Genomic DNA, 72,089 nt, shown 5'->3' on the forward strand with positions numbered 1-72,089 from the left:
AATACTTGCTGAATGTGTGGTATGCTGAGCATTGTGTTTGGGTCACAGTAGACTATGGTCAATGAGACACAAGTGGTCCTTGTCCTCATGGATATCGCAGTTTAATGAAGAAGAAAGATGATGAATGAGTGAAAAAGTAGACAAACAAAGCCCCACACAATACATCTTGACTTATGAGATGCTTCTTGACCTACAATGGAGGTACATTCTGACAAACCCACCATAAATGTAAAAATCTTAAGTTGGGGACTGTCTGTATATTTTGGTAAGTGTCACAAAGAAAACAACACGCAGATATGGAGAATAATGTCAGCAAAGAGAAAAGGTGCTCTCTTCCTCTCTCTTTATGTCTGTGTGTGTATGTTGAGGGTAGATGGTTAGGTACTTGGACCTAGTGTTTCAGAGAGAAGGCAAAGCATCAAGGGAGAATTTAAGCTAGGATAGGACCCAAGATAAACACAGAAGGAAAGCATGAAATGAATGTAATGAGGGGAGGATGGTTTGAAAATATTTTCTCCCATTCTGTATGTTGTCTATTTACTCTATTGATTCCCTTGCTGTGCAGAAACTATTTAAGTCCCATTTATTTATTTTTATTGTTGTTATATTTGCCATTTGGGTTAATGGTTTTATTTCTGGGTTCTCTATTCTATTCCATTGGTCTATGTGTCTACCTTTCTATAAGTACTATGCTGTTTTGCTTACTATAGACTTTTAGTATAATTTGAAGTCAGGTAATGTGATGTGTCCAGATTTGTTCTTTTTGCATGAGATTGCTTCAGTTATCAGGCTCTTTTTGGTTCCATATGAAGTTTAAAATTAATTTATCTAGATCTGTGAAAAATGATGTTGGTATTTTGATGGAATTACATTAAATCTGTAAATCACTTTCAGCATTGTAGACATTTTAACAATGTTGATTCTTTCAATCCATATGCATGGAGTGTTTTTCCATTTGTTTGTGTCATCTATGATTTATTTCACCAATGTTTTGTAGTTCTCCTTGTAGAGACCTTTCACCTTCTTGGTTAAGTATATTCCTAGGAATTTTATTTTCTTTATAGCTAATGCAAATGGCATCAAGTTCTTGATTTGATTCTCAGTTTGACTGTTATTAGTATATAGAAATGCTACTGATTTGTGCAAACTGAGAATTTGCCGAATTTATTTAACAATTTTAGGAGTATTTTGGTGGAGTCTTTGGGGTTTTCTAGATACAAGATCATATTAAAGGCAAACAGAGATAGTTTGACCTCCTCTTTCCCGATTTGCCCATTATTTTTTTCTCTTGCCTGATTGCTCTGGCTAAGACTTCTAGTACTATGTTGAATAGAAGTGCTGACAGTGCCTGTACATCTGACAAAGAACTAATATCCAGAATCTACAAAGAACTCAAACAAATCAATAAGAAAAAACCAAATAACACTATTAAAAACTGGGCAAAAGACATGAACAAAATCTCTCCAAAAGAAGATAGACAAATGGCCAAGACACACATGAAAAAATGCTCAGCATCAGTAATCATCAAGGAAATGCAAAGTAAAACCACAATGAAATACCACCTTATCCCTATCAGAATGACCATTACTAAAAAAATAAAAAAAAAAAAAAACCCAAAACAAAACAGTAGATGTTGGCCATTTTGGTGAAAAAAGAATGCTTATACACTGTTGGTAGGAATGTAAATTAGTACAACCTCTATGGAAAACAGTATGGAGATTCTTCAAAGAGATAAAAGTAGACCTACCATTCCATCCAGCAATCCCACTACTGGGTATCTACCCAAAGGAAAATAAGTCACTATATCAAAAGGACACCTGCACCTGAATATTTATCACAGCACAATTCATAATTGCAAAGATATGTATCAACCTAAGTGCCCATCAATTGATGAATGGATAAAGAAAATGTGGTGTACATATACATATACATACTGAGGAGTACTACTCAGCCATTAAAAAGGAATGAACTAATGCCTTTTGCAGCAATTTGGATGGAACTGGAGAAGTATACCAGCATATATGAAGTATACTAAGCGAAGTTATACCAGGAATGGAAAAACAAACACCACATGTTCTCATTAATCAGTGGTAGCTAAATCATGGGCATACATGGTCATACAGTGGTGTAAAGGACATTGGAATCTAAGAAGGGGGAGGGAGGAGGGGAGAAGGATAAAAACATATCCATAGAGTGCAATGCACACTACTCTGATGACAGGCACACTAAAAGCCCTGACTTCAGCATTATTCAATTCATCCATGTAACAAAACCACTTGTACCCCTTAAATATTTTGAAATTTAAAAAAGAGGGAAGGATGGACCATGGGCCATGAAAAGTTGAATTAAGGCTATATGAACCATGGTAAGGATTTCACTTTTTATGTTATGTTCAACAGGAATACACTGAGGAATTTAAGCAATGTAGACATAATGTGTTGTACATTAAAAAAAAAATTATCTCGAGTGCTATTTGCAGAATAGATTAGGGGTAGAAGTGGAAATTGGAGACCAATATGGAGGCTATTTTGGTGGCATAGCCTAGGGGTTGAAATGGAACTAGAGGGAAGTAGAATGTCTATTGTTCTATCTTCACCTTTTCTGGATTAATTATATTTTGTCAGTGTTCCTTTCAAATCTGAGCACAATGAGCTCACTTCTATTTAGGATGTAGAGGCTACTGAGAATGTCATTTTCTCCTTAACAATGAAAAAAAAGCTAGATGAGTTGCAAAATCATCAATGTCTTTTTTAGTCTATCACAGAGTTAAGGTTGCAAGATGAGATGATCTGATTCTATAAGATTTTTGGAGAATAGGGCACAAAAACTCTTTAGCCTTTGGTGGAACAAGGAGGAAGAGGTGACAGTCATAATCATGAAGTTCAGAGCAAACAACTGAAACTTTAACGAATTGTTAAAGGCTGAGTATGTGGTAACATGACAGTTTGAATCCATGGGAGGCCCGGACATGAGTGTCTGTACCTCCTCATCACTCTTTTCCATGGGTCTTTACTGGATAGACATGAGAAAAATCAGGAGTAGGGCAGAAGACCTCAGAGAGGCCCCTCTGGTGGCACAGGTGCTAACACTACCTAGTGGCAGTCTGCTAGTGGTGAGCCAGCATGAAATCCATCAGCATTCTGGAAGCTTCTCTTTGTGAAGCAAAATTGCTGTCAGGGAGAAGCAGGAAATGCTTCTGCCTCCCCTAGTAACACTAAAAGAGTAGGTGCTGCTGAGGAAGAAACAAAACTAAAAGTTATCTGTCATTGAAGAGGGAGGAGACTCATTTCATGCCCAGGGTCTTGCACAGATAGAAATCATAGTTCTACTGCTTCTGGGAGAGGGACAAAAAGCTACTCATGCTTAAGATATCCATGAAGTAAAAGCATTTTCGCATAAAGGAAGAGGGTAAGGAATACTCAGAAAAGTTTATTTCTGAAGCTTAAGTGCACCAGACATGCTTATGACTAAAGTTAAAGCGGTAGAGTTGAAAAAATCCTCTGCCCCCACTGCAATCCTTGAACTGAGGAGCAGAGGATGGGCAAGAACATGAAGAGACACCTCCTCTATTGTGCAGGCGGACAGGGACTGTAGCATGTTTAGGGTAGAGCAGTAACAATGAGACAGCTTTCCAGCACTCTTCACCTTAGTCTAACCCCATGGTAGCAGCAGTCCCTGGGTGGAGGAATTTGACATCTGCGGTGCACTGAATGTTACTATGGCAATGACAAAACCCAAACCTGGGAGCACTACTTACTAGTTCAATTTAAATCCTTCTTTCCTCCACCTCCAGTGCACACATACATGCTAACAGCCTGACAGAAGAATAGGCATGCACATTTCTGGGTATAAATAGTATTTACATCAATCTCTAGTGTTCTTGTGTATAGCATTCAATCAAAACTTGTGAGGCATATTAAAAAGCAAGAAAAACAAGCAAGCCATTGTCAAAAATAAAGCAGTCAACAGAACCAGACCCAGAGATGGCCCAGATATTAGAATATTCAGGCAGACACTTTAAAATAATTATGATTAATATTTTAAAGTATCTAGTGGAAAATGTATGCATGAAGAGATGGGAAACTTTGGCAGACAGATGCAAACTATAATTAAGTGTCAAGTAGAAACACCAGAAATGAAAAATGTGCTGTCAGAGATGAAGAATTCCTTCAATAGTCTTATCAGCAGACTGAATGCAGAAAAGAAAAAAAACTCAGTAAACTTTAGAATATATCAATAGAAATTATCCAAAGCAAAACAAAAGTGAAAAAAAAGTAGGAAAAGAGCATCTAAAAGCTGTTAGAAGATACATAATGATCTCATATAAAGGAAATTTGAGTTATGGAAAGAGAGAAGAAAGAAATCAGGGCAAAAGAAATATTAGAAGAGGTAATAGCCAATCATTCACAAAAATTAACAAAAAACAATGAGTCCCAGATCAAGAGGCTTAGAGAAAAACATACCTGTGCATATCCTCAACAGAGAAGAACTTATTGTGGGCTGAACTGAATCCTCCAAAATTTATATGTTGAAGCCATAACCTCCAATACTTTAGAATGCAACTGTATTTGGAGATAGGGTCTTTACAGGGGTAATTAAATTAAAATGACATCATTAGAGTTGGGCACTAATCCCATAGGATTGGTGCCCTTATAAGAAAAGAAAATCTGGGCTCAGAGATAACAGAGGAAAAATGGATGTGAAGACACAGAAGGAAGATGGCCAACTGCAAGCTAAGGAGAGAGACTTGGAACAGATCCTTAACTCAAGGCCTTCAGAAGGAACCAACTCTACTCACACCTTGATCTCATACTTCTACTCACATCTTAACCTCATACTTCTACTCACACCTTGATCTCATACTTCTATCCTCCAGAACTGTGAAAAAATAGATTTCTATTATTTAAGCATCCTAGTCTGTGACACTCTGTTGTGGCAACCCTAGAAAGCAAATGTAATTCTGAAAACCAAAAATAACAAGAAAATTCTGAAGGCAGCCAGTGGAAACAAGATGTGTTTCATAAAAGAAACAATGAGAGCAGATTTCTCATCAGAATCTTTACATGACAGAAAACAGTGGTGCAATAACTTTAAAGTACTTAAACAAACATCAAAAAGACCTATCTTCCCAGAATTCTACATCCAGCAAAAGTATCTTTCAAAATTAGAGGCAAAATAAACACACTTTTAAACAAACAAAGGCTGAAAGAATTCATTATCAGCAGGTATATACTATCAGATATGTTAAAGGAAATTATTCAATTAAAGGAAATGTGACAGACAAAAATTTAGATCTACACAAAGAAATAAAGAGCACACAGAATGGTAAAAGTGTATGTAAATATGAAATATTTTTCTTTCTTTTTAATAGCTTTAAAATATAATTGGTTGTCTAAAAACTATAGTACTTAAACATATGCAAAACTAAAAATGTATGAACACAAAGGATGAAAGGGCCAAAGTGGAAAGATACTGTTGTAGGGTCCTTGTGTAAAGTAGCCCAATATTATGTGAAGGTTGTCTAGGATAAGTTAGAGAAGACACAAATTACCAGTATCAGGAAGAAATGAGAGGACATCACTATAATTACTACAGATATTAAAATGATAATAAACAAATATTATTACAAAATGTATAACTATAAATTTGACAACTTATATGTAATGGACAAATTTGTTGACAAGCACAAACTATTAAAACTTACTTGGGAAGAAATGGATAAAATGAATAGCCCTCTATCTATTTAGAAATGTGTATTTGTAGTCAGAAGCTTTTCTCAAACAAATTTTAGGCCCAAATAACTTCATTCCATCAAACATTTAAGGAAGAAATAATACTAATTCTACACGAAGTATATGGAAAATTTCAAAGAATCTATTAATACAAAATGGCTATCAGAACTGAGAATGGAATTTACAAAGTAACAGGATACAAGGATAATATATATTTAAAAAATCAATTGTACCTCTATATACTAGCAACTAACAATTACAAATTGAAATTTTAAAGCTATCATTTATAATTACATTAAAATATGAAGTACTTAGGGATACATTTAGCACAATTCTTGCAAAGCCTTTACACTGGAAGTTATAAAATTTGCTGAAAGAAATTAAATAAGACTTAAATACATGGAGAATTAGTGGATCAGTGGTCAATATTATTTGCTGCCAATTTCCTCCAAATTGGTCTAAATATCTATCACAATCTAAATCAAAATTCCAGCAAGTTTTTTTTATAGATATTGACAGTCCTTTTAAAATTTATGTGGAAATGTAAAAGGCATAGAATAATCAAAATAATTTGAAAAAGGAAAACAAAGTTGGAGAACTCATCAAAACAATGTGCTATTCGTAGAAGAGTAGACATGGATCAAAGGAACAGAATAGACAGAAGAACACACAGAACCACACAAGGTACGTTTGTGATTTACTTTCAGTAAAAATCCTTCATTTCTTTTTAATGCTTGATTCATTATTGCCTTGCATTATAGTTGTTTGTGTATAAATTTTATATCCTTAAATGGATTGTGAGATCATAGAGGATATATAATATTATTTTATATTTCTTATATTTACCCACATTGTATTGTTTTACCATTAAAAATTCTGTTTCATAAAGTTCAACTTCCTTTCCAGTATTCTCAGTACTTCCTCAGCCTACTTTAACCATCTTGTTGACAGAAAAGCATCTGAATTACAATAGGGGATCAGTAATATTTGTAAAATTAATAAACAAATAAAAATTGAATCTAACTTTTTGATAAAGTTTATTCCCACTTTCTTATGTAAAAATCAAGTGAACTAGCTAACTTCATAAAAACACTCTATATAAACTACACAGCATTCATTGACTTATGTAATAAGAATTTACTGAGGCTGCTGAAATGTTAGTTGGCAGATAAAGACAATTGTAGAAGTTGAAAAATGATTGCTATATTTCAATGTTTATTCCCACTCAACATATTGCCTTCTAAGCTTTCTTTTTTTATTTTATTTTTTCATTCATAGCATGATCTTAAAGACATGTTTAAGTTAATGGAAATATTGCAGGGTTCCTACACTGTATTGGCACATGTTGGTAGCCCTCTGTGCCCTAGGTACATGCACACAGGGTTCAAATTTAAAGCTACAGAATGAAACTTGGTTTGGATCCTCTTCATTTGTTTAGCTTTTCTGTTATTTTTCTCTACTTGTATGTATTCCTGTGAATAAATCCTTGTTAAGTTAACCTTGTAAAAAAAAAAAAACAAAATACAAAATTTACTGAGTAACTACTGTAATCTAGACAATCTTTTAAATAGTTGAAGCACAAAGCATTGTAACACTTCTTATCATTGTCTTATATGGTGGAACTGTCTGAGCCCTGCAATTTACATTTGAAATTTTATTTCCTTAGTATTTAACCATAGTGCCTATTTGGTTTAATGCATATATGCTCTTGATTATTACATTACTCATCATGTGGATTCCTCTTGAGTGAAGTATGGTAGATGCCCCTGAAACAAACAAACAACACACATGTATATGTATGCATAAATGTTATGTATGTATACGTTTGTATGTATACAAAAAGTTCATTTGTTTATTTCTGCCTAAACTGTTTAGAGACTAAAGTTTCTATAGACTTGTGATGAAAATGTAAATAAAATTTGCTAAAACTACATTGATGATACAAACATAATACTGCTCTTTTAATGTAATTGTGTTCTTAAAAGTTAATAAAGAATTCAAAAAAGATTTATATTGTTATATTTTTCAAATTATTCTCAAGGTACTTTTATTCCCTAATTATCAGGCATGAGTCACATTTGTAAAAGTGACTTGAGGAATTTAAACTAAAATAGAGAAAGCATTTGCAAATATTTACCCATTTGCATTTTCCTGTCAATCTTATCCCAAAATACATTTTAAAATAACCACAATTATACTAACATTTTTCAGCAGGAAAAAAGAAAGAGCTTGCAATTTAATATGTTTGAAAACCGGTTTAAAAATAGGTGATGGTGGCTCCATATTATCCACATGCAAAAGAAAAAATATATTGTTTCATAAATTGGGAAAATACACTATTCAACAATTTCTATAAAATTGAATCTACAATTTAAAATTTATTTATTGCGGACTCTCCTTTCCTATATTCAATTCAATAAATATTACTGAACATCTATCTTGCGCCAGAAATTGTTCCGGGGGCTAAGATACAGTAACGAACAAAATAAAGATTCCAATCTATGTGAAGTTTATATTGTAGCAAGAAAGAGAAGAAATTAGTGATAATTAAAATAAAGTACAGACACACATTAAAAGGTAATACTTGCTATGGAAAGAAAAATGAGAGCAGGGGAGTGGTGAGCTTGCTGGTTGCAACTTTAAATAGGATGATCACGGAATATTGTATCGAGAAGGTGCAGGAAGTGGCCATGCATACGTTTGATGGAAGAGCAGGCCAAGCAAAGCAAAGAGCCTGTGCAAATGTCCTTAGACAGTGTGGTGCCTGAGTGTCTGGAGGCTTTGCAGGGGAGGCCAATGTGGCTGGAGCAGAGTGAGCAAAGAGGAAAGCAGTAAAGTATGAGATGCGGGGAGCAGGGAGGGAGGAGAAAAGAGGAGAGGAGGCATTACTCATTCAGGGCCTTTTAGGCAGTTGTAAAGGCTATACCATTTTTTGTGAGTGAAATGAGTCAATAATTCTTTCTTCTCATATGCAAGAAAAATAACAAGTAAGGACTTCCCAGGAAAGAGCCTCTCCCCCTCTGAATGCCCAGCAAGGCCATCTACCCTGACTTTTCCAGGAAGCCTCTCTACTCACCCCAGTCCTCCTTTGTACTTATGGTATTTCCTTTCTGTGTCACTTGACTCACCAGGCACTCAGAGAGCTCCCATTACACCTTTACTTTACACATTTATTTAGCATTGTCTTTAATCTCTACATACATTGTATTAATATATCTCTTGAAGGTAGTGAGTTTGTTACCGTCCACAATATAGTTGCCTTGCACCAAGAACTCAATGACAGGCTCTTGACTTCATATTGATGTCAATTTCCACACTGTAAGAGATATCTTACCTAGAACAAACAACAACAACAAAAATGTAACATCATCTTGAAATATGTGCCTAACTAAAAGCAATATTGCACATTTAATTTTTTCTCTGGTATAAGCAAACATTTTCATGTTGTTCCTAATTATTGAACTTTTTGTGAAATGAAAATACTTTGTTAACCAGGTTCCCTTTAATTACATTGCTTAATGGGCTGCTAAGTCTCACATTCCATATTGATCCTAGTTCTTCCTTCAAATATAATACTTGCTTTTTAAATAGCTATGCTTTTACTGAAGATATAATGCAATATCCTGATACTTTGTCTACTATATCTTTCACATGAAGTTTTATATGTTTGACTACTCCATTTTCTTCAATCATACATCTTTCCACAGAGTCTGATATTTTTGTTTTAATGAGAAATTGGTGAAAATCAAGTTATCAACATGATTTGTTGTTCTATGGGTGCATCGTATTAGGAAATTCAATTATATGTCAGTTCTATGTCTTCATCATAGTTTTTCTTACACAACATCCTATATTTGGAGAGTCATTCATGGCCCATTGGGAAAGGTTAGAGCTATAATTAGACCTTTTCTCTAGACACTTGAGCAATGGAATGCATGAAGGTTAGTAACAGCTTCCCATTAATTGCTCCCTTGTGATTTTACAGTAAAGCCTTTAACTTATGTACTGGGGCTGCTACTCATAGCATCCTTGCACTGACATTTGAAGCAGTGATTATAATGTCATTGCTTTCCAATACTTCATTGTTATTCAGAGAACACATCCGATGTCTTTCCCCTCATACTGCAGGGATCACAAATTCAGACACACACACAAAAATCATCTCTGTTTCTTTATCATCAGAATAGGCCTTTTGAAAGTAGATTTTTTCTGAAGACAGTGAGCACACTGGACTCTGTTCAGCACAGTGTCACTGTCTTGTCTTTCAAACTAATGGGAACAAAGCAGAATCATTCTTTATGTGCAAAGTAGTGCACCCCAAGGGCAAAACATCTATCAGTATGAAAAATAGTCAAGTAACAACCAAGAAATTGTGTTTTGTGGAAGCTCGTGGGTCTGATTGTGTGTTTGAGCCAGCACACTGCCATGTTAGTTTTCTCAAATCTTTGAACTTAATAGTTTCTTATTCAAATGTCTTTCTTATCATTTATGTCGCCTGAATTCAACTACGCAGTTTGAGTTACTTGCCTGTAACTCAACTAAGACTGAGATTTACTGGGCTAGAGAGCACAATTATCCTCCTGTCTCAAAAATAAATTACAACTCCCAAGCCCTGCTCTTTCTTCATCCTACTCATTCATTTTTTAAAAAATTCTTTACCGTGTATATTATAAAGATACCATGTTTTAATGAAGGATGTAATCTAGGCCTGCCTTTATTCCTTTCCTTCCTATCTCTTAATGTATATGTATGTGTATGAAGACAAATATATGCTATATGATATATATGTGCATGTGTGTATATATATGACTTGATTCATTTCATTTTACAGATTCATATTACAGTTCTGGAGAGTGAGGTGCCCTGATATCATTTCAGTTCTTATTGTCAAGGCCATTTCAGACATTTTATCTTAAAAAAAAAGGAAAAAAAGACTTTTTATATGTACTGCACCCTGCAACTTAATGTAGATATTTGATATATTGCATTCTTGTGAAAAAAATTACTTTTCTGCTACTAGAAGTGGCTGAAGAGTAGTTGCAAAATTGAAATGATCATGACATAACTCTGTAGTTTGGGGTCAAGGGAAGTTAGAAGGATTATTAAACCGCTGAAAAACCAGACTAGAGGGGAAAGTTCCCCAGAAGTGAGATTATTAAAGGCATAGAAGTTGGAATGGACACTATATTTAAGTTTATAAAAAGTTAGAATTCAGATTTAAAAAAAAATTCACTCTTCAATGGCTATAGGACAGAAGGAAATAGGCATAGAGTTCCTAGACTGATGTAAAATTTTTCCTAGGGGGGTCACGATTTAAAGCATCAAAAGTTTAAGTTTAATTAATGATATTTTGGAGATAATTACTTTGTCGAAATTATTTTAAAAACTGATCTCACAGCTGTAAGACAAACTAAATATATTCCTTTAGTCATAAATGTATCTTTTATGTCAGTGTTAGGATTCATGAAAGAAATTGATTTTAGAATTCCTGGGGACAAAGAGATAGGGGTTGTGTACGACCACTACTGGCGTGAGAATATGGACATGTGTGTTGCAGACACCTATAAAATAGAGGCTGAAAAGACCTGTCAGAAGCATGCAAATAGCTGGGTGAAGGGGCTAAACCTGTCATCAAGAAGATGCAGATCAAAGAGGATTGATTATTGGGGATGGGCCATCAAGAGACTGAGGTGGGGGGGATGTAAAAGTTTTAAAAGGTGTGAAATGAACAAGTCTGGCAATTATGGGGTATTTCATTAATTTCTGGTCAATGCTTGTTCAAGTAATGCAATAGGAGGATGGAGCCTTATGCACAAATGCACTTTTGAAAGGAACAACACAAGGTGGATTGAGATTGAAACACAGACTCTTAGAGGGAATGTTCTGAAGTGAGGGCTCAGGGGTGTGACAGAGCAAGTCCTGAAATTAGGATAGTGCCTGCAAGATGGGCCCCTCGGATCTTCAGAGCTTGAGAGAACAGCTCTCGTTTCTTACATGAAAGGATAGATTCAGAAGATGAAATGATATATAAGAAGCATTTGAGGCTGGATGTGAAATGTTAACATTGTTTCATCCAATGTGTATTTATTGCTTTCCTACTCTAAGTGCAAATTGCTGTTGTAGGTGCTTGGAATTCATCAGTGAATAAATAAGACAAAGAATCCTGCCCATCTGGAGCTTATATTCAGTGTGGGGAGCATAAAATAATGAGCAAGCATAATGAATAGATCCACTGCATAGTATATAGAAGGTAGTGAATGACGTTGAAAACAGAAAAGTAAAGCAGGTGGAAGGGATGGGCAGTTCCACGTGGATTGTTGGGTCTCTGTTTTAAATGGAGTCCTGAGCAGGCGTCACAGACAAGGTGTGATCTGAGCAAGGACTTACAAGAGGTGAGGGAGATTAGGATACAGACATTTATGGGCAGAGCATTCCAGGCAGAAGGAACAGCGAGTACAAAGGCTTTAAGGTAGGAGTCTCTTTAAAGAATTGCAAGTTAAGCATAGCTATTGCCAAATGACCTAAAGAAAGAGAGAAGTAGGCGACAACACTAGAGATAAAGGTACTTTCTCAAAAGTTCTAACCCAAATTGATCTCTCTACTATTGAACTGTCAGAGACACATCAGAGAATAAAAGTTTTTAAAATAAAAAATTCACTGTTAAAGCAGAAAATAATTTTTTAAAATCATAATTACCTAGCTAATGTTATGTTACAGCTTATTCCACAAAGGTATAAGAATACAACATTTTTTAGATTCTAACAAGCAATTGAATTAAGAGATGCACCTCTAAACTTTTGTTGCCTTTCACTGGTTTACACACATAGAGACTTTGACTTCCTCATATTTAAATTCTGGATTTGATGCTTTATACTCTATAAAACATATTTTTAATAATTATTCTCCCTAGATAGCCTTTTCCTTAGCTATCTACCTCAACCCATTTTACTGTATTTTCCATTTATAAAATAGCATGGCTTATTTCCTCTCTCAGATGTGTTGAAAATGCAGTTTTCTTTATTTCCTATAACTCAATTCATTTTGTTGTTGAATCACTTTTTTATTATTATTATTGCTGGCAGGGGAAAAAATATATGTATTTTTAAATACCATAATACTATACCTCCAATATTTTATGTAAGTATTTGAAATCAGGCTTCTTTCCTTTCTTCTTTCTCCCAAGGGGCAGACGAAACTTGAGACTTACATACTGTCTCTGTTTTTTCCACATAGCCTATGATGTTGTCTAAGCTGCTGGTTTAACCTGTAGCCAGTTATCTCTTCTAAGTAGTTGAAATACTTTGGATATTTGTCCTTACCAAATCTCTTGTTGAAATTTGACCCCCAATGTTAGAGGTGGGGCCTAGTGGAGGTGTTTGGGTCATGGGAGGGGACCCTTCATGAATGGTTTGGTGCTGTCCTTGCAGTAATGAGTGAACTCTCCCTCTATTAGTTCTCCTGAGGATTGATTGTTAAAAAGAGCCTGGCACTTCCCTTCCCTGTCTCTCTTGCTTTCTTCCTCTTGCCATTGCTGCTCCCCTTCACCCTCTGCCATGAGTGGAAGTTTCTTGAGGCCCTTAACCAGAAGCAGATGCTGGTGCCATGGCTTCTTGTACAGCCTGCAGAACTGTGAGCCAAATAAACCTCTCTTGTTTATAAATTACCCAGCCTTGAATATTCCTTTATACCAATGCAAAATGGATTAAGACAGGAGTTCATCCATCATCATGGGCTAACCAGGCCTCCATCTTCACTCCCATTGAAGGTGCTTCCCATTAAGGAACAGTTGGGAAAAAGCCACCTCTGCTTTTGGGTTTTGGGTTTTATTTTCTATCCCATCAAGTCCAGGAAGGAGGAGCAGGGAGAGGCCTCACACTCACATCACAAATCACAATCTTGTTATTTCCTTTTCTCTCCCCGTCACCTTCTTACCACCAGTTTTGCTCCCCACTCATCCCAGAAAGGGTTTTTTAACTCCTCATGGGATAGATGAAGCAACAAGTATTTACTTAATCTTCCTTAATCTATATTATTAGAAAAACACTGTTTTCTTTGATTGCCAATCTCTAGTTCTTGATATTTAAAGGGAAGATTTTAGAATTTATCTCAGTTAAATTTTGGTTCTTGCAAATAAAAGCTTTGGCTATCACAATCATTGTGGCTAAAATTATTTTTAATGTTCACTTTGCAATTCAACCTTGAAATTGCAATCACCCAGCCACTGGATCTTCAACTTTAAAGAGGGGAGGACTATGATGCAGCAGAACAATCCCCCATAACACACATATTTGGCTGAATGGTATGTTTATTGTCAGTGCCTAATAATTATTTGTTGCACTCAAATGTATTTCTAATAAATGTAAGGCCTTATATTCAACCTAAAAAGTTGAATATTCCTGCACAAATGGGAGGTTAGACTGTCACTTTGTCTTTCCAAATCATTCTGAGATGAGATGTTTGCAATGATGTAACTCTCTGTTACGTGGTAAATGCTTAACAAAGATAAAATAAATGGTCTTATTTTCCTTTGCTTAGGATACCCAATGGTCCATACACCAGAGTTCCAAAATAAATTATTTCTTTCAAGTCAATGAGGTAGGAAAAGAACTGTAAGCTGGGATGGGGGCAGAAGAACTGACTTAGAATTCTGTTTTCCTCCTTAGAAGCTATAGAATTCTAGGATATTTTTATGGAAAACCTCAGTTTTATCACTTTACTTTTTTTTAAAATTGTTTTTAAGACTAGTCAAGGGCAGTAGTGAGGAGGGGGGAAAGTAGTAGAACAAGGAGTTCAATCTGTAACTGACTGTGAACAATCAAGTGAGATAACTCACTAATTTCGGACCAGCATATCACTTTATTATTATTTTTCTTTATTTCACAAACATTTATTGAGTTCTAGGCAGTTTGCTAGACACAAAATGACCTAGAGTGAAGAAAACCAGGTGCTTATAAACCTTTTGTTCCAACCAATTGTACTTTCCAAAACACATTGACAATAACGATCACATGGAATTTTATCCTAGGCAATGAATCTTTACAGTGGTAACACTGCTACCATTCACTATTCTTACAATCCAATTTCTGTGACAATTAGTAGTGATGCAATTTTTTATTTTTTTTTATTTCAGCTTATTATGGGGAGACAAAAGTTTAGGTTATGTATATTGCCCACAGCATAACACTTTAAAATTGGAATATAAAATGAATATGATAGCTATTTGTGGGATTACCTAAGATAATATAGTTTAAAGTTCTTTTTGAATATGTTATAATAACTTATGCAACTATAAGTTGCTATTATTAATAATAAAAATAATTATTAGGAAAGCTTGAACTTAAAAAAATCAAGTTAGGATTTTTATCATTTCAGATGTGAGCTTGTTATGATAGCTTTGTGAATTGTGTGCTTTGAAAGGACTTTAGCTCTATCAACTGAGGATCTACTATGTCCTTAGCACTCTGCTGTACTTGTCAACTCAAAGGTATGCTACAAAAAATTGTGCTTTTCTCTTATAGACAAATAATTTTAGACTGTAATAACTGAAAGAATAAGAGTGAATAATACAGCATATCCTATTCTAGAAAAAAGCTAATTTATTTGTACTTGAGTTATAGGAATTGTATATCAATGAACAATTGAAGTAATATCGATGTCTTTAAAAATTCTTTTGTGAAAATCTTACAACTTTAGTAACATATGTTGCTATCTCACTGAGTCTATCAAGTATTTACATAGCTTTTCTAAAATAAGTTGGAACAAATGTTATAAAAATAATTATAGCATATATTTCTTGGTTCAGGTTAATTGAATAACAGAATGCCATCATAACTTGGTGAATTAACAAAGAGAAGGATATGATGGTTAAACTCTGACCTTTGCCTTTAAAAGAAAAGTTTTACATAATATTATGTATCATTTTACATCTTTTTCCCTATTTCATATTACAGAATTTTCAAAGTGACCTTTAATTGTAAAGTTACATACAGCTTTGGAAAAAATACTGTTTTAATAAAATAATTTAAAATGCAGCACATGTGACTAGTTTTAAAATAATTATACCCTACTGAAGGTGTAAAATAAAAAGCAAAACTTTTACCTCCATTCCACCTCTCCCTGGGATCATTTTTTCAGGGATAGCCAAATTTTTGTTATATATTTAGCTCTTCTGTTGAATACAAAGATAATTCTGAACAGCTTTTACCTCTATTTCTTGATTAATCGACTCTAGACATTTAGTCTACCTCCTACCTCCTTTACCAACCTATCTTACAGGTTTTGTGTTAGTCATGGTTCTCCAGAGAAACAGAATAGAATAGAAAGATAGATGGATAGACAATAGGGAATTGGCTCACGTACTTATGGAGACTGAGAAGTCATAAGATCTGCAATTGGCAAGCTGGACCCAGGAGAGCCAATAACATAGTTCCATTCCAAACGCCAGTAGACTGGAGACCAAAAATGAGCCAATGTTTCAGATCAAGTTTGAAGTCAGAAAAAGACACATGTCCCAGCTCAGGGCAGTCCGACAGGAGGAGTTCCCTGTTACTCAGCCTTTTTGTTCTATTCAGGCTATCAGCTGATTGGATGAGGGCCACCCATGTTAGGGAGGACAATCAGTTGACTCTGCCCACTGATTCATATATTACTTTCATCCAAATACACCCTCACAGAAACGCCCAGATTGACCAAATATCTGGGCACCCAGTGGCCCAGTCAAGTTGATACATTAAATTTCCCATCCCATCCATTGTTTCTTGAATACTTTTGGTGGTTATACTTATAACTTTAAATAATATACTTTAACCTCTATTTCTTTACCTACCTACATTAAATGCACATTAGTGACTCCTACTGTGCTGAGTACACTACTGAACTTACTGTTCTGTCCAACACTTTCTCTCCCTCTCACCCACATCTCTGTCAGCCACACCTCTGTCAGCCACACCATTGCTTCTCTTTTGCCTCATCAGTATTTGTTACTTTTACATTTTGTTCTGTAACAGTAAGTCAGTCTCCCAGGACATGGCAGTAGCTCTATCCTCTGGATGCATATTAATTACCTGATGGTATTAAAAAAACTTGATGCCAAGCCTCATTCCAGATAAATTAAATCAGAATCTCTGGTATTGAGGTTGTGAATTACTATTTTTATAAGATATCTAAATAATTCTAATGTGCTACCAGCATTGAGCATTGTGTTATATATTGATTGATCCTAAATAATGACTGTTATAAGACATGGAATGATACATAATTAAAACCAATAACATTTACAATATTATGGTTAAACAAATATTATTAACTAGAATACCAAATGGGGCGTGTGTGTGTGTGTGTGTGTGTGTGTATGAGATTATCCTAGAACAGGAAACATACTCTTATTTTACTAATCCTGTGTGGCACAAATGATACTATATCAAGTGTCAAGTTTATATTCAAATGGGTTCTTTTCTCTTATACTTCATCAATTAAGTAAAGTCCAGCCATAGTATATTTTGGGATATATTTATCTCATGGTTTATTGTTTCTCTGCACTTCCATAATTTCTTATCTTTTCTTTTTCTATTGATAGAAGAAACATGTATCTTCATTATAGTTTGAAAATCTTCCAAGTGTTTACTCATACAAATTGTAGAATGTAATCTACCTACTTCTTAGATTCATTATTTGTGTAATTTTTTTAAGAAAAGATAAATACAATGTAAATCCCCACTTTTTTTTTTTTTTGCTTTTGTAATTGATTGTTAATTTTGGTAGTTTTCTTTATTCAAATCATTTTCCCTTAAAACTTTTTAGAAAATTAATCTTACTAAAATTTCTCCATTTACTCTGTTTCACCCCCACCTGGTATAACACCAGGTATATTCAGTTTTAACATTAGCCACCTGGAATTGGTGTAGACTCCTCAGGTCAAGGGCAAAGTCTTCCATAAGATTTCCCTCACTTCAGCCTCCAGCCACAACTCTCAGGGTACGCCCAGGTCACCCACACACCCGGCTACAAATTTGGGGATTCCTATGAACACTTCAGGTTTGATAATTCACTAGAATGACTGACAAAACTCAGGAAAGTGCTATAGTTATGATTAAAGTTTTGTGTAAAGGATATACATAGAACAAGGTCTGAGAAGGAAAGCAGAGATTCTGTGCCCTCTTCTCATGGAAGCAGGGCAAGTCTTGCTCCTGGAACATTTGATATGTTCACCAACTAGGAAGGCCCCCTAAGCGTCCCAGCCAGAGATTTTACTGGGGCTTCATTATATAGTTATTATTGATGAAATCATTGGCTACCTGACTGAACTCAATCTCCAGCCTCCCTCCCCTGCTTAAAGGTCAGGTTGCTAAAATGTCCCCACCCTTTAGTCATGTCCTTGGTCTCTGAGGGACCAAGCCCCTATCCTCCATCCTGAAGCTATCTAGAGGTCCACTGTGAGTGACCTCATTAGCATGACAAAGACACTCCTATCACTCAGAAAATTTAAAGGGTTTTTAAAGCTCTATGCCAGGAAACCAGGACAAAGACTAGGCAAATTATTTATGATATACCACACCATTCAACACAGCGGGTAGCTATAGTAGAGAGAGGGAGAGCAGCACATGCCTGAACATGGCATGCTGCCCGATTGTGTGCTGTCAGGACTACGGTGGCATGGTCCCCAGGGAAGTGTGCATTCCACTGTTCTAATTTGTTAGTAATAAAACATATAAAATGAGAGGTTCATTGCCCAGTATCTTTACCTTCTTATCAGTCTTTTAAAATTTTTCTAGTGGTTCTCATAGCTAGGCCAAGAGTACTATTATAAATTTGTTAAAGTTTATATTTTACTGATGCTTCAAACATTCCCACAAATAGGCTGTGAACACCCACCCAGGCAACCAGGTGCACTGGGAGGGTGCATTGTGAGAAAGCTGATGCCTGCCACAGTTTCCCTTCCTGACTGTGACCTAATGACATTCAAATGCAGCAGTAAAATCCCCTCATACCTTTTGCCTGTGTATTCCACCCTGACCCCTAATAAGGGCCCCTGCTCAGGAGTCTTCTCTCTCTCTGTCTCTCTCTCTCTCTGTCTTTCTTTCTCTCTCTCTCTCTCTGTCTTCATCCCTCTGTCTCTCTCAGCTCCTCACCTGCTTAGTTGAGCTCAATCCCTGGGAGCTCCTTCCATATGGCCTCCTGCATGGCGTGCTGTGCCTTCTGCGTCTAGGACATGTGAGTATAAGAAATCCTTTAATTCCATACTCCTCTCTGAGTGCAATTCCCCTGGCCATGTTGGAATGATCCTTACTCCCCCATTTATAACACAGCAAGCCCACTTCAGTCAGAGGCTCCCCTCCTTCTATACCATGACTAAGTTGTTAAAATTAACTGGATAATCCTGAATTCAGTAAAGTAAATTTTCTGGTATTTTAACACACATAGTTTGTAACAAAAGAAATGAAGTTCACATGTATCAACCAGCTAATTATAATTATTATTCTTATAATAACCAATATCTACTGAGGGCTTACTATGACTCTTTATGTGCCATGCTTCACTTGCAATATTTCATTTACTTATCACAACAAACACATGAGATAGACACCAATATTATTTATATTTCAAAGAAACTGAGGCCTAGAGATGTTAAGCAACTTGCTTACCTTCACACAATAAATGATAGTACTAGAATTTGGACCTAGGCCTGTGTAACTTTAAAGCATGCTCTTAACTTCAGGGACGTGTTGGTCACTTGTCTCTGTGATATTTGGGCTAGCTGACAAAGTGAGGGTTACAGGTAATCAAGAAAGCTGAAGACACGTGGAGGAATACATAATTAAATTTTTTTTCAGAATATTTCAAAGTATGACACTGTTCTACCATTGTCTTGAAACAACCTTAACACATGGTTATTGTTAGTTATTTGGTCTCTTATTTTAAAGAAAGAATCCATATATCTGTTATTTTTCTGCCTGTGCTATAGACTTTCCTTGATGACAATTCAGTGATAACTTGGGAACATTTAGCAGTCTTTATGTTTAATGTCTAGAACCCACATATCCTACATTAAAAAAAAAAATAAGAATTGTGACAATAAAGTAAGTATGTAGCTAGTCTGAATAATTATTTAGTGTTATAGGCAATTTGTACATATCTAACTGGAGAGCTGTTATCACAAAATATCTTATTGAACTTGAAAATGTTATAGACAGGGTTTTGGAGGTTATCACACTCAGCTTCTTCATCTTGCCTGGGGTCATGTAATTTGTGCCTATGCAGAACAAAGAGTAGAATGGAGGAAAAATGGTTCCATATGTTTGCTGGTTCACAATGGTGGGCATTTGATTTATTCAATCTTTGTACTTTTATCAGAGTTCTGCCAACCATCTGTGTGTTAGTATCAGCTCGGGTCGCATTTTCTATATATTTTATAATCTGCCCAGCTTCTGAGAAATTATTGCCATTTCCTTCTTCCTACAATCAAAATGTCAGTGCCTCCCACCAAATAGGTTTTGCTCCTTGACTATGAACATGCAGGCCCATAAAAAAAGCTCATGTGAATCAAGTTTATAGGGACAGAGCAGTGGCCTTATTTTATATAAAAATACAAGAGCCATTTTTTCATAGATAAAAACAACCCTTTTCAAAGGGAAGAGCATAGTGTTTTATTCTTTAAACAGATTACTTACTACAGCTTCAGGTAGACACAGAGGGATCGTTTTGAGTAAAGTAGGAAAATCTTTCCTATCATAAAGAGCACAAGATTATAAACAATTATATGCTAATCCTTCATAGCATTGGTAAGTATAATCACCCAGCATAAATGCCATTTTATTAATTCCCTCTAGACACATCTCTGTTTCCATTGTGTTTAATGTTATCTCACTTTGCTGTGAATGAAGCTGAAGCCAGTTGAGAGAAACCAAGCCAACCTGTCTTCCCTGTGGTTCTTCTGACTTCATGGATGCTCACCTTTGATAGAGCCCTCACAGAGGAGCATGGCTTAGAGATACCTTGACCACCTTGAAAAAGAGGATTTTCAGAAACTGGCAGTCACTATTCAAATACTTTTAGAGCACTCAGAACCCAATTAGAGTAATTGAAGTTAGGCAAGTTAATGAAAAGATTGGATTCAATCTGCTTGCTTTTCCAGTCATTAAATTTTAGTTTGCCTGCTCTCACTCCAGTTCTAAGACTTGGTATTTTTTTTTTTTTTAGGGGATGAACAGCTTCTTCTTTACCTGTCACTGTCTACAATGTTTTCAAAATGCCAAAAATGAAATTATTCCTGCACTTGCTAAGAGGATATACATGAATATACCTGGCCAATATGAAGATGTGATAATCTTATCAAAGTTCTTATCCACTGACATTGTGTCCTTATAAAATAGTTAAAATGCTTTGTATATTTTCAAATTGGAAAATAACCTGCAGAAAAAGTTTTAAAAAAGTAATAGCCAAACATGTCACTTGAAAACAATATTTTAAGTTCTAAACTGAATGTTATTCTCATTTTTTATCTTGTCTGTTATTTGCTAGGTGTCTTATGGTATTAATGTTGATTTTTATGCATAACGTGAACTTAGTGCTCTGATATGTCCATTTGTAATAATGTAAGTTAAAGAGTGGCATAAGCAGGAGCTGACGGATACACACAAATTTGTACAGCGCAATCCTGGTGCTTCTAAAAGTGAGAATTGTGATCATGAAAATTAAGGAAGAACTTAGAAATGAAAGGACCAAATTCCCAGGAACTTGACTGTCATGTAACAGATGCCTCTTATAGGGTGAAGGTTAATCTCATGACCCTTCTCTTTATCCTGACTAGGTAGCTACCTCACTCCCTATTCCTAGAGCTGGCTGAGTATGGAGAGAATAGCGTAATCCAGTCTCAGACCCGAACTTTCCGATAACATAACCACACACATACACAAACATAGCCAAAGACAATGTGGGCTTTTTGAAACTGAGAGAACAATTTACAAATTAATGAATTAGTCTAATGTTTAAACTTCCAGCTAACAAGGAAATTGTTTATTTACCTAACTAGCTGTAGTTTGATTATAGGCCTTTATTGCCCATTAAAAAATGAAACTGTGTTTGCATATCCAGACTAGGTTTGTATTTTATGTTCTCTTTCACATCAAGGAGGCACTTTCCAAAGCGAGCAACTCTCATTAACAGATAAAGTAGAATTTTTATAAATTAACATTTAACATTATGAATTTAAGTATATTAAATAGAAAAAATTATGCTTATTGATTGTTCTTTTTAATGTATTATCTGGTGTGCAGAATGATAGAATGAAAATAATAGAGAATCTGGAGTGAGCAGATCCGAATTCTCATCCTAATACTGTCCCTTTACAGGCTGTGTGATTGTGGGCCATTGATCAACCTCTCTGAACTACACATACCCGGCTGTGAACTAATAATTCCTGAATTACCTGCTGTACAGGATTTCAGTGAACATCAGCAAGGACTATAAAGTCCTTGAGAAAAAGGATAACAACTAACACAGTCAATAATAATAAAGAATAAACACTTAATAAAAATAACAAGCACTCAATAAAGATATATTGAATAGTATAAATGAAAAACAAGTGAATCAATAAATGAAGGGGGAAAATGATAGATCAAATTTTGTAGAACTTTAATTCACATTTTGTGTTTAACTTGTAACATGTACACATATCCTTGATGCTCTAGTTGCTTGAAAAAACTGTAATTAGGTAGAAAGTTGGTCAACTAGTATATATTTTGATTATAATATATATACAAAACCACTGAGGAGACTTACTAAAAGTATAGAATTTCCACTCTATGTCCACAAAATCTAATTTAGTGAGTCCAGGATGGGTGTTAGGAATCTGTATTTAGCAAGTGTATCAGTTGATTTTTATACAATATTATCAGTCTAAAATCCAGCATTAGGAGCTACTCAGATTTCTCTTGACTTCCTTAAAAATATTTATTAAATTTTATCACACTCATATATGATACTTATTATAGATCAGGCACTGTTCTAGTGTGTTAAATATAACAACTCATGACTCTGCATCACAACCTCATGGTGAAGGAGGTGCTATTATCATAAGCCACATTTTACACAGGAAGAAGCTGCCACATAGGGAAATACATACCATGCTGAGGTTACACAGCTAAAGGCAGTAGAGCAAGCAGTTGCACCCAGTCAATCCGACTCTAGAGTCCCTACTCCAAACCATTATACTGTGCTACTCTCTTGTATTGCCATCTTGTAATCTTGAGCAGTTTCTAAACGTCCTATAACTAATTTGAATTAAATTAGAATAAATAATTTTTAATTGTGCAACTTTTGTTGAGCTCCTCCAGGTCCTCAGCATTACTCTAATTGCAGGGTATACAAAGATAAAATACGACCGTATCCTTCACTGCAAGGACATTACAAGTTAACAAAGGCCCAGCCATGGGAGCTATTGCCACCACTGACCTAGGATCATGGTGTCCTATTTTGTTTCTCCCAGGAAGCAAAGACCGAGATGAGGCCTTGTGTGCAGGGAGTTAATTTTGAGCAGCAACCCCAGAGACCAGTGGGAAACTGGGAAGGGTGTTACAGGGAAGGAGTGACAGACGAAGCAAGGATATGCTACTGAGCTGGTCACCTGAGTCTCTGTCCCACTGGGATTCTCTGAGGAGCCATGTGGAAAACACCCGTGAGGGTGAGCAGAGGAGAGAATTCAATGCATTGGCTCCGTTTCTATTGGTTAAGGGCTGTCCCAAGGGGTGTTGATATCCTCACACTTCCAAGGTTGTGTATGCATCAGAAGGATTAATGGTTCCACGGGTGCACAGGTAGTTGCACCTGAGAAGTTCTGAAGTCTTAGGAAAAAAACCCATATATGCAACAGCTGTGTGAAACTGGTTGCCACAGCAACAACTATAGTAAAAAAGTGGGCCCTAGATCCTTGCAACTCAACATGTGGTCCAGAGCCCAGCAGTGTCTGTATCACTTGGGAGCTTGTTAGAAATGCTGACTATCAGCCTCACCTCAGAACTAGCAAACCGGAATCTACATTTAAACCAGATCTCTAGGAGTTCTATATGCTTATAAAAGTTTGAGAAGCCCTGGCCTGGTGGATATAAGGTGGGGCTCCAGAGATGTCTGATATTCATGGCCCAAAAGGCCACTTATGACCTCACCCCTCCATCCTTCTCCAGATTATTTTCTTGCCCCTTCTCATTGCACTAACTGTGCTCCAACCACACTGGCCTTTCTCTGGTCACATAACCTGCCCAGTCTCTCTCTGCTCTTCACACGCCTGGCTCTTTTATACCCTTTGAGTCTCAGCTTAAATATCACCTGCTTATGGAGGTCTTCCCTATAGAAGCTACGAAAATCAGGATCGCACTATCTGGGTGATGGGCACACTTATAATTTTGACTCACACTGTACAAAAGCAATTCATGTAGACAAAACATTTTTACCCCTGTAATATTCTGAAATTAAAAAAAAGAAAATTAGGACCTTCACTGTTATTCTCTATTTTTGCAATTGGTTTTAATTTTTTCATTTATAGCAAAATGTATAATGCTGTACACTTTGGTTCTTTTTTTTTTTTAACCTGTTTATTATCTACCTCTCATACTAGGTTATAAACTTTCCATAAAGATAGGAACTGCATGTGAGGGCTCACCAGTGCATCCCCAGAGTCTACCCCAGCGTTACACACATGGCAGAACACTGCATGTGTTTGAATGAATGGCTCAACACTGGCAAAGAAGAGATGCTTTAAAGTAGACAAACATGTTAAAATTTTGGTTCCAATGCTAACTTAATGAACTGGGGAATCTACACTGATCTCTTATCATCACAGGTTTTCCTATCTGTACAATGAAACAATCTAATGCACATGTCACAGAGTGATTGTGAAGATGAGTGCCCTTTAGGTATCTGTGCTCCCTGGAGCCATCTTTGGCTTGGAGAAACTTAGGATGTTTTAGAGACTGTAGGATGTCTGCCATCAACATAAGACTAAGGAATATGTCTCAGGCAAAGTTTAAGTGACTAATTTTCACAAAGAACTTTATGGGCTTGAGTGTCTTTTCCTCAATAACCTCTTTTCCAAAATCCATTTTCCTATCAGTCTTTTGCTACTGTAACACCCTACACCCCATCATAAAAGCAGAAATGTTATGACAGAAAGCAGAAGTGGGGCTATAAATAGAAAATTTGCATCCAATTTATAGATCTTATCTGGTGATCTTGCCTTTGTTTGGGCTCTTGGTATATTCTGGTGTGTCATCAAGTACATATCCATTTGTACTAGGAGACTTTTCAATTGGAGCTCTTGGTATCTTGGCATTAAGAAAATTTCCTAAAACCATGTTTGTTCCAATATTTAACATCAATACATTAGACTCCTATATTGTAAAGTTCAGATATTCTTGCTATTATTATTTAACACAACTCAAATCACAGAAGAAGAGATTTAGGTTTCATTAGACACCTTTGTTCAGGCTCTGCACTACCTAGGGCCTGAAATGTGCATGTGTATATAAATATACATATATAACATATAATATATGGAGAGAGAGAGAGATTAAGACAGATTTTGTCACTCTAATTTCAGAATTCTAGTGTATAAAGTGCCCTCTATGTAGCCCACTTATGTTCAGATTGAGTATTATTCTTTCAATGACTGGTTCATGAGAAGTGCTGAAATAAATTAAAGCATTATTATTACATACAGAAGTAAAAATAGTATTGGGGATAAGTAGAAAGTATGACAAGCACACAAAGAAGGGAGTAGTGATCAATTCTGTCCCAGGTGTATGAGAATATCAGAAAAGCTGAATGAAAGAGGAGGTGTGGAAGTTGACCTTAAAATATATCTCAAAGTATGCCAGTCGGAGAAGAAACTAAAGACATTTCAGGCTAAGAAAACAGCAAGGAGCATGGGGCAAGATGGCTCATTCAGGGATGACTTCAAATCATGTGTACAGTGAATCAACGTTACAATAATAATAAGACAAAGAATGACTGGAAAATCCTTGCCTCTGTCTTGGCAGGGCTTGCAGACAAGTGGTGGCTGCAAGGGCATTTGCTTTGTGTATCAGTTTGGAAGTTTTCTTGCAATCGATGTGTGTGTAGGGGGAGAGGTGGGGTGCAGGAAGGACGGACACTCACATGGAGGTTGGAAGTAAAGACATAAGATGAATGAGGGGCTCTCTTGGTGGCCCAGGCAAGAGGATTTAAGGGTTTAGAGAAGCAGATTTTTTCTGAGACATTATCAGTCAATCCCCACTATTAGCTGTTTTAAAAAAAATTTTTTTTACATTGACCTATATATCTTTCTACTTGTTCTTTGTGGAATTGAAATGGGGGGAAAATGTGCATAAACACACACACACACACACACACAGCCACCAGATACAATCTGTGCCCCCAACATTTTCACACATTCCTACAGGAAATTAATAATTTTATATCAACTGTCACAGTGACAATAACATTTAAATATGAATTAAAATGTTTACAAATTAATCTGAGACTAGCACCGATCCAGGAGTTCATGATGATAAAAACTGATTAAATTCTGAATAAATTCTTTAATAAACAAATATAAAAGCTCTAGGAACACACCTTTCATGCTTCACATTCCCCTCATTACTTGAGAGTTGTGCTCACACACAGCTATCCAAACCAGGATTCTTTGCCAGAGGAGAGCTTAGTGTTTACATCTGAAGTGTTCTCTGAAACAGCAATTTATTTTGTCTTTAGTTGAATTTTGATTTTTATTTACTATTTTTACTATAGACTTTTTACATTAATATTTTATCACAAGTTCACTAGAGAAAGGGGAAGAGGAGAGATGTTTTCCAAGTTGCCCACATAGGAATATGAACAAATAACTTTTGAGGACAGAAAATTCAAATCCCTGACTACATTTGCTGACAATGGCTAATTCCTTGACTATGTTGGTTGGTTTATTGGGTACCTGGACTAGTTAATTCATAGCAATCTGTGAAGTAGCCATTGTCACTCCTATTTTGCAGACAAAAAGACTAACTTTGACAGATGTCACACTTGCTTAAAATAATACAAATGATGTCAGAGTGGAAACATGAAATGTGGGCTCCAAGTCTAGTGCTCTTCTTCTGTATTGCTTTGACCTTTCAAATCAAGGTCATTAATCACCACCACTTTCTCTGTAAACTCAACAAAACATGCCAGAAATCTTAGTGGTTTGGGAAAAAAATCAGATAAATAATCAAAGGAAAGCTAAAACATTTTGAAATAGTTTTCTGTAAGAACTTGGACCTTACATTAAAAATTAATGATAAAGCAATAAATAAAACTATTCATTTCTATGAACTTAACTGTAGCTATGAATTTATATAGAACAATTACTATAGATTTAACCTGTTAACATTATTTAGAGAACATTTCGTCTGTTTATCTTCATACCGCCTGCTGGAAAAAGGTAGGTAGTATTAGTTTGAATCTCTTGATGAGAAAACAGATATTAGTATAGCACGTATTACATGAGGGAGCAGTGTTGTGACTTGAGTCACAGCCCTGAGAATGTGCTCCCTGATGAACTGTGCCTCGTCTCTAAATTTTTTCAGTCTTCACTTCTGTTCATCTGGAATCTTTCATGAATAATATGTTTAATTAGATGACATAAAATACAAATAAATAAAATTCTTCTCACTTGTCAGGCATGTTATTTTTGTTATTTATAATTTTTCATTTAAGTAATTTATCAGTGAATATGAAACTAATTGTAACATATATTTCTCATGCTATGGCTGTTCCATTGACAGCTTTTCTCATTCAAACACTGACCCAGTATGGAATTACGGTCATTTATTAAAAATAATATAGTTTCTGTGTTTTCATTACTTAACTGAACATATGTAGTGCGTCTGCATGTTTGTGTGTGTATGTGTGCATCTATTTTTTCCTGGTGCACATTCTACTGCTCAATTAATCACTTTTAATCAAATTGTTTGGTTCTCTACATGCTGCCTGCTAATGGCTGCCTGAATATAATGTTTCTCATAGTAAGGAAAGGAGGTAGACACAGATCTTTCCTGTTTCAATATATGTCCATCTTCACAACTGTTTGTATTTTATTTCCAGGAGAGGGTATAACTTTTTCCCTTTTTATTTGTTTCTTGTCACTGACTCATTGTTGATATAAACATAGTTTCTCCATTCTAATTTATTAGCATTATATTACTAATGAGTAAGGGCCATGTAATGCTTTCTAGATGGCTAACTCTTTAGTCTTTATATTTATGAAATGTTGTTGACCCAGGTCCTGAGTCATCAGGGTATAGAGTAGGATTTGCAAAGATGTTAAATTATGTTTTTTTTTTATTTCAAGAAATACCTGGAGAATTTTTACCTTTATGATTAATATACATTGTTTTCCTAAGTTTCAGGAAAGTTGAAGTCAGCCTTTCAGAGCCTGCGGATCATATTTATTGTTTTAGAAATCACTTAGTGCTCAACTGTGCAATAGAGCAGAATTAATTCAGCTAGAAACAGAAAGAAACTGAGCAGTGTTGCAGATAATCTTACGATTTCCATAGGCATAGAGTGTTAAACATGACCCTGAAGAGATTTACATCGAGTCTCATTATGGTTCAGGAAGATGTTTACATTCATATAGAAGAGACCTTCAGGAATGCAGTAATAGCACCCTACAGATAGATTCACTATCCATAACTTTTCAGTTGATATGTTGGTTAGTTTTCTATTCATAACCAGAAAGTTCTGTGTAGATGTACAGCAATTTGGATTCACTATTTTCCTGCGATAGGATTAGGAAACTACAGTTATCAGTTAATAGTTTGTAAACCAATATGATTAGGCACCTAGTAAAAAAGATAAGTCATTAGAAAATATATTTGATTATTCAGATAGAGATGATGCTAAATTTGAACTAATGATTGATACTATTTGTGATCATAAATTATTTAAAATGCAAAATTATTTTAAATAGAAAGGTAGTTTAAATTTTTCTGAAAAAATATCTGAATGATAGTATCATGAAATAACATTTAAATGATTCATTGTTTCATGATAAAAATGGATAGTCCTTTTTTTAAAAGAAATTCATAATGCATTAAATCAAGAGTTAAACTCCTTTAGAGTATTTCATACTACGTGTAGGTGAAGACAGAGTACAGGTAGACCTCTTGGGCTTTATATGCAGACAGACTGGCTTAGTTTATAATATAGTTTTATTTGCATTAATAATACCGAACAAAAATACAAAGGCAAAAATGATCAAATCTCTGTATGTGGGAAGGGCATTTGTGAAGAGGCATTTGTCCCTGCAGACAGAAAAGTTTATACTGTCAAACTGTTATGCACTTCTGATGTTTTATTACATGTATATATTAATACTAGTATATTACAAAAATTAATAGTTCCTGGAAGTCCTTTTTTCAAAGCAAAGTCAGTAGATAAATATCCATATATTTCTGACTGAATTATTTTGTTTGATTTAGCAGTGGCTTTCATAAAGAAGATGCTCAATAAATATTTGTTGAACAAGTGAACAAGATGCCAGAAAAAAAAAATCACTAGAAATTAATTAATTCAAATACATTGACCATTTTGGGTAAAGAATTACCCGTATTTACATTGCCCATAGTTGTCACGATGCCAAGATATCAACTTGGAAAAAATTAAACACATAATTTTTCCAAAATTAGATATCTATAATTATAAAATATTTTACAATCTCTGTATGTTTGATGACATTTATCACTTTTACTCTGAATTTCAACTGAGCAGTCCTCAAATCAGCTGAGTTATGCTTCATTTAGGATAGAGTTATTCATCTTATCCTAATACAAAATATTTTCTCCAGGAATTTACGTAAATACAGATTTTATTCAAACTAATTATATGTGCAACATGAGACATGGTAATATTATAACGTTTGGCTATTTACTATTATTATTTTAAGTATTTGAACTCACGATTCAATAATCTTTCCCACTATTAACGTTTTCTGTTTTACAAGCTCACCCAACCAAAATTACCCATATGACTGGCTTACGCATCTGCTTAGATATGAATGGCAGCTCTATTCTACTTAGCAGTTCTTTCCTTCTTGTTCCATTTCACTTCCTCCTTTTCTAGCCACCATGGCAGGATTTCTGTTGATGTAAGATACAGCAGCTTCATGGGGGTTTTATTCTCTCTTCCCACTTTTCACTCACCCATCTCCCATCTCTTGCACAGGCAGTATTGGTTTTCCTAGATGCCAGCTGTCTACCATTAGGGATACCCTCACTCAGGTCTCTTACTGTGACCACCTTCTCTAATCTCCTCCTTAATGGAATGGCAGAACGCTGTCTTTCTTCCTCAGTAGCTGGCAGAACTAGCTGAGATGTCACACCATGACAATGACATGCAACTCTGCCTATGTGGAAGGCTGGCATAATGAAAATAGTGAGCAGTTATTAAATACTTAGGATAGCCCCAAGTGTGTAGCAATCTCCTAATATTAATGAGGATGATATGAAAGAGCAGTCAAGCTAACCAGGTTCAAATCCTAGCTCTGACTTTTTTCCTAAGTGGTCTGACTACAGGCAAATTACTTAACCTTTCTGAGGTTCAATTTCTTAGCTATAAAATAGCGCTAATGTTTCCTACTTTTAAAAATTGTTGTTAGGATTAAAAGAGATATCTCAGTGTCTAACACATAGTTAAATGCAGGGAAGTTGACTTTCTGAATAAATTGTATTATTCATCCAGACTAAACTATACCCAAATGAATATAATTAATTACTGTGTTTGAAATGGAAAAAAATGAGTCATAGCATGACCCATATAAAGGTCCTAGTGCAAACAGATGTAATTGAAGTCATTGGATAGCTCCTTTCTTGTCATGTCAAGACTTTTCCAAAAAGAGTAATATTTTCATTTGAAGAAAGATTGTACATTTAAACCACACAATCAGAATGCCATTGCCTGCTTATAAATTATCTAGTAATAACTTATCTTTCTTTTTCCACATTAAAAGAAGTATTTGAACCAATTTTTTTTCTTTACAACCTGATTGTTTTCCCTAACTGCCTTCCAAACTGTGGTAGACACAGTAGATGGATTCACCAGCTTCACTCCCATGCCTTGCAGCATAATTTTATGCAGGCCAAAGGCTAAAGCAAGACTCCTTTACAGCTTGGCTTCTGAACATACTTGTGCTTTCTCTAAACAGAGGACCTACGTAAACTATGAAAGGGGGTATCAGTGTTAGGAGGCAGTGGGTACACTTCTGTTGCCTCTGCAATTCCTACTGACAAGTGCCTTTGTGGAGGTTTTTGGTAGCAGCCATAGCAGAGGTTCCAGTAGCCATCCTCTAAATCCATGGGGTCAAGGGGTGGGGACCTGGACATCATTCTGCTGGCTCAGAGTACACAGAATGGGGTGTTGTTTTGGCAGCAGATGTGGTGGTTCCTCATGGAACCCCCTGTGTTCCGATCAAGCCAGAGATATCAGCTCTGCTGTGGACTCTTCATGGGTGTTCTAGGAGAGGTCCTTGAAGCTCAGTCTAGCCCTCCAGCCCTTCCAACTATTTTGTAACTGAACTCTGACTACTATTTCAGTGAAAATCAAAATCATTCAATGATAGTATTCTTTTTTCCCCTAAAGAGTTTATAAGTGTTTGAACTATATTAGAAGTTGTGTGGTCAATTTTTTTTCATACAGATTTAGCTGGCTTTATTTTGGTTGACAAATTATTTTCAGAATAATGTTTCCCTTTTGACATATTTTTCTTTCAATAATAAATTTTAAGACATATTCTACAGATAGCAAATGACTTTGAAGAAACAATGTTTCTTCTCAAAAAAAATCTTACTTAATTTTCACAAAAAGAGTTGTTTTCCTATGCCTTCTATTATAATCATATATATGCATATATATACTGTGTATACTGTATATATATACTACATACATATTCATTTTGTTTACAGTTTTGCTATCAGCATGTAAAAGGAAAATTAAAATTTGCTAAAACAGACAAAGTAAATATTATAAAATGTCAAGTTTGAAGGGGGTAGCCAGGAGGCAGTTTATGATAAGAGCCAGAAAAATTGAGGTTGAAATTCAGCTCTTCTTTGTACTAGCTGTTTTAATTAAATTAAAACTCTCTGAATCTAATACTGGTGTCAAAAGAATTGTAAGAATAAATGAGATGGCATATATGAAGTGCATGGTGTAGAATGGGTACTTAATGATTGAGTAATGGAATGTTATAAAAGTACAGTTGGTCTCAGTTTCTACTGAGGCTCAATATGCCGAGAAAAACAACAACATAGCGACAAGTATCCCTCCACCCTAAGATGAGGGACATAGTCCCGCAGCTGCAAGGCACTGTGAAATGATTTCTCCCAGCCTGAGCCCATCATTATTTTTCTTCCAGGATGCAGAAGGAGGAGGCAAAGATTCATGGGAAGATTAGAAATACTGGAAATTGTGGCAGAGACCACCAATCATAAAACAAAATCCATTCTTTCTTTCCGTAGAGAGAGAACTGTAGCTGAACACATGGCTGGGATACATTTCTCATGCTCTCATTCAGGTAGGCATGGTCAATAGAAGGTAAGCAGAAGAGATCTGTGCCATTTCTGGTCTGGGGTTTTCAAGAGAGTGGCTGTGTCTCTTTACATCCTCTTTTCCTCTGTCTGGATACATCTGATGATGAGACCCTAGGGTTTGGTGTAGCTGAAGGTGGAAAGAGTCCCTGCATGATCCACTGGAGGGCAGCCATCCATATATTTAACTCTCCCGGCCCAGGACTGTTAAGGGAGAGATAGATAAACTTCTTTTTTGAGCTACTGAAGTTTGGTGTTCTATTTATATCGTTTTGTAGCCTACTCCAACTAATACGGAGAGCCTAAAGTCCCTTGCAAAAAGTTGTTGGAGTGCTATGACATTTCTCCTTTCCAGCTACTCGTGGAGGAGGTTAGGAGAATGTATGTCATCTCAAGTCAAAAGAGGGGTGTTTGTAGTGAATCTGCAGTAAATCACTTGGAAAGTTTGTTTTATGTTCTCTGGAATTTGGGGACTTAGGGGAATTGGTGACTCTAAAACCTGGGGCAGATTATAAACTGACAGGAGACAGAGAGAGAGAGAGAGAGGATGAGGCAAATGTGTCAAGTATTCCAGAAACAGATACGCACTCCACCAAAGGGAGCCAGCCTGCAGCTGTGTCAGTGGGGCCTCACACTACAAAGGGGTGAAGGGGTGAAGGTGTGAACCGCTGGGAGCCCACAGACCCCCGCAACAGCAGTCAGCCGGAGGCCACGTTGCCTGCCTCACAGCAGCCGTGGTTGGGTCTGCATTAGGAGGATCTCAGAGGCATCCATCAAAAGCCTGGAGAGAAAAAACAGCTGTTCATCTGCCAGGGTCCTGGAGTCATGTGTCAGCTATACCAGTTAGGTGATGTTTGGCATTTTCTTTCCCCAACACCTCTCCTCTCTTAACCAGATGCTTTTGAAGGGACAACAGTGGTCGGGAGGAGGGAGCTGAAGAGAAAGAGGATGCTGACCACACTCTCCTCACTCTTTGCAGGAAGCACAGCTGTGGCGAGCCCCAGCTGGGCAAAGAGCATTTAAATTGTATAATAGGTTAAACTGTAATGTTAGATTTGATGAGACTTTAAAATTTTTGCAATGAGACTGTTCTTTCTGAAAGGGACCAAAAAAGCTTTGAGAATCACTGGAAATTTCATCCAGGGGTGAGAAAGGTCAACTTCAAAATCCATGATTGGAAGAACGTGGGGGTGGGAGAATGGTTGGTCTCCACTAACACACAGCTACCTCCAATAAGTTCAATAAACCAATTAAGTAGCTCTTGTTATTAATTAGGAGAAAAAATAATTTTGAATCACCACTTCCTGTGCCTACTTCTGGCCCTAAGGGAGTGGCATCAAATCTTTCTGGGATAGATTACCTTTTGTTTAGCAAAATTTCTTGCTTATAATACAAAGGCAAGGCTCCTACACTTTCATCGAGAGCAGTGCCATCTTACAGAATTATAAGGCAAGCCACAAATGCGAGCTGCTTCTGCCATTTAAAATTTTTAGCGGCCACATTTGCTAGATAAAATTATCTTCATATATTTTATTTGACATTGAATACATAAAATATTATCATGTCAACATGTCATCAACATAAGGCATTTTTGATGGACTTCTTTTACAGATTTATACTGTCTTCAAAATCCAGTATGTCTTTTGCATTTACAGCAATCTCAGTTTGAACCAGCCACGTGCTAAGTGATCCGTAGCCACATGTGGCTAATGGCTGTGGCAGTGGACAGCACAGACCTGGAGCTAATGTGCCTAAGACATGAGCTGAAATACTGGGCTGCAGAGGAAGTGGAAAGGACAGGAGGAGAAGGAGAAAGAATGGGAAATACAGGAAAATGTTGGCCAAGGAGAAATTCTGAGGAGACAGGAGTAACAAATGGTATCTAAAAATAGGGGAGTTTAGAATAATGCCTGGCCTATCAAACATACCCCTATCAAACATAAATGCCTGCTCATATTACCTGAAACTTCCTCTTTCCTTGTCATTGATCCACAACTCAGTATCCTTTAGGCCTGGTCTGTTAACTAATTACAGAGCCACCTCTACTTTACATGCATTTACCATGTTACCATCTTACAGCCCATCCATCTTTCCCTACCTCTGTTCAAAGGCCGGAATCCAGTCAAAGCAGGCCCAGCATATTTCTGAGAACTTATCATCCACTTACTCTGGCAAAGAAAATAAATGTATTTGGTCCAATGTGGCTTTTGGTTAACAAACCCATGCTGTTTCCCCATGATCATTACTAATTTTTTGTGTAAATGTATATGTACATCTTTCTGTAACCAAATTTGTTGGGGTCATTTAAAATATTTTATACTAGTATCATAGGATAAAATATCCTTAAAATCTTTAAACTCATAGCTGCTGTAATTTGATTCCTGTGTGTGATCGTGTCTTAAACACGATAAGTGTATATCTGACAGTGTAGATGAAACATTTACCAACCGCGGATACAGTGACCTGTCATCCCCTTTGCCATAGCTATATTCAGAGGTTCTATTCCTGAAAACATAATAAAGACTTACAGGTCTTACGTTAAGTGAATGTATACTGTATTAGTTTCCTGTGACTGCGGTAACAAATCATTGCAAACTTGGTAGCTTAAAACAACAAAAATTGGCCGGGCGCGGTGGCTCACGCCTGTAATCCTAGCTCTCTGGGAGGCCGAGGTGGGTGGATCATTTGAGCTCAGGAGTTCGAGACCAACCTGAGCAAGAGCGAGACCCCGTCTCTACTAAAAATAGAAAGAAATTATATGGACAGCTAAAAATATATATAGAAAAAATTAGCCGGGCATGGTGGTGCATGCTTGTAGTCCCAGCTACTCGGGAGGCTGAGACAGGAGGATCGCTTGAGCTCAGGAGTTTGAGGTTGCTGTGAGCTAGGCTGACGCCACGGCACTCACTCTAGCCTGGGCAACAGAGTGAGACTCTGTCTCAAAAAAAAAAAAAAAAAAAAACAACAAAAATTTATTCTCTCATGGTCCTGGAGGCCGGAAGTCCAAAATTAGTATTACTGAGTTGAAATCAAGTCAGTGACAGGGCTGTGCTCCCTGCAGAGGCTCTAGGAGAGAATCCACTCATTGCCTCTTTGCTTTGGGTGGCTGCCAGCACTCCCTGACTTGTGGCCCCACTACTCCGGTCTCCCTCTGTGGTCACATCGCCTCCTCCTCCTCCTCCATCTATTTGAAATCTCCCTCTGACTCTCTCTGGGTCCACCAAAATAATCCAAGAAAATCTCCCTGTATTAGTTTCCTGAGGCTACCACAACAAAGTCCCACAATCTGGGTGGCTTAAACAACAGAAATTTCTTGTCTCACAGTTATGGAACTAGACGTCAAGATCCAGGTGTCAGCAGTGTTGGATTCTTCTGAAGGCTGTGAGGGAGAGGCTGCTCATGCCTCTCTGCTGCTGGGGGTCGACTGGCAATCTTTGGAGTTCCTTGGTTTGCAGATGCATCACCCCAATTTCTCCCTTTGTGTTCACATGACAGTGTCCTTGTGTGCATGTCTTTCTCCAGATTTCTTTCTTTTATAAGGACACCTTTTTTATAAAGTCCTGTGGGATTAGGGGCCCACACTGCTCCAGAATAACCTCATCTTAACTAATCATGTCTTCCAGGACCCTGTTTCCAAGTAAGTTCATATTCTGAGGCACTGGGACTTCAACATATGAATTTTGATGGGACACAATTCAACCCATAAGACTCCATCTCAACAATCTTAATCACATCTGCAAAGGCTCTAGACTCCAGAGTTAGGACTTGATATTTTTAGGTGTTCATTATTCATCCTACTACAAATAACATGGCAATTTTTCAAGCAAACTTATAGAAAGATGAGAGAGAAGAGGTGAAGGTACAAAGTTTGAGTTTTAACAAATTATTTATCAGTCACTAACCATCTCCTAGGCATTGAATTCACTGAACTCTCAAACTGCTGTCCTTTACTCCCTGCTTTCATGAAGCGCACTATTCAAGCCCCACACTATGCATGGAGTCAGAACCACTGCAGTGGGGTCATTTTTGGAGCAAGGGAGCCTCAATAAGACCTGATGCTGGTCTTGCACTCTACTCAATGAATAATTCTGTGAGCTCAGCTATGGACTGTGTTCTAGAAAATTTGAGAAGGGCTTGTTTTATTATATCTACCATTTTTTCCTCAGAGGGAGTTGAAGGGGGAGGAGGAAAAAGCTCCCTTATGTCTCCTTTTCTGATTTCAGGTGCCCTAGGAGTGTCCCTGCCTTGTGGCCGGTACCCCCATCTCACAGACCACAGACGTGCAAAGAAGACATGCTTCATTTATCTCTCATTCTAGATTCATCATTGTCATCAGGATGAGGCCTTTGTTTACTCTCTTGTGAGGACAACTTATTCTCTGCTGATCAACACCTGTAAAGACACTTATTTACTAAGTGTACCTGATAGATTGTGAACTGTCACCACTCTGCAGGCATGTGCTGCCTACAACTAAGGTGTGTTACCCCTCCTGGGTTAGGCATTTTCCTGTAGCTCTGTGCCCAGTAGTGTTGCAAGGCATGGTAATAACGTTCAAGACTAGAAAGACTATAGTCAAAGATGAGAGCAAGATTTCAGGGGATACAAAGGCAAAAAAAATTTTAAATGGGCTCAGGTTGAAGTGAGAAATTTGGATTAGATGACTTCAATTGTGCCAATTTCAAAATTCTGCAATTATATAAAAGTTTTTACAGTAACACATATATAATAGATGTGTGTGTGTGTGTGTGTGTGTGTGTGTGTTCATATGTGGAGCAGGGAAAGAGAGGGAGAGGGAGAGAGGATATCAGCATGACATGTCATACTGGCTTATTAGTTGTGCAATAAAAGGTTACTTCAGCAGGCTCAGGGTGCTCAAACCTCGCACAATGCTAAAGAAATGACATTGACTGGCTTCTGGGAGATAAACTCTAAGCCCTTGGAATATTCTGCCTGATAAGAGTCTTTATATACCTTGGACCTTGGGCTATGCCAGATAGTTTATGATAACAATGTGATTTTTGATAAAGACATGTTTTTGGTTACCTGGGCCCTGGGCACACTGTATCAGTTTAACCCCTAGAGGGACTGGAGACTGAGTGGCCAGTGCCAGTCATTTAGATGTTCCATGCCTATATAACTCACTCCAGTAAAAACCTCTGGACCCCAAGGCTCAGGTGAGCTTCCCTGTTTGATAATAATTTGCACACATTGTCACACATCATTTCTGGGAGTCCTGTTCCTGTGACTCCAGTGAGAGAGGACAATTGGAAGCTCACAGCTGATTTCTCCTGGACTCTTGCCTATGATCCTCTTTCCTTTACTGATTGTAACCTGTATCCTTTCTCTCTAATAAACTGTCACTATGAGTATAATAGCTTTTCTAAGTTCTGTGAGTCCTTCTGGTGAACTACTGAACCTGATGGTAGTCTTGAGAATCCCCAACAGAGTACAAACTATTTGTAGTGGTTTTCTATATAAATGCAAGTCAAATTAAAATAAATCATTGTGATAATAACAAATATTTATTGTGTGCATTTTAAGTAAGACCTTTTGCCAAATACTTTATAGGGAACACTCTATTTGTCTTTCACACCAGCACTCTAAGAAAAGAAGAAACTCAGAGAAGTTAATTAACTTGTATAGACTCACATAGCAAATGGTGCAGCTGGGAGGCAAACCCAGGCTGCCTCCAACACCTACGCTCTCAATCACTGTGCTTAACACCTCACATGGGCCAAAAGACACCCTAACTAACTTTAATAAAACACACATTCACCCAGATGTTCTAAGAATGCTTTCCATTGTAAAATAACAACTTCAATGTAAGCTCAGGGGTTTAGAAAGTGGTTGTCAGCCATTCAGGTTTATATAATAGGAGATGAATGAAGGTGCCCTTTCGATAAGTTCCAAATGAGAACTGCGTACTTCCCTGTCTTTTCCCTCTGCCCACAAGACTCTCTAAGATTCTCAAGCAGGGCTCTGTGAGTATTTTGCTGTCCTGTTTCTATAGTCATAGTCACAGCTGGGTTTGCTTTTCTGGTATGTATCTTTCCGCATTATGTTATTTGTTTTCATAGGTCTGCATGTATTTACTGGAAACTAATTTGGATGGATATATATAGCTTACAGAAAGCTGAAGCTGTTCATGGATTTCACATTGGTATAAAAAATCATAAAGCTTGGCATCTAATTTCTTGTAACCATTTCATTGTCTCAGTTTTGTAGCAGATTCCATGGGTAGAGTTTAAGTAACTTCATTTCTTCCACTACATAATTCAGTAACTTTAATAAACTCGTCTACTGTCTGAGCACCATATTAGAAATCCCATGCACAATTTCTTCAGAGAAGCACTTTATTACCAGTTTTACTGTAATGCAATATTAATATAAAATGATGACACTTGGACTGTAGAGACACTATTATGCATTTACAATAATATTTATACAAATAATTAAACTTTCATTTTATTAGATAGGGCATGTTTATGCAAGGGGATCTTTTGCACAAATTAAATGGGAAAAAAATTTCTAAGATTATTGGCCAGTGTGTTACCTGAATTTTCTCTGAATGGACTGCAGAAATATCTAGTTTCAAATATTGCATCTGTCATCTGTACTTCATATCAAGAAATTAATCAAACTGATGGTGGAGAGAGTTTTTTGAATGTTCATTATTTCAGCTATTAATTTTTAAAAGCAGCAAATGTTGCTAGTCAATAGCATCCATAAAAATTGATTTATTGTGCAATTTCCTTCATACTCCTGGAAGCCAAGAGCAGATTCTGTGTATCCAATGCTTTCTATTTCTAAGCCACCCTCTTCACATTCATTTTTTTAAGATAAATTATTTAGATGAAAGAAATGTAGTCCTGTTTGAATTTCAGTGATTTGAATTCGTGGAGACTGACCACATCAAGGAAATGTGAAATTTAGCGTGAAAAAGAACTACCTACACACTGAAGCAATTACATTGTGAGAATCACAGAAATGTAATTTATATTTAAAAAGTGCAAAAGATTCTTGATCAATCATGTTACTTCTGTGATATAGGAAAACTTACATTATATTCTGACAGAGAGTTCTAAGAGAGCCAGGACTCACTGATACCATTTAGACCACTGATTTCTCAGTTTAGACATATACAGTATCCTTTATACAGAGAAATCACATATTCTCCTGAAACTACTTACCACTATTTATTTGCACTTTAGTTTCAGAACTGAATTTGCAGTTGGTCAGTCTGTGTTCAAATCTTGATTCTGGCTCTGCTAATTTGTACTATTATCTTGAAAAACACTTAATCCTCTCAGTTTCAGTTATCTTCTCTGTAATATGTAGATTATAAAGTTTATTCAACAGGATTTTTAATGAATTAACCAAGAATGAATAAGACAATATTTGTAAAAGCATTTATCACAGGGATATTCATTAAATGTGATTATTCTTTTATCCAGAAATGCCCAGGTCTCTGATAATATAATTTGATTATGAGAAGCAAGTATCTCTTAACATACCATTCCACTAACTGATATTATTTTCTCTTTAACCAGTAATGATTAGTACAGTTAGTACCTCTGAATCCAAAGGAAAACTCAAGACTTTTCAAATAGTACTTTGAAGTACAAAGTGATAATATAAAACCTCAATACCAATCAAATATAGAGTCTGTATTGCTCCTCCAATATGTTGCCTTCCCTTTACAGCAAAGAATTCTGTTCCCCACACCTGGAATACCCTCTTCCCCATGTCTGCAGATTAAAATAACAACAGTTATACCCAATGCCACTTATGATTTTCAAAACTGAAATGAAAAGTGTAAACTATATGTATAAGGTCATTAAATATGAAACGTCTGATTTCAAATCAAAAGTTTAGTTTATTATATCTCAAACAAGAAGCAGTACAATTAATCAAGGTATGTGCCTGAACTATCTGCACAGTTTTGCCATCTTAATGATAGCTTGTTTATGTCAGCAGCAAAGAAGCCTGGAGAGCTAGTGGCTATGAAATCGTGAAAGGCATTTTCCATAGCTTGTTGAGAATTGAATGTTTTTCCTTGCAAGAAGTGTTCCAAAGCCTGGAAGAAGTGGTAGTCAGTTGGTGCAAGGTCTGGTGAATATGGTGGATGACAGAGAGTTTCCAAGTCCAGCCTCTGAAGTTTGAGCAACGTTGTTTGGGCGACCTGTAGTTGAGCATTGTCTTGCAAGAGGATTGGCCAGTTTCTGTTGACCAATTTTGGCTGCTTAATCGGAAGCATCCTAATCATTTCATCCAAGTGGTTGCAGTAGACACCAGCTGTAATCAACTGAGCAGATTTCATGAAGCTATAGTGTTAATACCAGTGCTGGACCACCAAACAGACACCATTAGCTTTTTTTGATGACTATTCCATTTTTGTTTGTTTGTTTGTTTGTTTGTTTGTTTTTTGAGACAGAGTCTTGCTCTGTTGCCCAGGCTAGAATACCATGGCATCAGCCTAGCTCACAGCAACCTCAAACTCCTGGGCTCAAGCAATCCGCCTGCCTTGGCCTCCCAGAGTGCTAAGATTACAGGTTTGAGCCACCATGCCTGACTATTCTGTTTTGAACTGTGTTTTGACACTTCATCTTTTCCAAACATTGTGCCGAACCTCTTGCAATTGTCAAAAAAAATCCATTTTTCGTCACACATAACAATACAGTGTAAAAGGGTTCACCTTTATGTTGTGACAGCAAAGAAAGGCAAGCTTCGAGACAATTTCTCTTCTGATGCTTGTTAAATTCATGCGGAACCCATCTATCCAGCTTCTTTACCTTGCTGATTTGTTTCAAATGGTCCAATATTGTTGGAATAGTAACGACAAACCTTGCTGCTAATTCACGCATAGGTTGAGATGGATTCGTTTCCACTACAGATTTCAGCTCATCATTATCCACCTTCATCTCAGGTCTCCCACAAGGCTCATTTTCAAGATTAAAATCATCAAAGTGGAACTTCTCAAACCATCAACATACTGTGCGTTCATTAGCCACATCCTTCCCAAACACTTCATTGATATTTTGAGCTGTCTGTGTTACATTCGTTCCATGAGGAAACTCAGATTCGAAAATAACATGAATTTTTGCCTCATCCATGGTTTCACAAAAATTGCTGTAAAAAAAATCTTGAAAGATAATCATAAGCCAAACCATGCATTTCAAAGGATGAGGATGTACATTCACAGTAAAAATAAAACAAGAAGTGTTAAAGTGAAATGTCAGAGATATCAACTGTCAAACTTAGTACTTAAGGAAATCGGACATTTCATACTTATTAATCTAATAGGTACTGAGGGCTGGGTACTGAGCATTACCTAGGTTAGCTCCTGCCATACTGGCACTTGCTTCAATGTCCAGCTGGCTCCACTCTGCTAAGAGAGACAAAAAATTAAACTGGGTTTAAACAAGGCTGAAACACCACACCCCCACAGACACCTCCTGCTGCTTACAACTCCATCCTAACCATATAGGAGCAATCAGATTACTACCCAGGCAAGGAAAAATCATAATATATGTGATATGTGATTTCTTTCTCCTTTTTAATTTATTTTAGATATCAAAAATAATAATTATATCCACTTCCATAGAGATGAGCAAGCAGAGAAAAATAAGCATATTAAAAGACTTAGCAGTCTGAAAGAAGAGAACCATTTTGAGCATTCAGAACATATGGTCTACAGTGAATCACAATTATTACAGGAAATTGGAGACAATTTTTTAGAACTTGTAGAGATTCTACACGGGACTAAAAAAATTTGCACTGACAATACTAGTTCTTGATATACTGATACAGTTTTAAGGATTTAAAACAGTAACTGCTAAACTGAAAAAAATAATAATTCAATTGTTAGCAAGGATAGCATTTTCAATATTGATAAAACAAGATGAGTATATTAAAAGACCAGAACTCAAATGAAGAAAACAAATTGATGGAACATAATGAGAGAAATATGAGTCATGTGGGATAGCTATATCGTTCAATATATATGTAATTTGAATTTTAGGAGGAGACAATAGAATTTACAGAAGAAAAGCGTCAATAAAAGAAATAATAAAATTTCCTGAGATGAGACAAGACTTGTGTATTAGTTTTCAATTGCTACTAAAACAAATTACCACAAACTTAGAGGCTTAACACTACATGAATTTATTATCTTATAGCTCAATAGGTTAGAAGGCCAACACGAGTCTCACTGGGCTAAATCAAGGTGGTGGCAGGGCTGCATTTCTTTCTAGAGGCTCTGAGGGACAATATGTTTCATTGACTTTTTCAGTTTCTGGAGGCTACTCACATTCCTTGGCTCGCAGCCCCTTCCTCCATCTTCAAAGCCAGCTTTACATCTCTATGCCCTTGCTTCTCTTGTCACATCTTTTCCCCAGTTTTAAGAGCCATTTTGATTAGATTGGACCAATGTGGATAATCCATCCCCCATATCAGAGTCCTTAATCACACCTGCAAAGTCCCTTTTGCCATAAGAAGCAACATATTCAGAGGTACGAGAAATGGGGATGTGGACATCTTTGGGGAGCCAGTATTTTGCCTACAACAAGCTAAATCTCTATGTGGAAAGAGTTCAGCCAGTGCAGAGTAGAATTAATGGAAAACCATGTATATGTACACATATCCCAAGTTTCAAGTATAATGAAAAAATTTAACAAGCATCTAAATTTTAAAAGCCAGTTACCATAAATGGAAAAAAAAAATAACATTACCATAAAACCTGTAAAACACTATAATCCCCAAAACTATCTTAGATCAGTTATGGCAAATAACATAATAAGATGCTGTTAAAAAACTCACACCTCAGTGGCTGACCACAGTGAAAGTATTGTATGTAAAGTAAATGTGTATGTATGTATATATGTTTCTGTATGTTAAAGTACTTCTTGCTTGTATAAAACCCATAGGAAACTCTTTGGGGTTTCATCTTCCTCCAGATATTGAGTCCTCTCCTTTCAAAGTCAGTAGAAGGGGAAAGAGAGATGGAAGAGAAGCTCATGAAGTTTTGGGGAAGCCAGTTTGGATGTGACATCCATCATTTTTACCTACTTTCCATACTCACATAGTTAACTGTCCAGAAAGTTTGGAAAGGTTTGCTCAGGAGGGACTGATATGAGTCTTGATAAAAATACAGCACTTGCAGCTACACGTGGTACAAATGGCTTTGTAGTATACAAGGCTGATTCCCCATAATTTTATTTACTGACCAATTGTCATTCACTTGAGTGCACACAGGTATGCATACATACACATTTTTAGATATATAAAGAATTATTTATCATACTACCCATAAATTCTTCCTGAAAAATTACCTAAAAAAAATCAAATAGATCAATATCAGAATGTACACCCTATACTCAGAAATCACATATATAAGATGTTTTTGAAACCCAAGAACTAGTTCATACAAATGACTTACTCCTGTTAATCTGAATTTGGAAGGGAAGGAATAAAGAGAAATTTTTACCTTTTATTCTCAACCGGGTACTACAAGCCAAGATTTGGAAGAGCTGACCTTGAGAATAAAATCCTTACTTTTGTTGTTGTTGTTGTTGGCTTTTTGTCAGTTGTCTCAGGATCTTGTCTGCAGGCTCCAGAGTGAGTCAGATGACTCAGCTATGCCACCTTGGGTGTCAGAACTCTAGGGGAAAAAAAGGTGTGATGTCTTTCCTCCCCACCATAAGGGTCATGGCTGACACTTCTATTACAAAAGACAGGTTAACAAGAGAAAAGCATATCCAATTTATCTAATCCAATTTATCTAAAGTTTTACATGACATGGTAGGGAGCCCTGTGAAGTGAAGAGACAAGGACCCAGGGAAAACTCCATTTTTATGCTTAGGTTCAATGAAGTATGGACAGCCATGCAGAAGTGTGTTTGGACAAAAAGAGTATAATCTAATAGTAATAGATTGAGAGGGAAATCCCAGCAAGTTCTGTTTGTTCAGATTCTTCTCAGACTCTCTGTGTATTATTCCTTCCTCCCAGGTTTAGGGCAGGACTCCTCCTAGAATGAGGAGTATCAAGCAAGGCACAGAGAATTTCTTTATGGCCATCTCTTACACAGAAAAATAGGGGAAGGTTAGAGTAATATTTCTAAGTTTTATAGCTAGCTTTGGGGAGGGGGTTTTCTGGTTTCTATTACCTGTCTTGAAGAAGAGGAATTCTTGTTTCTGTGGCTTGCCTTGGGGGAGAGGGCAGGTGGGAGACAGGACTGCAGAGGAAGGTCAGAAAGACTTTGCTTCTGAGGCTGCTTCCTGGCCTTTCGGTCTCCTTCAGTTCAAAGAGCTCAGCATGCCAAAGTGCCATACTTTGGGGTATCATTTTCTGAGCCCCAACAGAGTCAACAACTCTCTTTTCTATTTCTAGAAATGGTCTGAGGCCATTTTACACATCCACCTTTTACTTTCTTATAAATGCCCTGTTCTCCATTATAGTTTCAATTCCCTTATTTTTCTATTTTTAGTCATAAGTATTTTCTAGTCTCAGACTTTTCTGTAATCTGAAGTTTGTCACATGCTAATTACCCTGTTTGTGGCATCTGCTGATTTCCACCTTATAATTTGTTTCTCATGAAATTTGTAGCTTTTCTTTTGTGAGCTCATGATCATTAGATCTTTATTTTGATGTTATTGATTTGCTTTTCCTGTGGGAGTTATTGGGCCCTGAGGTATGAAAGGATGCCTTCTGGACATTGCTGTGCTTGCGCCTGCCCCATGAGCTTACAGTGGCCCTGGACGAGTTTAAAATATTAATTGCTTTAGTAGTAGCTAAAGCACAAAGGCATCATAAATTTAGACCTCACACCCAAGGCTCTAGATACAAGAGAGCCTCCTCACCTCAACCTTACTTCTAAACAAAAGAGGTACCTTTTGTATGCTCCTGGCTTACAGAGTTGGATAAGTGTTGGCTCCCTATCTCTCTTCCCATTGGCCTGAGGCTATATCTCTTAATATCATGGGGCATTAGGACCCAGTCTCCAGCTGCTAAGATCTCTATCTGTGATTAAAGTATCTGTGAGATAACCTATACCCAGTCTTACCACACTGGCTTTGATTTATCTTATTCTTGGAACTAGAGATTCTTTTTCTCTTTCTCTCTCTCTCTCTCTCTCTCTCTCTCTCTCCCTTTCTTTTATTTTCTTTCTTTCCTTTCTTCCTTCCTTCCTTTCTTTCTCTCTCTCTCTCTATATATATTTTTTTCATTTTTGTAGCAGAAGGTAGGGTAGTTAAACCATCTATGTCAATTCAACCTGCCATAGTCAGGAATGTTTCTTAAATCCCTTTAGTAGAATGATGTAATTTAACAGTGAGATAAAATACAAAGGCCAACATCACTTAAAGCTATATAGTCCCCCATTCATTCATAATAATTATTGACTGTCTACAAGGTAAAATAAATTGTGCTAGAGATAGGGTGGTAAGTCTCAGTCCTTAAGAAACTTACATCCTAATAAAATAAAACTATCTAAATAAAATGAAGCAAAATTGAAGCCAGTAGGATGTTAAACAATGTTAACATCTTTTAAACAATTAGATTTATTTCTGAAATTCAAATACATTAGGAAATATCCTAATTAAATCAGAATAATCACCTTACAATCATGATAATATAATATGACCATCTAATAATTATTTCAAATGGCAAAACTCCAAAGATTCTGCCATGAGACTACTGGAATTGATAAACAAATTCAGCAAAGTCTCAGGTTGCAAAATCAATGTGTAGAAATTAGTAGCATTCCTATCAACAACAGTCAAATCAAATCAGTAGCATTCCTGTCAACAACAGTCAAATTGAGAACCAGTTCAAAGACTCCATACCCTTCACAATGGCAACAAAGAATATAAAAAACCTAGGAATGTATTTAACTGAGAAGGTGAATGACCTCTACAGGGAGAAGTATGAACCACTGAAGAAGGAAATAGCAGAGGATATAAACAGGTGGAAAACCATACCATGCTCATGGGTCAACAGAATCAACATTGTTAAAATATCTATACTACCTAAAGTGATCTACAGATTCAATGAAATATCAATTAAAATACCAACATCATTTTTTGCAGATCTAGAAAAAATAATTCTACACTTCAAAGGGAATCAAGAAGACCATATATAGCAAAAGCAATCTTAAGCTAAAAGAACAAATTGGGAGGCATCAATTTACCAGGCTTAAAGCTATACTACAAGGCTATAGTAACTAAAACAGCACTGTACTAGCACATGAACAGAGATATAGACCAATGGAACATAACTGAGAACCCAGATATAAAACCATCCTCATATAGCCATCTAATCTTTGACAAAGCAGACAAAAACATACACTGGGGAAAAGAATCCTTATTCAATACATGGTGCTGAGAAAATTGAATAGCCACATATAGAAGACTGAAACAGGATCTGTACCTTTCACCTCTCACAAAAAATCAGTAACAGACTTGTGGATAACACACTTAAACCTATGGCATGAAACTGTAATAATTCTAGAAGAAAATGTTGCAAAAACTCTTACAGACATTGGCCTAGGCAAGGAATTTATGAAGATGACCCAAAAGGCAATCACAGCAACAGTAAAAATAAATAAATGGGATCTGATCAAATTAAATAGCTTCTGCACAGCCAAGGAAATTATCACTCAACAAACAGACAACCTACAGAAAGAGAGAAAATATTTGGATGCTATACACAGAGACAAAGAGGTGACAACTACAATCTATAGAGAATTCAGGGAAATCAACAAGAAAAATATCAAACAACCCCGTTAAAAAGTGGGCAAAACACATGAACAGAAACTTTTCAAAAGAAGATAGACTAATGGCCAATAAACATATGAAAAAAAATGCTCAACATCTCTAATCATCAGAGAAATGCAAATCAAAACTACAGTGAGATATCACTTAACTCCAGTGAGAATGACTTTTATCAAAGAATCCCAAAACCATAAACGTTGGTGTGGATGTGGAAAGATAGGAACTCTCATACACTGCTGGTGGGGCTGCAAACTAGTACAACTTCTGTGAAAAGTAATATGAAGATACCTCAAAGAGCTACAAGTAGAACTACCATTAGATCCAGCAATTCCATTGCTGGGCATCTACCCAAAGGAAAAAAAGATATTCTATAAAAAAGACATCTGCACTACAATGTTTATAGCTGCACAATGGAAACAGCCCAAGTGCCCATCAATACATGATGTACACTATGGAGTTTTACTCAGCCACAAAAAACAATGGTGATCTAGCACCTCTTGTATTATCCTGGATAGAGCTGGAGCCCATTCTACTAATTGAAGTATACCAAGAATGGAAAAACAAGCACCACATGTACTCACCATCAAATTGGTATTAACTGATCAACACTTATGTGCACATACAGTAGTAACATTCATCCGGTGTCAGGCAGGTGCGAGGGGGGAGTAGGGGATGGGTATATTCACACCTAATGAATGTGGTGCACACCATCTGGGGGATGGACACATGTGATGCTCTGACTTGTGTGGAGCAAAGACAATATATGTAACTTAAACATTTATACCCCCGTAATATGCTGAAATAAAAAAAAATCTTTTGATATTCATTTCTGACAAAAACTCAGAGTATACTAAGGCTAGATATTTAACACAAAAAGATTTCAATAGGAAAGCAACAGTCCCTGATATTTTGAAAACTAAAAATACAAGAAGTACACACATCAAAAGAATAAATACAACAAAGATGCCCACCATCTATTATTCAACATTATTTGGGAAGTGATAGTCATACAAGTAAAGAAGAAAAATAATGTATCAGTTTTAAAATGTTTCATATATAAAAATATCTGATATAATGTATCAGATATAAAAAATCATTATTTGTAAATGACATAATGGCCTATTAAAAAATCCAAAAGATTTAGTTGAAAAATTTTAAAAAAACATAGAATATTAGTAAGATGGATGTAAAATTATAAATCTTTCTTAAAATTAAAGAAAAATGGACAAAATCATCCTAATTGAAATAACATTTTAAAAATTTCAAAAAGCATACTGTTAATAATAGATAACTCTACTAAGGAAGAAAATAAAAGATGAGTTAGTGAAGTGACATCCATCTTTCTTGACAAGAAGTCTCAATATTTAAAGATATCAATTCTCTCTATTAACTTATGAATTGTGTGGGAAATCTTTCTCTTGAAGAATTTTGTAGGAAACTTGACAAAAACTTTTATTAAGTTAATTTATAATAGTAAATTTATGAGAATGGTCAACATAATTTTGACAAACTAGAATACTGATAGGCATGGGGAACCTGTCTGCCTTTGAAAAATATAAAAATGTGTATACATTTACAGTCCTTATTGTATATTTAAAAGAGAGAGAGAACAAACAATAAATCCTGAAATGCAAGTTAAGTAGGAATGTATTAATAGCATAAGATAATGATAGCATTTCAAATCAGTGAAGGGAAACATGGTTATTTAATAAATAATTGTAATATTGTGAAATATATGTTTGATCTTTGTCCCTTATTTCTGGCATACAACTCTTAAAATCCTTGGTATCTGCAAAGTGATGTGTCTTTTTGTGTGCTCATGAGTTGACTGATGGCTGGCAGGCCCTAGGTAGCTTTGGGATGAGGGCTGGTCACTGGAAAGACCAAGACATGATTAGAGGGTTGGGACTTTCAGCCCCACCTCCAACCTCCAGAGAGGCAAGAAGAGGGCTGAAGATTATGTTGATCACCAATGGCCAATGATTTAATCAGTTGTGCCTACATAATGAAGCCACCACAAAATGTTAAAGGTACTGAATTTAGGGAGCCTCCTGACTGCTGAACACATGGAGGTCCATGAAGGGTGGTGTGCCAGGAGAAGACATGGAAACTCCATGCCCTTGCCGTGTTTCTTACCCTATGCATCTCTTCATCTGTATCTTTTGTAAAATTCTTCATCATAAATAGCAAAATGTAAGTAAAGTGTTTTCCTGAACTCTGTGAGCTAGTCTAGCAAATTAGTTGAACCTGAAGAGGGTATCATGGGACCTTGATTTATAGCTCTAAGCCAGAAGCAAAGTTAAAAAAAGAAAAAAACAAACAAAACAAAACCTGGGCCTTTCCATTGGCATTGCAAGTGAGGGGCAGTCTTGTGGGACTAGGGGGATTGAACCTTCAACCTGTGGAATCTGATGAGATAGATCTCCAAGTAGACAGTGTCAAAGTTGAATTGGAGCACACTCAGCTGAAGTCCACTGCAGAACTGAATGATTGGTGGCTGGTAGAAAGAAATCCTCACACATTTTTGTGGCCAGAAGTCACAGAAGCATTCTGTGTTTTGTGATGAGTAGAGAGTAGGAGAAACTGAGTTTATGTTTTCCACTGTCTCTATAGTAAGTAGTATTTGACAACTAAATAACTAAATAAGTTACCACTGTATTTCTTTGCCAGACTGTTTCCCAGAAGAATTTAAGACAAATATTTTTTTAAAAGACTATGAAATTTTAGGGGCAATATGTATAACTTTTATATACACTTGGACAGTGAGGTAAAATTTATCAAATCTCTTTTCTCTCTCTCTTTCTCTCTCTCTCATATATCTACCTGGAATAGAAAAAAATGGCGAGATTGCATTAGATGAACATAAAACTTTTTTTAAAACTACAATATCTTAAAAACTTTCAATCACAAAATGGAGTCAATATTTGTCATTGTGTTGTGGAAAATTTGGGTATATATATATATATCTTTATATATGCTCATTAATAAAAACTTACATAATAAGTTAGGCAAAATATAAAAACTATTTATTAGTCAGAATAGGCTAGGTTACACTGTGGCAACAAATATCACACAATCTGGTTGGTTCACAAAGACAAAAGCTTATTTCTCACTTCTGTTTCAAGTATATTGTGAGGTAAGTATAATCCTTCTCCATGTAATCTTTTCTGAGAGATCCAGGGTAATCTGTACCCTCTTTCTGGAATCTTCCTGGTATTGTAGCAGAAGTAAAAGAGAGATCTAAACCATGATCTCCTTATTAAAGCTTTTTTTTGGAAGTGACACATGACTTCCACTCAGATTTCATTGGTCAAAGCAAACCATATGGCCATCCCTGAATTTTAGAGGGTAGGGGTTTATAATCTACCTATGGGAAAGGTACCACATTGATAGATACAAAATATGAGTGAACAGGTCTTCATATCTCTGAGAAATGCTAGATTGTTCTTACATTAGATTTAAATAAGTTTCCTCTTGAACTAGAAACATTTAGACTAAAGACAAGTTATTTTCCCTGTACCCCACATACATATACTGATGGAGCTGGAATAGCATCACTCCAGAAGAGCAATTCCCACTGAGCAATGAAAAGAAAGGGAGGGACACACGGGAATCTTTGGTCTGCAGCAAAGCCGAAATCCCACAGGACAGATGTTGCAATTTTCTCTACTTTGCAGATGAATGGTCCTATGTGAGCCATCATTCTCCTTCCTGGGAGTAGCACCCTAGCCCATTGTTCTCTGTCACCCTTGACTCTTCTTTCTAGAAGGTTCTCTTCCTTTTCTTTTATCCTCAACTATTTCTAAAAAGGACAACAGAGATTACAGGAAACACGTTTTCCTTAAACTTTCTCAATCTGAAGTCTATCCTGGTGATATTTTAAGTCTTAAATAGTTACAGTCTCTTTGAGTCAAGATTGGTGGTAATTTTGATAGTTCAATGCAAATATGTAGTTAGCTTCTTATTTATTAGCTCCATGTGGCAGGACTCACATTCACATTGTTTCCTGAACTTAACTCCCTCCACTTAATTATGGGTACTTTGAGTTTGTCAGGCTGGGGTTTGGAAGACCACACTTCCAGTCCCTTTCACCTGAATGTACTGGGTGCTAACAATCGATTCAATTTCAACTATTTGATTGGGGCCTTGTCATGGGACTAAGGTTTAATCCTCCTTTATCACATAAGTTTTTCCAGTTTTATTTTTTCCTTGTTGGAGATAAGAACTAATTGCATCTTCCAACACTATAATCTCAGTATTTCTAGATTCTCTCTCCTCTGTGGCAAACGAGTAATGTTTTTAAAAATTCATTTCCTTTTGAAAATATCTTGCCAAATGAACCAAATAGTAACCAAGTTATGCTACTAACATTCTGTTTCCCAAGTTCTTCACCCAGTAACACATTCTTTGGGATCACAATCTGCTTTCCAAGTTATGACTGAAGGTTTTGCCATTGCATGGCATGAATCACCATCTATCCAGCTCTGATAACAATTTAAACTCTGACTACTTCTTGGCCTTGAGGCAAATGCCATATATGTTGTTTGTTATTATAGCTTCCTTTTGGTAAAGTTTTTAAATTAATTGCAATAGCCCAGATTATGGTAAGAAAACAAGTGACACCAAACTGTCACTGGCTCACAACAATAAAAATGTCATTCTCACTCACTCACATTATATGCTAATTGTGGGACAGTTACGGTTCTTCTCAAGAGGATCTTCTCTCCAGGAGCAACTAGTCTCAAGGCAGAAGCAAAGAAAAAATGCAAATGAAGAAATAATTCTTAAAATTTGAGTTAAGGGGTATGCCATTTCCATTCCAACTTTCTTTGGCAGAAAAATTCACATTGGCACATCTGAGTTAAACAGGTGGGATATTGTATTAGTCAAGCTTCTTCAGAAAAACAAAATCAGTAGAGATATATAGAGATACATTAGAGAAGGTTTATTATGGGAATTGACTGATTAGGGAGGCCAAGAAGTTCCACACTATGTTGTCTGCAATCTGGAGAACCAGGAAAGCCGGTGGTGTAATTCAGTCCAAGTCCAAAGGCCTAGGAACCAGAGATGTGGTGTAGGGAAGGGTGCTGATATAAGTTTGGAAGACTGAAGGCCCAGGAACCAGGAGCTCTGATGTCTGAGAGCAAGAGAAGACAGATGTCCCCATTCAAGAAGAGAGGTAATTTCACCTTTTGCCTTTTTGTACTATCCAGGCCCTTGACATATTGGCCGTCATTTGAAGATGCATCAGTGAGGGCAAATCTTCATTCAATCAACTGATTTCAAATCATAATCTCTTCCAGAAACACCCTCACAGACGCACCTAACAATAATGTTTTACTAGCTGCTTGGGTATCCTTTAACCTAGGTAAGTTGACATATAAAATTAACCGTCTCAGATATATACTTCTCAGACAGGGAAAAGAGTCTTAGGGAGAGCCACTGGATATGGCGAAATTGTAGTCCAATTTACCAACACAGACTAATCACATATAAATGCAAATTGCCAAAAATATGCTATAGGGAAAGAAAGGTATGGTAACTTTCCTCCCCATCATAAGGGTCACTACCAATACTTCTCTAACAAAAAATAAATTAACAAGAGAAAAAACACACTTATTTAATCAAAGGTTTGTATTTAATCAAAGAATGAAGACTCAAAGACCCAAGGGAAAACTGTCCATATGTATGCTTAAATTCCATGAAAATGGACAGATGTGTAGAAATGTGATTGGATGAAAAGGGAATGATCTAGTAATAATTGATCAAATGAGGAAACCCAGCAAGACCTATCTCTTTGGACTCCTCTTGGCCTCTCTGTGTGGTAATTCAGAAGGGGCAGGGCCCTTCTGGATCATGGGTCTTGTGATCTATCAAACAAGGTAGGTCAGAGAATTTCCTTATAGTCAGCTCCTACACAAAAAGGCAGGGGAAGGTTAGAATAATATTTCTGTGTTTTATGGCTGGCTATGTTGGTGAGGGTTTCTGGTTTCTGTGACCTGCTTTGGGGAGGAATGATTCTAGTTTCTGTGACTTGCTTTAGAGGAGAATGAGTGGTAAGAAATAGGAGGGCAGGAAATGTTTAGAGAGATTTTGGCTCTGAGGCTGCTTCTGAGGCCTTCTAATGTCCTTTAGATCAAATTATTCAAAATGCCAAAGCGTCATACTTTGGAATATCATTTTATGAGCCACAGTATTGTGAAAAACATGAGCCTCCACTGGAAATAAAATACAATTTAAAACAAAGTTAAATGCCACTTTTTATCCAAAAGTTGGGAAACAATTTTGAAAAATGGTAATATCCAGTGTTTAAAAAGTTGTGGAAAAATAGTCACTATAATACCCTGATGAAGAGATGTATAATGTATAAATTTATATAATTTTTAGGAAGATGTTTGGGTAATATGTAAGAATAACCTTTAAAATGGCCATACCCCCTGCTCTAAAAATTCCCCATTTTAGTTGTTAGCTAAGAAAATTTTGAGAAAAATGCACAAATGTATATGTTGTATGTAGAAAATATTTCATAATAGGATTATTTTGGAAGTAGTATTCATAGTAATGAAAAATTAGAAAAAACTTACAATGTTCCAACAATAAGATAATTGTTAATTAAAGTGTGATTTAGCTCTAGAATGGACCATAAGGCAGCCATTAAAATAATACAATATTAAGCTTTGGTAGAAATAGATGTTTTTGCTATATTGTTAAATGAAACACCCATTATTGAACAGTATGCATTATAGAAATAGAAAATTACAAAGCCCCAAATACTTTGATTCAGTCTTGATTAAAATTATAGTTGAAACCATATGTTATAATTCTCAAATGGTACTTAGTGGAAATGTTTGGCTTTAATAATCTATTTATAATGTAAGTCTCTGAGAATGCAAAGCAGAGAGTTGGCTGTACTCCTTGTTTAGAAAGATAAAAATGAAGGTTAAAGAATACTTGCATTCTATTACCATATGTGTTAACATTTTCCTGTGTTTTGTCATCATAAAGTTGAATTTCTTTCTGTTTACCAAAAAGAACAAAGGGCTTTCCTATAAAATTCATAGTTCTGCTTAATAGTTTTTTCTCCTCAAGAATTATTGATTTATTACCTTGAGACCACATATGTTTATTCTATGAAATCATAATTGTAAGAATGTTTGTTGTAGAGAACTCTTGTTCACTTGAAGGTGTAAACTATGTTTGTCCTAAGCGTTGAATTTGCCCATCAATTTTGTGATCATTAATAAGATATTAGTTTTTTATTTTTGTTATATTTAACCAACCAGGGCATAAAAACTGTCAAATATTTTATGAAGTTAGAAATGCATTTTAGAGCCTTCCTCCTTGGAAAAAACAAAAAAAGAGGGGAAAAGTAAGAAATTAATTTTAAACTACAATACAAATGTATTCTACCATAGTGTATATGATTTAGTTTATGTATTTAGATGCATGAACATATAATCAATTCAATAACCTGCTATATTCACTTAAGAATAGATCGTGAACCTATCTGCATGTTGATGACATGCATCCTATCAGTTCTAATGGTAGGACGTTTCATATTCTGAGCATGTACATCAAAATATTAACAGTGGTTATATTTGAGAGTTGGAGTTTTTGTTTTCTTCTTTTTGCCCATTTATGTTCTCTGAAGTTCCTGCCATGAATATGTATTTCTTTTGTTATGAGAAACTTTAAAAAGAAGAAAGAAAAAAACCTCTAACTCATGCTATCACATCTAGATCATTCATTAGACCTTTCTTGATCACTTCATGTCAAAGGAAACTTTCTCTTCTTCAAACTCTTCTTTCTTTTAGCATTTTATACCATGGTTAAATCTAGCCCTCCTTTTCTCAATGAAATTCTTCTCTTCTTGCCCATCAGTTCCTTGGGGACAAGCTCTATATCTTACTCTTCCTTATGATGTGCACAACCTTTAGCACAGTACCTGCCACATCGTAGAACTTTGGAATGAATTTTCCACAAGAATGGATGAGTACAATCAGACCCTTACCCAGGTCACCTCCAATTTGCATCAAGTGCTTGTGTCATGGCTTGTGTCTCACTGTGACTCCCTGTGGTGTAGCTATCATTAGAAAGCAAGCCATATCTAAAACAGCATAAATATTTTACTTGGAAATTAAAGCTTTGTCGTTTAAAAAGGTGATTTTTGAAATCTCCTTCTGGTCGTCATCTGAAAATGGAATTTAAATTGGGAAAGCATTTGTTTTTCAATTCTCAGTTGATTGAATTTTCCCTTTGCCGATCGCTTTTTAAATTCTCCTTGGCATCAGTGAGAAGAACTGGAGCAGCATAGCTTGCCCTGGACATCTGTGATAGACTCTCTCACCTCTTTGTTTTGATCTTAAAACCGATCTGCCTATCATTTTTTTTTTTTTTTTTTTAACAAAAGCAAATCCTGGCAAGTCCACATGATACTATGAGAAACGGATTTTACATTACTTTGCAGCTTAGGGATACCAAGTGCTGCTAAGAATGTAAATGCCTCGCTCTCATATACATTTGTGTTTTCTCCATTGTTTTGCTTAGGGTGATGTTCAAGCCCTTTGGCTTTTTGTGCCTGGTGTGCAGTCCTCGTTATGACTTGAATAATGCTCAGCCAGCTTGACTTACAGAATTTATGATGTCTGAAGACAGTGCTTCTTTTAAAAACTCTTTCATTGCCCTTATCTAAACATTTCATTAAATGGCAATTTGAAGTATTTCAGTTGGCTCTTTGTCAAAATAAGAAAAATATTTTAGGAAGAGTTTTCAAAATACTTAGATGGGGCACTTAGTGGTGTGCACATTTTTTTCCAGTACTTGGGTTACTTTGGGCTCTTGTTAGTAAGATTACAATCTCTCTAAAGCAAAAGCTTATGTTGTATAATAAGACCTTTTAAAAACTATTTATGTATTTTAGCTTTAGGCTTTTGTACAACCCTTGGGTGGGCATTTGAAGACACCAAAATATACCTGCAGGGGGTTTGTGGATTAAGTAATAAGTGGTAAGCCTCCAACTGAGACTTTGTGTTTATCATTATCATCTGGGTGCAGAAAATATTCAGACTGGTAATGATTCTGGGCTACCTGCTGTGGAGGATTTCAGCCTCAATATCATATTTAATAAAACATTATCACTAGACTTCTGTGAGCCTATATTGATAAGAACTGCCTTTAGAAGATGTCAGAAGAGTGAGCTTTTGAGGTAGAGAATACAAACTCTAGAAATAATGAAATAAAAACAAGATTCATGAAAGTGGAGATAAAATTTTACCCAAACTAATAAAAAAATACAGTAAATGAATAAAGAAAAGTACAGAAAAAACACACCACAGCCTATCTAAAACCCAGTACTTAAATAGATAAAGGGAGTGCATAAATGAAAGTCACACATTGCAAGCAAAGCAAGAAATGAATGGGAGAAATATATTACTAGCGTAGAGCAAAACAAAATTCAATAAACAGGGGACTGAAATATTGGCTCAGCAGCATAATGGACGAGCTCCTTGGTCTCATGAAGCTTAGACCGGTGTGAATTTCCATTGTGTCAAGTTTCTCACACTGGGGCTTCACTGACTCTGTAATGTATCATTTTGCTAGCATCAGTCTTCTTTACATGCAGCATATTTTTATGCCCTTTATTTGGATTCAGTATGTGTTAAAAGTTCAGAGTAATTATTACACTGAGGTCTTTGCCCTTAGATTATCATGATGTCTGCCCCAGTTGCTGGTTAGTGTAATTCAAAGTGCTGACCCTAGCTTATAAATTCCACTGTGGAGAATGACTGCCTGAGAAACTGCTCTTCTCGGTGGGATATTTCAGCAGGAAATATTTTGGGGGTCTCAATTATTTGTTGGCATTGTTTAAGAATATTATGCTAACAACTTAGTGCTTAATATTGTTTTAAAGGAAAGCTTCCTTCTCCTAGTTTAATAGATCCTCACTTAATTAACCTTTAGTGCTGCAAGTAAGACACACTTCCTTAAAATTTTTATGCTCTGCTAGCTATACATTATTGGGGTTGTTTCTACCACTAACAATGGTCTAAAGTGCTTACTTAGGAACTCATTAACTCTTATAGGTCATCAAGATATCATTTAGAACATCATTTCTTCTAATGGACTAAATGCTGTGCTCTTGACCTTTTCAAGTCTAAATCTGTGCTAGAGACCTAACTGACTATGACGTCTCAGCAACGAGCAATTATCGGATTAATATATTTTTTCTATTAATTTCAAGGTTGATTATTAAATAAAAAGCTCAGAGGTTGGCCAACATCTGTTTGCATTTTGTAAGTAGTTTAAATTTCCAAGTCTTATATTTTGTTAGAAAAGAAGCAAATACCCCCTCCTATACTTTCAAGTCCTAATTCTAGTTTATAGTCTTAACAAAACAAAAAATAAGCTTTCATTGTGTCTGTGTAAAACAGAAACAGGAATAATCACTTATTATTTCTGGTTCATAGGTATTTTGTAACTTTAGTCTTCATTTGACCTTCAGGTAAGATAGACATGTTTCTCAAAAAGAGAAGATATTTCTTTCTTACTATTGGTCTTTATGAAAATTTTGAGCATTAATATTAATATTTTAAGAATCTCTTTAAAAAATTTTTGGATACATAGAAGCTGGTCCACAGGACATATCCCAATCTCTGATGACTTTCTTATACAAATTTAGCTGGCATATATATTACATTTTTTCCTTGTTCACATGATGAATAAGTACTTATTGAGACAGTAGTATGAGCATAAGCCTTTTCTAGATGTTTTCAGCATGCCAAATGAGGAACATGCAGACTTTGGGCTTAAGGTTCAAGGTAAAATATCAGTACTCTACATTAATACAAATGAAAATTTCAGTAAAAGTAGGAAGACATTATATTAACTATCCACAAAGGCAAAGATTTGTCCTGACAGGTAGAAAGCAGGAACGGAGGAGGGGTGCACACCAGGCAGAAGGTACAGTTCAAGCAATGAGTAGGAGGGGGGGATGGATGAATAGATGAAAGATGACAGTGTTCGGACTCAGAAAACTGTGGCCCAAAATGAAGGCCTCAGAAGCAGTCGCAGATGCAACAATTTTTCTCTGATCTTCTTCTGCCCTCCTGTCTCTCAGTCCCATTCTTCCTCAAGGGTAGCCATAAAAACTAGAATGCCTCTTCGCCCCGGTGGGTCATAGAAGTAAGAATTCCCTTTTCCCAGAGCCAGCCATAAAACCTAAATATGTTGCTTTAACTTTCCCTCTGCCTTTCTGTGTAAATACTGGCTGTAAAGAAATGATCTAATCTACCTTGTTTGATTATAGGCCATAAGACCCCAGTTTCAGAAACCCAGAAGAGAGGAATGCAAGCTCAGGAAGGACAAGAAGAATCTAGACAGACAGGCCTTGCTGGGTTTCCCACTCTGTCTGTTAGCATTAGATCATACTTTTTTGTCCAACCATATTTCTACATAGTTGTCTATACTTTGTTGAATGTAAGCACAGAAATAGACAATTTCCCCTATATATTTAGGTCTTTATTTTGAAGGCTCTTGTGTACACATTAAATAAATTTGTATGCCTTTTCTTCTATTAATCTTCTTCTGATGAGTGATTTTCAGTAAACCTTCAGATGGCAAAGGAAAAATTTCTAATTGACCCCAACAATATCAAGCTAGCTAAATACAGAGTTAAAGATACTCTGATTAATGTAAATAATTTTATATTTTATAATTTTAACAATCACCAAATCATTCATAAAAATATTTATAATTATTTTAAAATGACTATTGCAAATATCAAACGGAAGATATATTTTTCTTCATTTTCATACTGTCTACTTCAGCCACCGATTTTCTTTTGCAAAATTTATTCAGGAATAAGCTAAGTTCAGCAGTTCCTTCATATTGTTTTATTCATCTTTTGAAAAATACAAATTCCAACCAAGTAGATAAAAAAATATCTACATATGCTCTACTTTATCAAAAGTAACCTTAGTCTAAGATTGGGTTTTCTGGAAAGCCACTGGAGGGATTTAAGCAGGGGACAGGGGCAAGGTGCCAGGATCAAATAATTTTATCTCTCTAAGGAGCAGGGTTTATTGTCATTGTTGTTTTGTACTGGTTTGTTTTTTTTTTTTTTTTTTTGTTGAGACAGAGTCTCACTTTGTTGCCCAGGCTAGAGTGAGTGCCGTGGCGTCAGCCTAGCTCACAGCAACCTCAAACTCCTGGGCTCAAGCGATCCTACTGCCTCAGCCTCCCGAGTAGCTGGGACTACAGGCATGCGCCACTATGCCCGGCTAATTTTTTCTATATAGATTTTTAGTTGTCCATATAATGTCTTTCTATTTTTAGTAGAGACGGGGTCTCGCTCAGGCTGGTCTCGAACTCCTGACCTTGAGCAATCCACCCGCCTCGGCCTCCCAGAGTGCTAGGATTACAGGCGTGAGCCACCGCGCCCGGCCTGTACTGGTTTGTTTTTACAATCCAAAGGAGAAGGGATGGGGAGTGGTTAGGGAAAGCAAAGCAGAGTGCCAAATGACAAACGCTTATAACAGATCAGGCTCCACAAAACACAACCCACAAGTCAAATCCAGCCCTCTGCCTGCTTTTGTGTAGCTCTCAAACTCAGAATGGTTTTCTACACTTTTAAATTTGAAAGAGAATGCAAAAAAGAAGAATGTGTTGCAACATCTGAAAATTGTGTGAAATTCAAACTGCAGTGTCCATGAATAAAGTTTTGTTGGAACACAGGCATGCTTGTTCATTTCTGTGTCATCTGTGACCCCACAGGCAGAGCTGAGTGGTTGCAATAGACCTCTATGGGCTGCAAAGCTTCAAATATTTACTATCTGGCCCTTTACATAAAACATTTGACATAGATCATGATTTTTTCAAGTATTGTTATATTTTAGAACATAAGAACTCCTGGACAAAGGGTAGAAGCACCTACCCCTGTACTTATAAGATCTGCTTCTAGGCTGAATAGTGCATTTGTTTATGTAGATACTAACATAAGTAAATTGCAAAGTATCTGTTCTTACACTCTGGTGGGGAAAACAGACATTCAGAAGATATCTCCTCACAAAAATATGTATTTTAAAAGGATCATAACAGAAGTAGAGGGTGCTGTGATTTAGCATAATTTCTTTTCTAGTCAAAGGGAAGGCCTCTTTGAGGATGTAACATTTAAGTTAAAGAACGGCATATGAAAAGTCTAGGCAGAACTTGCAGGCAGAGGGAAGAGCAAGTGCAGGCAGGAGTGAACTGGGCACTGGGTGTGTTCAAGGTGCTTAAAGCAGGACGGTGTGGCTAAAGCCTAGTGAACAACTGAGGATAGGCAGGGGCTAGATCCGGCAACATTTTGTAGATCAAATGGTAAAGATGTTGAGAAACTATGGGAAGCCTTGGAAGAGTTTTGAAAGAGCAACATGACTGGGTGTACTTTTCAAAAGAACTCTCTGATCTCCTCCTTCTAAAGGGTAGACAGATACAGCCATAGTGTGGGGACATGGAGGATAGAAATGAGAGAGAGAATTTTGACTATTGAAGGGAAGGATCTGGTAGAGAGAAGGAGGTTAAAAGCTCAGGAAATAGGCAATACCTGCTGGAGTGAGAACTCTAAGAAGAGGAAAGGGCCTCCTGGAGATAGGAGGTGGGATGGCTTGTCTTTGCTACAAGAGGGAAGAAGGGGAGAAAGATTGGACATATGCAACTTTGTAACTCTGGATCCCATCCCTCTTTCTGTATTCAATGCTACCTAAGAAACTTCCTTCGGCTTCTTTATAATTAACCAAAGTTCTGAGGAGGTTGGTAAGTAGCTCTATTGTTTTTCATTAATATTAAGTCTTATTGCAGGGTGTCTTAACTTTAATCAAGCTACATTTTATTTTTCTCCCCGTTTTTACTCTTTTCCTTACTTCTTCGTTGGACTGTGGTTCCTGTTTAGGCATTTGGGACAATCCGTTCATACACTGGAGCTCTGTGCAAATATTCTCAACCATATTGTGACTCTTCTGTCCTTCCTGCTCTCCTCTCTCTCCTCTTATTATTTCCCTCTTTTTCTCACTTTCTCTACTGAACTGCTCCTTATGTTTTGCCTTCTTATTCTCTTCCTTTGTCTCGATTTCCTCCGAGATTATGAGATTATACCTGCTGCACCCCTTTTTCCCAATTTGTTGATAGCTCTAGCTGTGAAGCACCAGAAGAAAATCAAATACATGTTACATATATACATTTTTATATATGCATATATACTGCCTGTGTCATGTACACAAATTTGTTGAATTCTAAGTGGAATTTTACTAACCTCCATTTTAATAAAAGTCACCTTCATATTTTGGGTTTTCTCCTGTCTACTCTCCTCCCAATAAATGCAAAGGATTCTGAATTTCTCATTCCCATATTAATAATGTAGCAATAAATTGTTTATTTTTTCAATCATATGTTTATAACGTTTGTATTTTACATCTGTAATTAACCATGAAATAATGTTCCACCGGGGAGGAAAGAAGGTTAACATTATGCTGATTTTAAGTCATGGAGAAAAGTTTTCCAAATCTACTAAATTAGCCAAATGGTACTTTTTTTTCAAGTGATGACAGAGTTAGGGTTACTTCATTTTGGGGATTACTATATTCCTTATTTGTTTCTGAAATTTCCACTAAGAACCCTTATTTCCCCTTACATAAGGAACACCTGGGGTTAATTCAGAGCTGTGGTTAGGCTTTTATAAGGGAAACAGGTGAAAGCCAGGGTTTACTTTGTAGCCAAAGATGGAAAAAAGGAGATGTTACCAGGTGTAGCAAAGTTTCTGTTATCTTCAGGGACTAGATTATTGGCCCTTTGATTGCCTCTCTATTCCTACCTTTCTATTTCTGAGTTTGGTTTTGTAATATTACTGTGTTCCTGTGATATGTCCTGTTTTCTTTTTCTACCTCTGTTATGATTCCGATTCTATTTTCAACCCCATCCTGACGATCTGATTCTGACTGTCCACCCACTTTGGACTTCCAGATCTGGGTCCTGGCCTAGTATCACTCTGTCATAGCGACCCACTGCCCCGGAACTTCCACGGGCACTTGGTATATAAACATGAATATGCAGCTGCCACATCAGTACCTGAGATCTCAGTAGCTGAAGAGTATGATTTCAGTCCCATTTGTATTCATACTCAAATTCCGATGGCTATAATCCTCCACATAATTGAACCCATTATGTCCAGCTTTTTATAGTGTCCACTCTATCAAGTGTTTCCTCCATATACCACTGCGGCAAACATATGCTCATGGATCCATCATTATTGCTTGCCACTGAGGCTGAGTCCTCCAATCTCATCAGTTGCACAGAGGAACCACTCCAAGAGGCAACTCGTTGCTTTTACTGTTGCTGCCACCATCACTTCTGTCTGGGCTGGAGTCCAGTTAATTGGCAACAGAGCTGGAGCTCTGTGGCTCTACTCCATACCATTACCCTTAAATGTTAGAAGGGAAACTTCCCTGTTGCATAACGCTCAATGAGATAAATGCACGAAAGAGTTCCATTTCAAAGCTGCTTGAGTTCCAAAGTGTTATAGCATTTAGGAACACCTCCCTTCCATTTACACAATCACAAAATTCTCCCCAGGAGAAGACACACATTTTTAGGGTTGATGGATCTAGACAAGTTTTAGTCATAGCTTTTTGCTGTGTTAACTTGGTTACACTGAACAACAGTCCCCAGAAATACATTTCTAGTATGTTTCTAGGCGGGGTGGGATACAAGTTGTGGGGAGGCAATGACCATTTTGTGGCATACACATCTCTTCTCCCTGTTATTTATTCAAACTGTAATCCAAGTGCTCCTGCAAAGGATTCTGTTAATGTGATTATAATCACAAATCAGTTATCTTAAGTGAATCAAAAGGGAGACTGTCATTGGTGGGCCTGACTTACTTAATTGGAAGTCATCAGAGAGGGCTTAGGCCTTCCCTGAGGTCAGAGACTCCAAACGGCATCTGCACTTGCAACCACTCTCCCTTGCTCCTGACCTCCCTCCCTGACTACTGCCTATGGACAAGAAGCCTCAGCTTGTGTTAATGGGGTTTGGGGGGTTTGGGGTCTGCTTGCCATCTTTCCTTCCTGAATGCCTGCCCTACAGACATTGGATTCGATTAACCAGCCCCCCAAATTGCTCATTGCTTTTATAAAATCCTATGTATCTTACTGTTTCTGCTTCTCTGGTTGAACTGTAGCTGATATAAGCTCCTACAAACTGCCTCTCTTCTTCTCTTCCATCTTTGGTCCTGTTGCCGGAAATGGCTTACAATGACAAAATGCTTTCCATTTGTTAAATACAGCAGCTGCCATCTCCTCTCCTCTGCACTCTTCCCCAGACGTTATCTCCACTTGGTCCCCTCCCATAAATCATCTAAATCCTTGTGGTAAACGCTGCTGAAATAACCTCTCAAAACCCACCTCAGTCCAACACCAATAGTCAGATGGTGGGAAGGATGTTGCCCGACACCACCAACAAGGAACATTATTTTGGTTGGAATTTTTCAAAGATTTGATAATTCAGACATCATTGGGAAATTTCATTTTTATGGTTTGATTATGAAGTAATTTGAGGAAGTAATTTCTTCCCATAGATCTGATATCCAAATGGATAGCAAATGTCAATGTAGAAGACCTGTAAGTGGCTACTTTTGAAGAAACCAAGAAATCTGGTTGAATGGCCAAAAGGTTAGATGTGTTTTTCACGTGGTCAAATGGCATTCAAAGACAATGAAGGTAAGTAGAGTTTTGCCACTTGAAAATAGCTAACCTTTGTTATTTTTCTGAGTCCCACTGATTTCCAATCAAATTGATTTGCAAGTGATTACTGTTAACCCAAACTATACCAAAGCCAATGCCATCAATGTGTACTATTATTCACTTGTTTTTGTGTGACCCTGACTTCATCAGAATGAACCCCATGCCCTATTCAATTAATATCCTCATTACCATCCTCAGAAGTGAAGAGTTAAACTCACTGGGGAGCAGTAATGGTAATATGTCCTGAGAGATATTCATTTGGCCCCAGCTGTCTATTTTATTCTAAGTGCTAAATGCGTTAATATACATAGACTATCATTTACATAGCAAGTGGCTATGCAAGATGAATTATTTATTGTGTGACTACTACCTAATACCTGGTGTACTATCAAATGCAAAGCCATTTCTCATTTGACCTGTATATAAATTTGCGTTATAGAATTCATTACCTTTATATATAAGTCACATTGAAGTTATATGCAGCTATCTCTCAGAGAAGCTGCAGGTTACCTCTGCTTTGATTTAATTGCTGCTCTCCTTGTATGGCAAAGAAACCTGCTCTTGGAATGGAGGAATTTCAGGGACCCCAGCCAGGCGGCATGTGAAAAGCCTCTCCTTTGATGCAGAGAGTAAGGTGAGAGAGAAAGACAAGCCCAAATTTAATTAAAATGTTATGAGAGCTAGAAACGAGCACATGAGACAAAGTAAAGGGGAGCGGGGTTTGTGCCTCCTGAAGTGTGTATGCTGCCAGGGATCACCAAGGTAATAAAATTCAAGCTGCTATCCCCAGGCAGTGGGTGACCCCATCCTCTGCAGAGAGCCGCGTGTTTACATTCAGAGAGAACTGGGAAGTCTTCTTGAATAAGAAATTACCTCATTTCCAATTTATTCTTTAGTCTCTGGAATGTAATTTAATTCATCTTTGCAGTTTTCATGTGGCTTTTCATACTATTCGTCTCTGGATTATCTTTGCAACCTCAAATAATATGGTTCATCAGGGAGGTTGGTGCTTCTGAACATAATAGTGCTAAGACTAGTTCCCTGACAGGGCAGATAGCAAGCTAATTATCCGACTTGTTGGGGAAACAGAGCTGTAGGGACGGGAAATTTCTGGTATTGAAATGAGTGATGGAGAGCCTTTAGAGGCCTGAAACTTTAGATATCCTCCCCATTAGACTCTTAGTCAGTCGCTTGGGGCTCTGCCAAATTGGATGGCCTCAAGATTTGCTTTGCTTGTGAGATTTTGTGTTACTTCCCAATTCCAGCTGGACTGCAAATACTGCAAGAAAATCCTTTCTTATTATTGGTATTTTGGTCCTTCTATTTCCCATCTCACCTGGAAACAGGCAGTGCAGAGGAGTGAGAAAATGAAAGAACAATGGAAAAGGTAATAGAATTGCACTGAACCCTTGAAGAGATTTGCTTTGAATTCCACATAAAGGTTGAGGCACCTACAAACTTCACCTAAGTCAATCCAGGCATACCTATTCCTCTAAGTGTAATTTTAGCACTGCTCTTTCCTGAGGAAATGTATTTTTGATAGTACATTTGTTGGAATACCCATGAGATTACAAAGCTTCATTTGCCTGTCTCATTTGATACTCATGCACCTGAACTAGAAATATTTCCTTGGATAAATGAAATATTTGGAATTAAAAATTCATATTATAATCTATTCCCTTATTGAGCAGAGTGTGGTCTGGGGACAGGCAGTATCTGTAGCAATACCGTCTGGGACACTCTTAGAAGTATCCTACCCCAGACATATTGAATCAGAATCTGAATTTTAATAAGATCCCCAGTTTATTTGTAAGTACTTTAAAGTTTAGTACTCTCTGATCTAGCCCACTGATCTCCAACCATTTGCATTTTTTCCTAAGTGAATCCTTTCTTCAAATAACTTAGAGGAGGCTTCGACAAGGGAGGGGTGCTGAGTTGAGACAGATGTTGAGGACTCTCAAAGCTGTCCGTGTCTCCATCCCTGCTACAGGTCTTTGTTACCCCAGGGCACGATGGAACACAGTATAAAGACACCAAGCCAATTCTTCTATTTCATTGTGCACTAAGACACTGAGACTGTGAGAGGTTAAATAGCTTACTTTAGGTCAAAGAGCTTGTTAGTGATAATGCTGGGTCTATAAGCCAGGTGGTTGGACTTCCAGTTCTGTTCTTTTCATACTGCCTGGTTCTGACACCCAGGATTTGCAGTAAGCCTTTGAACAAAAAAATAAGCTGTGTCTGCGACTGAAGTTATTATCCAGGCTTTGCCACTCCCTGGACTGTGAAAGGCATTTAAACACCTGTCCTTGTTTAAGAGTGAATTAGTGCATTATGTGTTTATAGCTTGGTAATTGCACCCTATGCATACTATTGTATTTAGAGAACAAATCTGAGGTTGAACGCTCACTTCTAGTTTTGATTATAAATGTTTACTTAAAAGATGGCTCTGATTCAATGGTATGAAATCAATTCCAGGCCACCAGAGAGAGTGCATGCAAGCTTTTTACCTTCCGGGCCTGAAAGATGAAAGGCCTTGGATGGTGTTATGGACTGAATGTTTGTGTCCCTGTAAAATTTGTATGTTGAAGCTCTAACTCTCAATGTGAGATATTTGGAGATGGGGCCTTTAGTAGGTAATTTGGGTTAGATGAGGTCATGAGGGTGGGGTAGTGCCCTGTGAGAAGAGATACCAGAGAGCTTGCTCTCTCTTCCTGCACATGCACAAAGAAGAGGTCACGTGAACACACAATGAACAAGATGGTAGCCACCCACAATCCAAGAGAAGAGGCCTCAGACTAAAATCTACCTCGTTGGCACCTTGATCTTGGACTACCTAACCCCCAGAACCGTGAGAAATAAAATTATTGTTTAAGTCACCCAGTCAGTGTTATTTTGTTATGGCAGCAGGAGGCCATGGCTTCCATACCTATTTATAAATGTAATCTGGACATTCTTATGAAAATTGAATAGTCATAATATCTCTCATTTACTGAGTACCTATTATAAGCTGGGTACTGCCAAGCCCTGTACTAGACATTTCATACACGTTACATGTTTCATCATACCAATCCTTTAAGATAGATATTGCCCTGGCTTTACAGACTAGTTTCCTGAGGGAGAGAGCATACCTCAGGCTTTCTTAGTGTCTCCAGACTCTAGCACAGTGTTTGGCACATAATAGGTGCTCAAATGCTTTTATTATACTAAAAGTTATAAGATTTTCCCAGGGTCATGCTTTTGCTAAATTTCAGATCCAGAACTATCTTTCCAAAGCTCATTGTAGTAGATTGCAAGAAATAGCCTCCAATTCTCCCTATTGCTTTATGCATACTCCTTTGAAAGTGACTTTTCCAATTCATCCCATCTGAGAGTAGAGAATATCTTGCCACTCTCTTGAATTCAGGTTGACCTTGGGACTTGCTTTGACCAACAGAACATGGTAGAAGGGACAATGTGGGAGTTTTGAGTCTAGGCCTGAGACTGCCATGTAAAGAAGGCTGGCCTCTGAGGGGCACACTTGCAGACAGCAGCATCAAACATCAAACACCAGACATACAAATGAGAACATCTTGGACCATCCAGCCCTGTTGTGCTGAGTGCTGCCACATGAGTGAACTCAAGTGAGACCAGCAGAATTGTCCAAATGAGCTTAGCCAAAATTGACAACCCTCGCAATCATGAAATAATAAATGATTATTGTTTTTAGCCACTATTCTATTATTATATGATAGAAAATTGACAAACCCATGCTCCTTCTACCACCTGGTTGTTGGTGATGATGATGATGATGGTAATTAAAAGGATGATAATATTATCTGACATTGTTGAGAGATTATAATGCACAAAGAAATACTCTAAGAACTTTACATGCATGATAACATTTAATTAGTTCAACCATCCTGAGAGCTGGGATTATTTTATCTCCATTTTATTGATGAGAAAATTAGATTAAGTAACTTCACATGGTCACACAGCTGAAGTGGATTTACTCCAGAATAAACATTCTTAACCATTAAGCTATAGTGTTTAAAGGAAAGGAGTCACAGTGCAGTCTGTTATGTATAAGGAGATGAATTATAGGAACATATTTATGGAAGTGATAGATTAAAGGAGTACTGTAGGAAAAATAATGGCCCTCTAAAGTTGTCCATGTTCTAATCCCTGGAACTTGTGACTATGTTATATTACATGGCAAATGAGAATTTAGATTGCAGATGGAATTATGACTGTTGTATTGGTTTCCTTTGGCTGCTATAAGAAGTTACCATAAATTTGGCGGCTTAAGCAACAGAAATTTATTGTTTCACAGTTCCAGAGACCAGAACTCTGGATCAGTTTGACTGAGCTGAAACTAAGGTGTCAGAAGTCCTGTGGTTCCTCTGGAGGCACCGAGAATCTGTTCTTTGCCTCTTTTAGCACCTGGTGGCTGCCAGTATTCATTGGTTTGTGCCCACATCACTTCAGTCTCTGCCTCCATGGTCACATCGCCTTCTCCTCTCCTGGGCATATAACCTCCTTCTGCCTCCCATTTATAAGAACAACTTTGATCACATTTAAGGCCTACCCTGATAATACAGGATAATCTCTCCTCATTAAGATCTTTAATTTAATCACATCTACAAAGTCTTTTTTTTTTTTTTTCCCCATATCAGGTAATATTTCAGGTTCCAAGGATTGGGATGTGGATATCTTTTGGAAGGCCATTATTCAGCCCACCCCATTGCTAACCAACTAACACTGAGAGGGGGAGAGTATACTGAATTATCCAGATGGGCCCAATGGAATCAGGAGGGGCCTTAAAAATCAAAAAGGAAAGAAGAGAGTTCAAGAGAGATGTGACTACAGAAGAAAGGCACAGAGGGGTTCCAAAACGTTACTGGTTTTGGAAATGAAGAAAGGAACCATGAACAAAGAAATGTGAGCAACCTGCAGATGGAAAGGGCAAAGAAATGGATTTCCCTAGCACCTCCAGAAAGAAATGCAGACCTGCAGACACCTTGATTTTAGCCCCTTGAGACTTGTGTTGGACTTCTAACCCACCAAACGATAAGATAGCAAATTTGTGGTAAGTCACTAAATTTGTTAGAAGGAGGAAGTCAAATGCTCTATTTTAAAGCTAAACTTTGTTAAACACTTGCTTTATACCAATTACTGTACTAACTTCTTTATATATTAATTATTTCATAAAATTAAAAAAATAACAATCTTTCAAGTATTGTCTCCACTTAATAGCTATGAATACTCAGTCTTACCTGCCAAAAGATACACAGCTCCATAGTGGAGCCAGGTTTGAACACAGATGATCTGACCTCTGAGCCATCATTCTTCACACACCATCCATCAGTCACCAGAGAGAGTGTGTGCGTGTGTGTGTGCGCACGCGCGTGTGCGTGTGTCTTAAAGTGTGTATTTGGAAGTACTCACCTGAATGTGTTCTCAACCAAGGGTCAAGAGAATCCTGAATGAAGTCATCCCCGTCATGGTAAGGTTCTACTATAGGTAGAAATAGGAGTTCTTGAAATATATTCTGTAAATTTCCTGTAGTCTTTGAGTTAAAGATGATCTAACTTTTTGTTGTTTTGCATTTCTGTCTTTTTTGCCAATGGCACTGAGAAAAAAAAATTGAATAGGAAAAAGAAAAAAAGGCTAGATATGGAGGAAAGGAGGTTTATTTTTTAAATCCGTATTCATTCAAATGAACTTTAGCTCCTCCAGAAAATTTATAGCTGTTCTTTAGAGACAAATTTGGGCATCTAGAGGTTCCTTGATTCTAATTTATGCTTTTCTATCAATGCAGAACTGATGTCCATCAAATGCCAATATGCCTGCAGAAATAAGCTCCAGGAAATTAATGTAATTTTCAGTGAAGTTCCACTTATTTGCCATTTTAGTTATGAATCTGCCTGCTTTATTCTGTAACGTGTCTGAGTTTTGTCCAATCACTTTTAATTACAAAGTTGTACTTGGGTCCTCCTTTCCTTTGATATAAGCTTTTCAGACCCAGGCCCTGGTCTCATTTTTCTGAGCTCTGGCTTCAACACTAGGAATCCCTGAGGCCTGATGTTGGTTGGACACTGACTCCAATTATTTTCTGTGCAAATTGCTTGACCCTTCGGCTTTGATTCTCCCTTTCACAAACTGAGGATATAATCACTCTTCTCTTATCTCACAAGGCTCCTAAGGGAAACATTAAAGAGCTTTGAATATGAAAAACACCATATACCTGTGAAGAAGTGTTATACACTCACCATTTTCCATCTGATTTCTAGATAATATCCAGCGCAATCATCCCCAGGGAAGCTAGTTAAGACACAGCACTCCTTGGCCAGGTCTGTGGTCTCTGTGCTTCTTAGGTGCCCTGAAGCAGTAAGCAGCAACCCATTCCCTCCTATGGAGTTTTTTTCCATGACTGTTTGCAAGCGAGATCCTAGCAGAATTGCTGAGCCTCTGTTAAACTTCTCCCTTTACTTAATCTACTTGAAAAGAACCTTGCTGCATACATTTGTATATATCACCACCTCAGAGGAACTCTGTGAAAATGCTCCTGTTCCTCTGGCCTGCTTGGAGAAGAGAAAAGCAAAGTAGTGTTCCGTGCAGCCTGAGTTCAGATGGAGAACAGAAATGTTCAGGATTAAAGTAAATTGGTGTTATAATTACAGTACTTAAGACACCCTCAAACTGAACATCATTTTTACTCTTCTTGCTTTAGATTAGGACTTCATCAGACTCTACAGGTCCTCTCATAATGCAATTGGCCTAATAAATTCATGGCAAAGTGACAGCAAAGCATTTCATGTACCTTTTCCTCTCTATGTGTATATTCCAGCATGGGAGAGGCTGAGTATGAATGTGTGAGCGCTTACTTATTTTCCTAGATTCTGAATCCCATTCCAAATTAATTAGCTTGGATTTCCTATATGTAGCTCCTATTCCTTTGTTTTTGCCCTCATCCATTCCACCTACTCCTGAAACCTCTTCTTTTCATTATCAGGAGAGAAAATTTCAGGAATACTTCTTTTAAGTTTCTAAATAGCTGGGATTATGCCATGGACTCAGTGGGCCTTTGGAATGAGAAAGGACTTCAGCCTAGAGAGGAGAGAAGTGAGGCCCAGAGCTGTTCAATGATGCATTACAAGTCACAAATCCCATGAGAAATAGATCCGGACCAGAGCCTGGGTCTCCTGACTTCCGTCCTGGGTGTCCATCCGTTACATGCCCAGTAGCAATCACTGCACCTCAGACCCGCATGGAACACAACCCACAGGCTTTGGCTTGAGGGACGTTAGGGCCAGGGCTTTCCTTCACCTTCTGCTTCTGCGCAAGTACAAATTGGGAGCATTTCTACATTTCCCTTTGGCTGTGAGTGGTCCTGATGTCTCTTGAGAAAGACAGAAGGGGCTAGCCTGAGGTTTCTTGGCAAAATATTAAGTCTGAGTTGTTCACTTTCCACTGTAACCCACATTTCTCATGCTGGGGAAGCCTGGAGGTAGAACAGGGTCATAATAACAGCTATAAAAACATATCTTTCTGACTCTGGTCTGATCCACCTTTGGGAATTCCTGTCCCCTCAAATACTTCCCAAGTTGTTTCAAGGTTCACAGAAGTTGTTTCCCAGGAGCACTGAGAACTAGTTTTTAGGTTTTATAGTCTTTAAATATCAGTGATTATGATAATCTTCTGGGAACTAACTAAAAATTGGATTTTATAACACCACCCTCAGAAAATTTGAATTAGCATGTTCGGGATTGGGCCCAGGAATATGTATGTCTTTAACTCCTCACATCAATTTGAGGATCAGCCAAGTCTGTGAACCCCTGTTCTATTTCCATAGGCCGTTATTTCAATACATATTTAGAGCCCACTGCATCCTAAGCACTGTTTTAGGCCCTGGATATAAGCAATGAAGAAAACAATGTTTTGACCTCCTTCTAGCTTTGTCATCTTACATTTGACTTTCAATATGGCAGCCAGAGGGATACATCTAGAACGTGTATCAGACCCTACTTCTCTACAGATGAAAATCCTCCAGTGGCATCCTGTACCATCATATAACAAAGCCCAAGTTTGTTCACTCGCCTATGTCTCTCCTGCTGGGGCCCCTGCTCCCCTAGACACCATCGCCCTGCTCTCTCCTGTTCATGCTGTCCTCTCCAGGCATATTGGCCCCTTGCTGACCCTGAAACACAAAGGCTCACTCGTAACCCTTTGGCACAGCTGCTCCCTCTGTTTAGAACA

The sequence above is a fragment of the Eulemur rufifrons genome, chromosome 15 (genome assembly GCF_041146395.1).
Source record: "Eulemur rufifrons isolate Redbay chromosome 15, OSU_ERuf_1, whole genome shotgun sequence".
In the NCBI taxonomy this organism is placed as follows: domain Eukaryota; kingdom Metazoa; phylum Chordata; class Mammalia; order Primates; family Lemuridae; genus Eulemur; species Eulemur rufifrons.